Raw genomic sequence first — 63,831 nt, 5'->3', positions numbered from 1 at the left:
GGGAATGAGTGAAATAGGTGAAGAGGATTAAGAGTACATTTATCATGACCAGCACTGAGTCATGATGCATAGAATTGCTGAACGACTATATTGTACACCTGAAACTAATAGGACACCGTACGTTAACTATACTGGAATTAAAATTAAAGATTAAAAAATAATTTAAAAAAGACCTTCATAGTGGATTCCATGTTTAGAGTTCAATATACTCCCAGTTGCGTAACACATAGCAATAGCAAAACAAAATTAAAAAGGCACACACAAAGAAAACAACAACAAAAAATACATTGGCTCATAAAGAAGACAAATATTTTCTTGGGACAATGGTGAGAGAGATTGAAAGCAAAAGTTTGCTGTTCTCTGAACTTTACAAACTGAGGAGGCAGCCTGGAGTTTCACTTTCAATAACTATAGGAACTAAAAAGGCCCAAACAAGATGACACAAGAGGCGAACTCATAGGTTGAAAGGAACACCAGTTGGGATTTCTCATCTCTGGAAAAGGAGCCTCTCAAAACCTGCAAAAAATCAAAAAAAAAAAAAAAAAAAGAAAGAAAAGGAAATAAAGAAAGGTGTGTCTGGGAATACTTCACACTTCTAATAAATACACAGCATGAGACTTGTGGCTGAGATGAGTTACTGGTTTCTTGGTGATTAGACTTCCGATGTTGGTGCTCGCAATATGTCCCCTTTTTTTTTTTTTATTTTAACAAACATCTTTTAGTAACTGATAGAACTATTACAGAATATTTGAACAATCCAATTAATAAATTTAATGTAACTGACACATGTAACCTGACATCAAATAAGTACATAGTTTACAGTTATTTCAAATGGAATTTTTTTTTCATGGCTGGTCTTAAAGAAAGTTTCGGCAAATTTTAAAGGATTTAAATCTCAGTATATTCTCTGAATATCACAGAATTGACCTCAAAACTAATAACACAACCTTCAATGTTTGAAATATGATATTCTTTTAAAAATTGTTAGGTCAAAAAAAGAAATCACAATGAAAGAACATTTTGACTAACTGATCAAAACATAATAGGACATAAGGAAACCTATGAGTTACAGTTAAACTCATTTATGAGTAGAGCTTATAGCTTTAAAACAATTTGGTTTGTTTTCCACATACAAGTGAATTTGTACATGTGCGTTTCTCTAGCTGACTTATTTCACTTCACATCATCTCTCTAGGTTCATCCATCCTGTTGCACATGACATAATCTCATCCTTTTTTTGTAGCCGAGGAACATTCGATTGTATCACAGCAGTGAATTTTTGGCAAGTTCCAGTTAATGCAAAAATTATAAGCCAGGTGTGAATATATTCTCTGTAATACGTTAACCCTGATGTTGTTGCTATATCAAGTTTACTGACTCGCAATGGCTGCCCATAACATTATTATTTAAACAAGTGACCTGAATATGGCTTAAGTAGCTAACACATTTTCCCCAAGAATGTGGAAATATGTAGTGCACTTTTATGTTCTGGGCCTCAGGAAAAGGGAATGATAATTTTCCTGATGGCATTTAAAAAATAATTTGCTTTTCCCGTGGGCTGAGAAGAGAGAATTCTGTTTGCAACCACAGCAGTCAATCACTCATGCCCACTAATTGGGTAGGCTGGGGTGAGAATACCCATGGTGGTAATTCTGATGGAATTACTAACCCTTTGTAATGATTTTGCAACGTATTTCTTTTTAGTTTCTATTCTAGGAATGATGATGCTTTTTAAAGCATAATTACTTACACTGCCTGTCCAGGGGGCTGTAGCCTTCTTGGAATAAAAACTCATTAATGATTAAATCAATGGATATATTTTTTTTTTTTTTCACCGAGATTCAGCTCATTTGTCCATGAGTTGCACGGTAGACCAAAAGTATTTGACTTTATTCTTTTTCTCTCAAGATAGAGAAATTTGAAAAGACCACATAGTTGACAGAGAAGATTGTGTGCTTTAGCAATAGGTAGACAAAACTTAAACCGCCGCTTTGTGATTTATCTTTTTAGTGGCAATGGGGAAAGAAGATTAACGGTCGCAGCCTCAGATTTATCCTCTACAAAATGAAGGCTATAATGTTTGCCTTGCAAAGTAGATATGGGCATTAAGTAAAGCCACGTATTAAAACACTGTGCAGTGTCTGTGTACCAGTCATCCACTGCCATAATAGTGTGCGTTCCATGTCAGCCCAACTCCAAGGGCTTCTAACAGTAAACATTTATATTTTCCCATAAATCTGCTGAACAGGTTTTTCAGCTGTATTACACTCAACTGACCTCAGCTGGATTTCTTCATGAGCATGTGGTCGTTTGGTGGGTCAGGGAAGGGCTACCTGGGTCCAGATGCCCTCAGCTGAGCTGAATGATCTCTCTTCCGTGTGGTCTCTTTGAGCAGCATCCCAGCCTACTGGCTGGCACATGGTTACACAGTGATGATCGTGTTGGGGGGAGGCATGGGGGGGGTTCAAGGATAAAAGTAGAAATGGCCAAACCTTTTGAGTCTTTAGGCTTGGAACTAACATGCAGCTATTGCAGCTGCTTTCTACCAGCCACATGAAGTTACGGGGCCATCTCGGACTTGAGGTGTGGAGAAGTAGATTCCTCTTTTTCTCTAAGAGGGCTGTGCAGTCTGTTGAAAGGGGGCACACATACAGATGGGGAAACTCCTGTGCGTATTTGCAACCAATCTAATAAAATTTGGCCTAAAAGAAGTAAACCATAAAGAGAATCATTCTGTTCTCTATCTATAAACACTGAGGGTAAATTAACTGCCAGAGGCCCCAGAAAGTGCAGTAGAGGATGTAGAAATGAATTCAGGCTCCAGAATAGCGATTTTTCTAAAGTGTAAGCATGAAGATGTGATTTCCAGTAAATATCTTCAAAGGTTTCCCTTCATCTAACACAACGGGCCTCATTCAGTTCATGGCTAAGTGATCTCTTCAATCTTATCACTCATCCCTCTCACCACCCCACCCCCCCCCCCCCGCCCTCCGTATATACCCACAGGGAGCATTTTGCAAGGCTTTTGCACAAGTGTCTTTTATAAAATAATCTTCTGTAGTGAATGGTGCGCCATATATTTAGTCCCAATTTCTAAACCAGGAGGACAGGGCACTGTACTAAAGACAGGGATATAATCATCACAGAAGAAGCAGATTCTCTTGCCAAGAGGATTGCTATTTTAGGGAGTGGAAAAAAAAATCTGGAGAGATCTTCAGAGATCTGAAGTAGCATGTTTTCCACAAGGGAGTCCAACTTGGAAGTTTGCAAACTGATACAGGAAAGCTCATTTGAAATGGAGTCAGGAGGTCATACTAGGGACCTTCGGCCAGTAGGGTCTGCCCCTCAATTACAGACCCCAGCAGGAAGGGTCGTCAATCCCAAACCTCAACGGGGAGAAGATGCCCCTTGCAAATCCACTTACGGGTTTCCTACACCAGCAGGAGAAAGGATGTCCTTCCCTGCCCAGTGATTCGGGCAATGAGAAACAGCTACCACCCATTTGAAACGACCCCTCCCCACTTTCTGCTTTTTCTCTATCAAGTAACATTCCTCTCCTTTGCCTGTTGAACTTGCCTATCTAGGTTTTTGTTCTGGCCTGCTTGTCCCAAACTGCAATTTCTTTGCTAACAAATCCACTTTGCTGCTCAAGTAACTAGCCTGTTTTATCTTTAAGGTCGTCAAAAGTCAACCTAGGATGTTGGGTGGCAGAATTTTTTTTTTCTCCAGGACAATAAAAATGGTGGTAGATCAGGATTATAACTATTTTGAAACATTTTAACTTAATTGGAAACTCTAGTGAGAAGTAGCTGAACGCCCTTTGGAAACTGAAAATCAGGTAATACTAAATTCAGATGCCTGCAATATGCCCAGTATTTTTTGCAGATAGATACTCCTGTCATCTTAAAGGACGCTTTATAGCCCAGTTGGTGAAGTGGATTTGTAAACCGATCATTTCACTACTAATGCTCAGTATAAGAGCAGAGAAGGACTCTGTGTAGACTAAAGACAGGATCTAGGCTGGAGAATTAGGGAATGTTGCTAGAGAAGTATCACCTCAGCTCTTTTTTTTTTTAAGATTTTATTTATTTTAGAGAGTGAGAGAATATGGGGGGACAAGCAGAGAGAGAAGGGCAAGCCAACTCCACACTGAGCACGGAGCCCAGCACAGGGCTCGATTGCAAGACCAAGACCATGACCTGGGCCAGATCCCAGGGTTGGGACCCTCATCCGACTGAGCCCCTCAGGCGGCCCTCAGCTAACTCTCAAAAAGTGAATAGTTTTATCAAAAGACAATAAAAGATTTTATAAGAAAACTGAGAATCCCATTTTAGGCGAAGTTGCATGGTGTTTTGGGCAAATATTTTATAATTGGCTACAATTGCTGTAAGTTGTCAGTAGTGAAAATGGAGTGCTCACCAAAAAAATCTATCTAGAAACTGTTGTTTTTAGCGTTGGTGGTACTACCCACAGGAGGCACTGTGGGACTCTTAGAGAGGAGGACAGTATTACAGTTTTGGTAATGATTAGGAAGTAATGATGAGTCATCCTACAATGGCCAGGACTGCCCTAAACAAAGTATCGCTGCACACCCAACACAACTTTAAAATCCTGACCACATGGTCATGATTACCTGAGCCTAGACTGTAGACTGTTTCTATAAATCAACATAAAGTGTTTCTCAAGGATATTACTCATTTTATGAATTTTTTAATTTACAATAAATAAATGTATTCAACTAACAAATTAAGGAAAAATAATGCTTGTCTCATTCAGAACTTTACCAAGGACTGTACAAATTCCATACAATCATGTCACTAATAGCAGAGCTGATTATGAGATTTGAGTTGTACTAACACTTTTGTAACAATCTTTACCGGAAGTTGTTGCATTAATGACTATTTTACAGATAGGTGCAAACCTCTAGCCCCTTAATTAGGTTTTCAAAGCAGTCATGCTTAAACATTTATATTTGTTATAATTTCCCATTTTTATTGCTTTCATATTAAAATGAGGACATTATTTTGATTATTTAAATTATGTTGTGGGTAAGTTTTATTATCCACGTATAGCTTCTGAAGATTTTAAAGTAGTCTTTCTTTCTTTCTTTTTTTTTTTTTAAGTCAGCTGTCAAATTGTAGCTTCTAAGGTCCTTGATGTTTGATCATTGGTTTAGCATTGCTGTTTCTGGATGAGGTTTTCTTTCTGTCTGCACTGCTTTTCCTAAGGAATCCTGGATCCCTGAGTCCCTGGGTCCATGCCTCTGGCCACCTGGGCCACCTGGGCCGTTTTCAACACTCATTCAACAAATTGCAAACCGTTCTGCAGATGAACATAGATATAATTCATGTGTGTTTGCAAAATATAGAGATTACATTCTTAATGTGAATGAATCATCAAAGTATGATTGTCCCTGAAGTTACAAAAAAAAATATTAGGGGAAAAATAATTGGTTTGAGAGTCAACACCCTCTTTCCAGTTACCTATACTATCCATGACTCTAAAGTGATTGACATTAGGAAATCACAGTATAGGATGGACACTCCCTTTTCTGCCTTTACCACGAGAAGCTTCAGGGACATTTGGATCAGTTAGTAATGTGGCTTCTGGTAGTTATGCCCAGTTATGAATATCTTTAAAAGAATGAAAGTCACTAACTTGATGGTTCTCCAAGTGTGATCCCGAAACCAGCAGCTTTGACCTCATGTGGGAACTTGTCAGAAACATAAGATACCTGGCCTCATCCCAGAATTACTGATTCTGGGGATTTTTGAAGAAATCTGTGCTTTATGAGTCCCCCAGGCCACTCTGCTGTTGTACTCTGGTAAGAGAAACTTTGTTCTAAGCTTTAAACTATGAGTATGTAGTTTAGCATAATGGGAATAAGTTGCTCTACACTGTTGCCTAGAATGACTCCACCCAAGAGAGCATCGTAATCATTGCCCATTTCTAGGTAGCTTTGTGGATAGCCAGGTCTGGGTTCCTGAGTCTCCTCTACAACAGTCCAGGTGCATTGGCCAAAATGGTAAAAATATTTTTACTAAAACATTCAGTAGGCTGCTTCATCACTTTGGAATATGACAAAAGAGACAGGAGAAAATTAAATTAATTTACCCTTGCTATAACTAAAATACACCTTTTTCAATTTAAATTATTTTTAAAAAATGTTATTTGAGTGTAGCTGACACACGATGTTATGTTACTTTTGGGTATACAACATAATGACTCAGCTTCTCTCTACTTTATTCTATGCTCACCACAAGTACACATACCACCTGTCGCCATACAGTGCTATCAAGGTAGCGTTGACTATATTCCCTGTGCTGCACTTCTATTCCCATCACTGACTCATTCCCAAACTGGAACCCTCTATCTTCCACTGCCCTCCACCCATTTTTGCCCATTCCTTCACCTGTTCCCCACTGGCAACCATCAATTTGTTCCCTGTGTCTACTGGTCTATTTCTTCTTTTTGTTTGTTTGTTTGTTCATTTGTTTTGTTTTTAGATTCCACATACGAATGAAATCATATAAAATTTTTCTTTCTCAACCTGCCTTATTTCACGCAGCATACTGCCTTCTAGGTCTGTCTGTGTCATCACAAATGGCTGTGTAATATTTCTCTGTGTGGGGGTGTGTGTGCACATGTTCCTTATCCATTCGTCTATCAGTGGATACTTGGGTTGCTTCAATCTTGACTGTTGTAAATGCTGCAATGACCGTGGGGTCCACATATATATTTTTTTGAATTAGTGTTCTCATGTTCTTTGGGCAAATACCCAGTAGTGGAATTACTGGATCAGCCGGTATTTATGGTATTAACTTCTTGAGAATCTTCACACTGTTTTCCACAGTGACTGTACCAATTTACATTTCCACCAATAGTGCGTGAGGGTTTCTTTCTCTCACATCCTTGGCAACACTTGTTTCTAGCCATTCTGACAGGTGTAAGGTGAGATCCCACTGTGGTTTTAATTTTCACTTCTCTGATGGTTAGCGATGTTGAGCATATTTATGTGTAACCATTGGGCATCTATATATCTTCTTTGGAAAAATATCCATTCAGCTTCTCTGACCATTTTTAAATTGTTTATTTTTTATGTTGAGTTGCATAAGTTCTTTGTATATTTTGGATGGCTGAATGGTCTCAGGCACTAGATTCAAGCTCCTGTTTCACTTTGAAATATTGCATTTTAGTTAAAGGAACACTTTCCTTCATTGCACCACAGAGTATACAAGATCTCCTCTAAAAACCATATTAATATAAAACACTGCCGATTATGTATTTTAAGATGGGACAACTACACATAATTATGATCATACAGATGTGCTAGAGAAGTAGGGCATCCTAAAATCATATGAGGATATAGCTGTGGTAACAAGAACATGCACTCATCAAAACATATGTCTGCAAGTTAATAATAACAGAACAAATAGGTGAAATACACAATTAAAAGAGAATCGATGTGACATGTCAAAGAGCCAAACAACTAAATGATTTTATTTTGAACAATGTGATTTTATGTGAATGTTATACAGTGATTGGAAAGAAACTGTTTTTTTCCATAAGATATTTATAGAAGATATACACAGGCACAGGCTCATGACTTTGTTGTTAACATGACTGAATAGAATCATTGTTTGTAAACTAGGCAGGTGCTTGGCGGCGAGTAGGAAGCAGTTCATCCAATCAATCTTGTAACCCTGATTTATGAATAAGGCTTCTGTGATGAGTAGATGTTGAGCCCTGAGAGCACATCAAAACTGGGTCATGGGGAACTTCATACATAAATTAAGTACAATGAGATTCTGGGAACTCTATTCATTGGCATCAACTGAGGAAATGATTTGTTTAGACAGTAACATAACTTTAATTTTCTTATCTAAAATAAGTCATTGCAGAAGTGATTATTCTCAAATATAAAATTTTAAATATTCTATAATATCTCTTTACAATCGTTTATATACATTATATACATGTAAGGCCACTTAAATTTTTTTACTTTTAGAAAATCTCATTTTTAACTGGACTCAGAGGTAGAAGCTCTCAGGGAGGATAGTCTCTGTCTCTTGGCAATCTGTTTCTGGCATTTTTCTCTCACGTCCTTCACTGTCTTGGCCAAAAGTTTAGCAGATTTGGCAGCCTCTTCCCTGTTCTTAGTAACTGTTTCTTTGGAGCAATACACTGACTTTTTTGTCTTAGAGGACACGTGGTGAAACAAGATGCTGAATCTTGAGCACTTTGTTTCTAGATTTCTTCTCTGATTAGTGGCATTCTCACAACATACTGGTGGACATCTTCTTCAGAGAGGTCAACAAGTTTGTGGATTCTGCTAACTCTTTTGGGACCCAGGCAAGAGGTGCAGTAATATGGGTGAGTCAAGGAATATCCTTCTCCCCCCATTTTTTTTACAGTGACCACTTGAGAACCTGAGATTGCCATCCACAGTCCAACCCTGGACAGAGTTGCACTTTCTTTCTCCAGTCCTCCTTGGTCTGTAGCAGGAATGCTCCCTACTCAGCAACAGGTGGACATGCCCATGGATCAAGACACCCTGCTTCATGAGGAAGCCTTGTTTGTCATTGTCACCACTGATTCAGACCACATAACCCTTCCAATTCTTCACCCAGAGCATCAGCAGCAACTTCTGTGGCCATACGCTTCTCATAAAAGGTACAAAGTTTGCATTCATTATCCACTTCCATGAGTTTCTGGCAGCCAGTATCCGGGAAAGAGATGTCAGCTTCATCCCTAAAAAAAGAGAGGCACCACAAAAGAGAACTATATTTGGCATTTTAGATATAAGGTCCTCTGACTGAGGATACAACCCTTCCACTGTGTATTTAATTCTTTCAACATTTGTTGAATACCTAATTTGTCCTTTTCACTAAGGAAACCCATAAGAACTTTAAAAAAATAATAAAATGAAAGAAACACAGTTCTTAAAAATAAGAGGCTGCAAATCTAGTGAAAGGGCAGAGATATGAACCACCATAATAGGGGCATAAAGATTATCACTAAGAGATACAGTATCTTGGGGAGTGCACTGCTGTGGATTTTTAAAATAATCTGCTGCGGTTTTTCAAGAAAGCCCAAGACATCAGAGGAATGACATGCCTTAATACCATTGCATTTTATTTATAAAATGTTTCCTCTTTTGTGTTCTTAAGAAGTTCTGTGAAGACCAAACTAGTGGAAATTTCAGATTTTTTTTCAAAACAACTCCTTATGATTTGCAGTTGTTGTTACGATGAAGTAATAAACATTGTCACACCAAGGTTCTGAATTCTGAGTCACTCTACTTTGGAATCACCTTTAGTGACTAATATTCCCTGAATACCAACTCCAAGTAGGGCACTTTCAGACACTAGGAGCCCAGAAAAACTCTGACAGTCAGCTTTTAGTTTAGACAAGGGAACAGATCCTAAATAGAAATAGCAAAAACTACAGAAGAACCCATTCAGGTCTCAACTCTTTATTACTTTCTTCTTTTTATGCATTACCAGCAGCATCTTCAATAATATTTTACACTGATATAATACATTTTCTTTAATTCTGTTTTAATGTTTAAATTTAAGTTTGAAGTCTGTATTGAAATATATAACCATATAGATTATTTTGTAACTATATTGACATATTAAACTCTATTAAAATGACATAACTCTGTAAATAACAGAAAGTAACATAAATAATAAATTGATGAAGAAAATTACCTATAATCACATAAGCTAATCAAGTAGAGGTTTCCATTTGCATATTTTGCCTTCCAGGCTTTAAATAAATCCTTCTGGAATCTTTAGACATATCAATTTGAATTTTAATTGCAGATAGAGTTTCATTTTCTAGACATTCATGCAATATAATAGTCTGATATATAACAAACAAGTATATGCTTTTCCTCATTTCTGAAATTTCATGTAGCCAAACACATGTACATATATACTTTATATGATTGTCTTAAAAATGGAATCAAAACTCATATGTTTAGCTGCTACTTGAATTTCTCACAGGATAATGTAAAAGAGGGCAATAATCATAGGTATCATTCATTGTTCTTAATATGTATATAATTTTCATAATGTATATGCATATGTACATTATGTATGTAATTAAAGCTACATGTGAATACATTTATTTTGTATATATATACAAAAAATATATATATCACATATACATAATCTATTAAATTACATGGTGTTAATTGTTTATCTTAGGTTCATACTGCACCCTACCCAAGCATGTGAGATCTGTGAGTATCAAGCTCCTGTATTTATATTTCTCTGCTTCTATTTAGACATAATGGATGATTCCAGTGGACCATCTGATTGATCTGCTAGTCGCTGAATGGCACCAATTGTTTTTATCCAATCTGAAAAATAGAAACTCAATTCACTTCTGTCTGGATGTCATCAATTTTGTTTCTTGATAAAATGTTTTTCTGGACTTCTGTTTGGAGGAAATCCATAGATTTATTACCGAGAACTGATTAAAAAATCAGAATGTCAAAAAAATAATGCTAATATCATAGGCTTTATTCACAGATAAGAGCTTCAAGATGTGGGATGTAAAACTTTTGTATAAAACTAAATTTGTAAAGAAAAATTTTGTGTAATTAATGAATTATTATCACATTCATAAAAATGCCTCCTCAGTGAGAGCATTTCACCTAACATGACATTTAGAAAAAATAATCTAGCCTTCCCTGCACTTTTTAGACTTTTAAGAATCATCTGTATGTTTCTTCCCTTGGAGAATATTTATATCTGCTTTTCTGTTTACTAATGCCTAGATTCTTCTTATACTAGTTCTCTGTAACATAAATGCACTGCAATATGTTTGTTAGGACTGAATTATTTGCTCTATATGTCTGCATATTTGAAGTCTGGACTTTAACATTCTGGAAAAAGGGGGTTCCTCTCTCACTTTTAAGGAATTTAGTAATAAAATTAACCCATCAATTCAACTAATGATGGTTTATAATGTCTTCTGAATGTCAGACAATAGTGTAGGAGGCTAAGATAATAAAGACTTAATCCAAATCAATGAGCCCAAATTAATAATTCATGGGAATGAAATTTATAAATCCCATTGCAACTAACACGAGGCTCATTCAGCCAAGGCAGAGTATTGAAAGGATTGTCTCAACTATTTTTTATTTTATTTTATTTTATTTTATTTTATTTTATTTTATTTTATTTATTTTTGTTTTTTAATATAAATGCTTTATTGTTTTTACTGAAATAAATGTTCTCATTTCAGCTTCAATGGACTACAGATAATAGGCATATTCTCAGAGAGACTGTGACAGTTACATTTGCGGGAGGTATGTTATCTTAAATATCTTTAATATATAAAATCAATGTTAAAACTGGAAGATATTGAAGATATCTCACCTAATCAAATTGATTTTTTATTATTTTTTTAAAAAATTTTAATATATTTTTAATTGGAGGTCAATTTGCCAACATATAGCATAACACCCAGTGCTCATCCCATCAAGTGCTCCCCTCAGTGCCCATCACCCAATCACCCCCACCCCCTGCCCACCTCCCCTTCCACTACCCCTTGTTCGTTTCCCAGAGTTAGGAGTCTTTATGTTCTGTCTCCCTTTCTGAAATTTCCCACTCATTTTTTCTCCTTTCCCCTTTATTCCCTTTCACTACTTTTTATATTCCCCAAATGAAAGACTATAAAATGTTTGTCCTTCTCTGATTGACTTATTTCACTCAGCATAATACCCTCCAGGTCCCTCCATGTCGGAGCAAATGGTGGGTACTTGTCATTTCTAAAAAACATGGAACGCTTCACTAATTTGCGTGTCATCCTTGCGCAGGGACCATGCTAATCTTCTCTGTATCATTCCAATTTTAGTATATGTGCTGCCGAAGCGAGCACCCCACTATTATTTTAATTTTGGTGGTTAGAAATTGGTGCACTATAATCAAGCTATTTTCCCCTTGCTAGTTTTGTTAGAAAATGTGTATCCCTTTCTCAGCAAAAACTGATGTTGTAGATATAGACAGAAAATATGGGCTCCCATCTATAGAGAGAGACAAGGTCTCATCCCTGCACTCATGCTTTTACTTTTCTTCTCATCCTCCTTGCACCCCTTCCTCCCTCTTCTTCCTGGTTTCGTGTTTTGTTTCATTTTCTATCCTCAGTGCCTAACTTCTTTGTCCTCTATGCTCAATTTCTCAAATCCCCCTCGGAAGGAGAATTTAACTGGATCATGCACCTGGTTCCCATTCCCAGGAGGGTTTGCATTTTCAGCAGAAATGAGAAGGCACTGGGTTGTTCATGGTACAGTTGAAGGCAGATGGGAAAAGGAGGGTGAGACAGGTGGATATTTAAGGAAGTTATTAAAGTCATGTTAATGCCAGAACTCCTGCCACTTAGGCAGCAATTAAAAGGCAAAAAGAGTCTGAAACTATAAATACCGATAACTCTTCATTTCATGTCTTCTTTGGCATTGAATAATCTTTACCCCACTTGACAGTTTGGGTATATCCTACATTTCCCACTACGTGTCAACAACTAGAAGTTTGGAATTTTAGTGAAGGTGGTAATAGTCAGGTGTTGTTGTGCGTGTATTCCTGACATAGAAATATTCTCTTTCTACAAATTTCTATAAACTATTAATGAACTGCGACCCACTTTTCAAAAATGTTGTATTTCTCAAGGAGCTTTCAGACTACTTTATCAGAATCTTAAATTATTACTTTTTCCCTTTCAAGATATATGTTTCACTTTTTTTTTTTTTAACTCAGAGCCTCGTACTTTTCAATCTTTGTGTTATGTGGAATATATTCCAGGCCAGTTGTTCCTCTAGCTACACAGCTGCCCTTGTAGGTGAGCAGAGAGCAATTCAATCATTTCACCTGAAGTAAAACATTTGTTTTGTTTATTTAAACCTTGTAGAAGCAAAAGCTTCTTCAGCTCATTCAAGAGGGGACTCAGCTTATGGTCTCTGGTAGGTAGCAGGCTACCAAAAAGCAAGCTCTTTATAGCTTTTCTGAAATGAGATCGTCCCTGGAATATTTTGTCCAAATAAAAGTTTTGTCCAAATAAAGGCTTCTTTATTAAAGAAGTGAAATGGGTATTGAGAACAAGCACTAAATGCAATTCATTAACTTGGTTGCTGCCAATTGCAATCTGGAAAAAGATCTGAAGGATTACATTTTTCCTATCGATGGCCTGTAACGTATTTTTTCTGGGATTAACAGATGGAAGCTCTAATTTTGATTATATACATAGGAGTTTTTTTTTTTCTAAAATAATCTGATTGCTTTTTTGAGCCTCTCTTAAGTAAACTTAAATGCTGATTTGCTGATCATGTGTGCATTAAAATTCGTAAAATTCTCAGAATAACCTGGAAAAGTGTGGCGTTGGAACTCTGCATAGATTGGGGGGTAGCGTGAGGGGGCTGAAATGGTTGAGGAGTGTAAGAAATATTTCAGAGAGAAATTAAACTGTGAAGTGAATTTAGAAAGAGGGGCCACCCGAGTGTAGGAATGGGGGAGGGGACACCGAGACAGAGGTCATCACTTGAACAAATGCACAGAGACAGGGCCACTTGGAGAGCTTGGAAAAGACAAATAGCTCAAGGTATCAGAGGCAGCCCAGCGGAAGTTGAGAAGATATTGGAACCCTTGTGTGGCAGGCTAAAGATCTTAAGCTTTACTACTCAGTTTGGGTATAGCTTTCTGAATTTAATTGAAAATTGTTAGGGATAGAGCATCTTTTTTTAAAAAAAGATTGTATTTATTTATTAGTGAGAGACACAGAGAGAGGCAGAGACACAGGCAGAGGGAGAAGCAGGTGGGGAACTCGATCCCAGGAGCCCAGGATCATGCCCTGAGCCAAAGGCAGATGCTCCACCACTGAGCCCCCCAGGTGCCCCTGGATAGAGCATCTTAAATAAGATTCACATGCTCATTGCTGCATCCATGCAGAGTTCTGACTCAGAGCAATGAGACCGAAAGCAGCAAAGGCAAATTCTTTCCCCTGAAATCTTTGCAGTGAAATCCTAAGTCCTTTGTAACCTGGAAAACATCTCAGAATGAACCACCAGTTGCCACTGGTGAGAAGCATATTTCTCAGAACGGACTCCTATTTGCCAGTTTCAGAGACTTAGCGATGTATTCACATGTCAAAATGCATCCCTCCCTTCCACATCTTTCTCCCTGCTGTTTTTAATAATAGGAAAACCCCAAAACGATGAAGCAGAGGATCTTACTTGTCTAATTCTGGGAATTAGCGAAGCAGGAGATGTAAGAGTCATGCCAAAAGTGATCGCACATGTATTTATGATGACACAAAATTAAAATGAATTTAAATTAACTAATTAATTATTGTTTCCTCCGAATCACTGCAGGGCCTACCACACAATTCCCCCAGCCTCAGTCCTCTCCTCCATGGACTACTTAAGCAGCATGAATAGTGTCTCGCATACTGTAGCTTGAGTAGTTGTCTGTCCAAAATGCAGATGGGTTCATTCCCTCCTCTCTCAAATCCCTCATAGCTTCCTGAACCTTATAGGATGAAGCCCAGCCTCTTTTCTATGGCATAGAAAGTTCTCCATGAACCATCCCCTTAGCTAACTTCCCAGACTTACCAGCAATGACTATTAGGCCACAAAAGTTTTACGTCATATTTGTTTCTCCATTTCTTCTCTTGCCATCCTCAATCTATATCTGCATATGAGAATTGATTGGGTTTGAAAGACAGATTCCAGACCAGCTACAGAGCAAATTACAGTCTAATATTCATAAAATCCTAAAAGCAAGACAGAGAGAAAGTCTCCACAAATGCTTCTAGAAAGCAGGCTTGAGGCTGTAAATCAACTCTGCTTATTATACAGAGTTTGGGGAGGGATATTTATTACACAGGGGAGTTTCAAAAGAAGAATAAAGAAATCACCAGGCTGCAGATGATTTACCTTAACTTTGCTGAATAAAAAGAGAGAGAGAAAAGGATCAATGAATTTTAGACTCTCAACCCACCACTCACAAAAACACCTCTCCTGCTTTAATGAGCTGTGACCAGATTATCCAGAAATATGTCTCCGGTATTATTTCCTCCTGGAAGATGGAGAAGGAGTTCTTTATAAAACTGTAAGGAGAGTCAACTATAAAGAAATCTAATCTTTTTTTTTTCTTGATAAATGTAAGTCTGTTATAAAACATGCCATTTCATTAACATGCGCAGGCTTTTTTTTAAAAAAACAACTGTAAACACAGATTAAATATGTTGGTTTATATTGGTTTTTGTATAGCTTTGCACAATGTGAGATTTACGCTGTATGGTAAGCCTGATTCAGACCTATACCTATGATCCCCTGAGGTGAGTTATGGAAACATACTATTGGATGAAAACTGCACTGTAAGATTTCTCGGAAGCCAGTGGTTCTGAATACTGGCTATGCACCTAAATCAATGTGGAGTGGTCAAAATATTTGCTGCTGAGGCTAAATTGCTGGATATTCTAAACTGAAAGTTTGGATCGAACCCAAGGTATCTGTATTTTCCTCAGATTTCACAAGTAGTTGCTTATCTATGTAACCACATTGCTATGAATATTCATGATTTAAGTCAATAGGGATGAAAACATCAGAAAGTTATCTGAAAATCATTTACAACTTTAAAAAAATGTAATAACTAATAAGCTTCACCTCCTCTCTTGTGTGAGGTAAGTTTTATGAAAAATTTTATGAAATTCTTTCTTATTCCCGAAATCTCTACTAGGCCAAATTCACAATCTGTTTTACTAATGTGGGGTGGCTAGGTGGATGCCAAGTTAGGTGGATGAGTGGATGGATGAAGGATGGACGATGGATGGATTGGTAAGTGTGTAGATACGCCCTGGTACAGATGCACAGATGACGCACTGGAGGTATGTAATGAGCGGAAGATGAAGGATTAATGGGCGGGATGGCAAGTAGCTGGGTTGACTACTTGCAAGTAGCTGAAGTGATAAATGGAAAACCCCGTGAAGTAATGGATGGATAAATGAGTGACTAAAGGATGATTAAAGGATGAGAACAATAAAATTTCTAGAGTCTCTTTGTAATGTTTAACGTACTGAACTGCCAGAGTAAACAAAACAAAAAAAAAAAGGATTTTTCTCATGTTCAGTAACAAAAATTCAATTTAAAAGAGTTTATTTGTTAATTTTCTAGCTGTGAATTCCAGATCACGATACAAAAACAAATTAAGTGCTGAGGGGACTGCAGTAGACAAAATCAATGTAACCGCTAAGGCAAGCTGGATAAACATTTTGGCCCTACCTGAGAGCTCTTATTTCTGGTTTGTGACCTCTCTAACTGTAAGACAAGAGCAATGCCAAATGAAGCAGTTCAGTGGAAATCAGTCTTTTCAGAGGTTTATGAGGAAGCAATAAGGCTAAGAAATGGGGATATAATTATAAATATTTTTTATGAAAGCCAAAATCACTGATCTAAACTCGATATTATCCCACAGGCATACAGAACAGTTTATTGTGTGTCAATCTTTAAGTCCTGTAAGAACACAAAGATTGTGATCATGCTTTGCAGAGACTGGAATAAGCCCCAGATAATCTTATTGTGAATTATGTGTATTTTAAGTTCTATATACAATAATGTGCTGAAAAGCCTTTGTCAAATATAGAGAAAAATTATACTCAGACCCTATAAAGCAAAGATATTTACTCCAGAGTTCATTATTAAGCATTTAAAAAATAAATTTAAAGTAAACAAGTAAATGAAAAACGACTTTTCTGCTGAATCTCACATTTTATGATTTCATTTTTTTTGTTTTTTTAATTTTTAAGCGGTTTGTCTATTTATCTTTGAAGAACCATGCTTTAATGAAACATAGCTTATTAAATTGACTTATATACCAAATACAAAAAATGTGTAGATTTGAGAGTACAGCTTTATATTTGACAAATATCTAAATCCATATAAGCACTAATGCAACCAGATTATAGAACATTTCCATCACCCCCAGAGAAATTTTTTTCTGATTCTAAAACTGTAGATTATCTTGCCTGTTCTAGAATATTCGTATGAATCAACTTCTTCCATTCAAATTATTTCATTCAGCATAATATTTCTTTTTTTTTTAAAGATTTATTTATTTTATTCAGAGAGAGAGAGAGAGAGAGAGAGACTGAGAGGCAGAGACACAGGCAGAGGGAGAAGCAGGCTCCATGCAGGGAGCCCGACATGGGACTCGATCCAGGGTCTCCAGGATCACACCCCAGGCTGCAGGCGGCGCCAAACCACTGTGCCACCCGGGCTGCCCCCCAGCATAATATTTCTGAGATCCATTCATTTTGTGGTACATTTCAGTAGGTCATTGATTTCCACTGCATAAGGAGGTCACAGTTTAGGTTTCCATTCACTTTTTCACATTTTTTATAATTTTATTTTATTTTATTATCATGATGTGTGCTCTTTAATCCCAATCCCCTACTTCACCCATCTCCCCACCTACCTCCCCTCTGGTAACCCTCAGTTTATTCTCTACAGTTAAAAGTCTGTTTCTTGGTTTCTCTCTCTCTCTTTTCCTTTGCTCCTCTGTTTTGTTTCATAAATTACACATATGGGTAAAATCAAATAGTATTTGTCTTTCTCTTCTGACTTATTTCACTTTGCATAATACTATCTAGTTCCATCCATCTTTACAAATGGCAAGATTCCATTCTTTTGTATGGCTGAATAATATTCCATTGTGTATATAGACCACCTTTCTTTATCCATTCATCTATTGATGGACAATTAACACAGCTTCCATAGTTTGCCTATTGTAAATAATGCTGCAATATGCAGAGGGGGTGCATATACACCTTCAAATTAGGGAGATTTTTCTGGGTAACTGTTTTTAACAGTTTAAGTGATTTTAAGAAAATTTTGCATTTTCAAAATATTTTATGTTTGTCAATTGTATTATACTTCTAGGATCTAACTTGATCTAACGTCTCAATACCAGCGTTACCCATCAGATTGATAGAATGACATTGTTATTCCTTCTTCATGGGTGAGGGGTGATGGAAACATGGAGAACTAACATCATTTTCAGGCTTATGTGCTTGGAGATAGAACCAGAACCAGAACTCAAGTCCTTGCCCTCCTCCTTGAAATCTATTTTTAGAATAACAGTGTGATTTCTTCATTTTGATATTTCCTTGTACACTAAGTAAATGTGCTATATTATATATATTTTTAACTCAATTTATATTATATTAATTTTAATTTATTAGTCTTTTAAAATATGGATTCAAGAGTCTTAAGCCAGATTCCATAACTTCTCCCTCCCTAGCTTATCCACTGAAGAGATCTATGCTTTATCATATGTGCATACATCCTTATTTGAGTAAATAATTCTTGATTGCAACTGGTCCATGAGATTTCTTTTAATCTTAATGTTTATACTGACATGTATTTGAAAATGTAAGTATAACAATGCATCATTAGCAAATATATTTCAGAAGTTACCTGTTTTACAATTAAAAGGTGACTCTCAAAACTAGAAGGATAAATTGACAAATTCACAAACATGATAGATTTTAAGATTTTAACACAATTGTCTTGGTAACTGATGTAACAAGTTGATAAAACAAATAGAATAAAAATTAGGAGAGATATAAAAAATGTCAACAATATTACAAAAAATGACTCCAATACTTGAGGAAAGTTTTAAATCTGGGAAACAAGATAACTAGATGTCAGATAAATTGGTAGCAATATGATTACCAAAAACATGAGACCATATATCTTTATACTAATATTAGTACTATTATTATTGTATGTATTATTTATTGAGCACTAACTCAATTCCAATGAAGTGCTTTGATAACAACTTTTACTACAGGATCTAAAATCCTACAACTTTCTATGGCATATTACAGTGTAGTGATCATATATTCATTCAACTAAATATTTATGGAGGACCTTCTATGTTTTAAGTGTTTATAATACATCAGTGAAAAAGAAACACGATTCCTCACTTGATCTAGTATATATTCAAGAGGGTGGATATAGGCAATGCTTAGTGACCAAATAAATTTTTTAAATCTCAAAAAATATCATTATAGTACATCAGAGAGTTAAATGCTACATTAAAAAAGTAAGGGTAGGGGCACCTGGGTGGCTCAGTTGGTTGAGTCCAAGTCTTGGTGTCAATTCAGGTCATGATCTCAAGGTTGTGGGTTGAGCCGCAGATTCAGCTCCACACACAGCAGGAATCTGCCTGAGATTCTCTCTCCGTCTTCCTCTGCCCTTCCCCCTTCTCGCTGTCTCTCACTTTCTCAAATAAATAAATAAATCTTTTTAAAAATGACGAAAGCAAAAAATAAATTAAAAAGGAAGAGAAAAGATATTTAGGCACATTGGAGAGAGAGAGAGAGAAGATGTGGTCTATATACACAATAGAATATTACTCACCCAGCACAAAAAGGATGAAACCTTGCCATTTGTAAAGATGTGGATAGAGCTAGAGGGTACAATGCTAAGTGAAATATGTCATTTGAGAAGACACATACCATATGATTTTGACTCATATGTGGAATTTAAGAAACAAAACTAAGGATCAAGGGGAAGAGAGGGAAAAATAAAGTAAAACAAAATAAGAGAGGGAGGCAAACCAGAAGAGACTCTTAACTATAGGATACTGAGGGTTGCTGGAGGGTGGGTGGTGGGGGGATGAGGTAACTGGGTGACAGGCATGAAGGACGAGCACTGGGTGTTGTATGCAACTGATGAATCACAAAACTCTACCTCTGAAACTAATACACTATATGTTACTTAACTTGATTTAAATTTATATTTAAAAAGATGACAGCCAAAAAGAAAAGACCATTATCTTCAATAATACTCAACTAGATAAAAGTATCTATGGAATATATTCACTACTGACTTAGTAATTGTGGCACCTATACAATTTTTTTAAAAAAATATTTATTTATTCAAAAAAGAGAGAGAGAGAGAGACAGGGAGAGGGAGAAGCAGACTCCCTGGGGGGAGCCCAACGTGGGACTCAATCCCAGGACCCCGGGTCACACCCTGGGTGGAAGGCGGCGCTAAACCACTGAGCCACCCAGGGATCCCCAGCATCTATACAATTTTATTATGTATTTTATCCGTAGCTCCTTAGCAACATTTTATATAGTATCAATTTTTAATATTAATATTTTATAGTATTAATAAACCATAGCTATTGTCTGTCAGGTTAACTTCATGATGAACCATAATAACTCCTTGAGAAGTATTCTTTCTTCTATTATGGGTGTGGATTCAAGCTCTGCCAAATTCTCAACTAGGTGGAATGTTCCTACTTATAAAGACTAGGCTTATCTGGGAAATACACACCAAAACCATGATAAGGTCCCACCTCACACCAGTGAGAATGGGGAAAATTAACAAGGCAGGAAACCACACATGTTGGAGAGGATGTGGAGAAAGGGAAACCCTCCTGCACTGTTGGTGGGAATGTGACCTGGTGCAGCCACTCTGGAAAACTGTGTGGAGGTTCCTCAAAGAGTTAGAAATAGACCTGCCCTACGACCCAGCAATTGCACTGCTGGGGATTTACCCCAAAGACACAGATGCAGTGAAACGGCAGGACACCTGCACCCCGATGTTTCTAGCAGCAATGTCCACAACAGCCAAACTGTGGAAGGAGACTCGGTGCCCATCAACACATGATGGATAAAGATGTGGTCTATGTATATAATGGGATGTTCCTCAGCCGTCAGAAAGGAAGGATACCCACCATTTGCTTCAACATGGATAGAACTGGAGGGTATTATGCTGAGTGAAATAAGTCAATCAGAGAAGGACAAACATTATATGGCTTCATTCATACGGGAAATATAAAAAATAGCGAAAGGGATTATAGAGGAAAGGAGAGAAAATGAGTGAGAATTATCAGAGAGGGAGACAGAACATGAGCAACTCCTAATTCTGGATGACGAACAAGGGGTAGTGGAAGGGGAGGTGGGCAGGGGGATGGGGTGACTAGGTGACGGGCACTGAGGGGGGGCACTGGACAGTATGAGCACTGGGTATTATGCTATATGTTGGCAAATTGAACTCCAATAAAAATATACAAAACAATTAAAAAAAAAACAAATATAAAAACTATGCTTTCCAAATACAAATCAAGAAAAAAATGAGACACCTGGGGGGCTCAGTGGTTGAGCGTCTGCCTTCAGCTCAGGTCATGACCCTGGGGTCCTGGGATCAAGTCCCGAATGGGGCTCCCCACAGGGAGCCTGCTTCTCCCTCTGCCCATGTCTCTGCCTCTCTCTCTTTGTTTCTCATGAATAAATAAATAAAATCTTTAAAAAAATTGGTAAAAAATAATTCTAGGTACTTTGGAAGAGAGTATAGGACATTTTTTTCTTAATAGAAGACATATATAGTGAAATATCAAGCACCAGTATAGGTCATCTATTTATTCATTAGTCATCTCTAGTTATTATAGTTTAGTTCTTAGAACAGAGACAGTGTTGGAGAATATTATCTCGTGAGAGTGATGAGCAATAAACAGCACAGGTGGAGAGACAAATCTGCTATAAAGAAACTGTTATATAAAAGTATGTGCCAGGATAGCATTAAGAATGCTTAAAATATTGAAATGCTTCTGTATTACTTGGTAAATAGTCATTACGTAGGTCATCCTGGCCCATTCCTCTGAATTGCCTGGACTTGCTATTATCCAGACACTAAATGGTTAATAACTCTTCCAACAGAGCATTCCTGGACTCAAGCATAGAAGCAGCATCAGTCCTGTTGGCTGGTGCCCGCTGTTATGTAATTTACTATATATCACAATAATACACCCAGTTAAAGAACTTGCAAGAAAAATATGACATGCTAGATCTTGCCACTTGCAATGACAGCTGTAGCTGAAGACTATTATGCTAAGGGAAAGAAATGAGTCACAGAAAGACAAATACCATATGATTTCATTCATATGTGGAAGTGTAAAAAAACAAACCAAACATGCAAAGGAAAAAAAAAAAAAAACATGGGAGAACAAGGCAAACCAAGAAACTCTTTTTTTTTTTTTTTTTTTTTTTTTTTTTTTTTTTTTTTTAAGAAACAGACTCTTAACTACAGGAAATAAACTGATGGTTATTGGAGGGGAGGTGGGGGGGGGATAAACTATTGATGGGGATTAAGGAGTGTGCTTGCTGCTACGATCACTGGGTGATGTAGGGAAGTGCTGAATCACTCTATTGCACACCTGGGACTAATATGACACCATACGTTAATTAACTGGAATTTACATAAAAACTTAAAAAATATATATATTGTGATATGCTTGGTCCTGAAAGTTAGTGGAGAAGACAATCACTGCTTTGAAGCAGACTGAACAGCTAAGAAGAGAACCACTGAAATGATCTAATTATTTCTTACGATAAATTCTAATAGTAAAGGTGAAGTTCCAGACATGTGAAATATAATGCCCAAATACATTTTGGCACACCACTATGGGCAAGACATAGGGTTGTGTGAATATGAAACTATTTTTAGCAGACTCTTTAATATAAGCCTCACGAAGTCCGAGATACTATCTTAATTTGTATTTGTTGTCTCTTTAGCTAAATGACGAATGGAACCAAAGGTGTGAAGAGAGAAAGAAAATAAGGATGGGACAAAAGGGCAGAGAAAACACTTCTCTCCTCAAATGGCACGCAGATTAGGCGCACCTCCGTGGCTCAGTCCCTTAAGCATCCAACTCTTGATTTTGACCGAGGTCATGATCTCAGGGTTGTAAGATCGACCCTGTGTTGAGCTCCCCTCTGAGCATGGAGCCTGCTTGGGATTCTCTCTCCCTCTCCTTCTGTCCCTCCACCATCTGCCACTCAGGCTCTCTTCTCTTTTTCACTAAATAAATATATATTACAAAATGCCTTTAATTTAATAGGTTGTTACTAAAGATCTATGAAAAATTGAATGAAGTAGGAGAATACATATAATGAAATTATATTGACACCTTGTTGCTGCTTTTCTTCATGGGCTTAGATATTCCAGGAAAGCTTCCACATCTTATAATCATGTACAAAACATAACAGGACGATCATAAATGACAGGACATCACACGTAGTGTGTGTCTACACATACTGTTTTAAAAAGATAATAGATTCCAAGTAAGAAGGAATGATATGAGATAGCATTTACCAGATCTTTTACACAACAATTTCTTGAAAATACCTAAAAGTCGACTGAGGATCGATCAAAATTCCATTAATAAATAGAATTGCATATCATTGTCCTATGGGAAGTTGCTAAATATATATTAAAATTTACAATGTTAATAAATAGCCCATATATTAGAAATAATAACTTTGGCTTTAAAAATAACAGTAACTTTAGAAACAAAGTTATTACTTATTAATAACTTTAATAAATAATAACTTTAGAAAGTTGAAATAAATAACCATTGGTACGTAAATTTAAATGAGAATATTTTCTCTCTTTCTCCACATGAGCTAGAAGTGTTTGCTACTTTGTCATGAATCCAAACACTCATTGGGTCTTTTAGTTAGAAAAGACACTTAACGTGAATATGTTCCAAAGTACTTGCTTTAGAGATCAATTAACTGAAGTCACTAACTGAGTGATTTAGATCCTGTAACAACTTAGTTCTGACCCTGAGACAACTAACCGCTACTGGAATGACTTTTTTGAGAAATTCAATGTTGATCTAAAACATTACACTTATTCTTGTTTCTTTTCCTGATGCTTGCTCATTTGAGAATCTTGGGAAAGCCACAAATCCTCTCCAGAGAAAAATGTACCCATTTTTTATATATGCATAATATAATTATTCACCTTAAGTCTATCCATAGACTTTAACACTCAATTAAGGGAGAAAGGACGTAAGAGGCGTCGTCAAGGTCTCAACCACTCACAAAAGTATTTTGAATTTACCATCTGTAAAACAGATACCACAGAAAATTGAAAAACTCTGATGGAAACATGAGCTTGACTTAAGTAATCATAGGTCAGTGTTGTAGATATGAAGCAATCTCACCCAAAATCCGTCATCAAAGATAGAAATGGAACAGATCCCTCCATTCTCCCATTATACGCACCAAAAATACATACATACGTACATAAAAAGACAATAGAAAGAAATAGAAATAGAAAGAAAACTATGTTCTCTTGAAAGAAGAAAGGAAACTGATAAAAGATATTATAAGAAATACCCATTATTTTAGATTTTTACATCTGAAAGTATCACATATACACACACCCCACTTTAATAAAAATTTCCCATTTCAGAAATTTGTATTACACACAATTCTTACATTTGAGAAAATTCAATTTGTCTGCTCTTCCTCCCAAAGGAGACTTATATAACTTTAATCTATTAAAATGAAATTCATTTTTAGTAGCACATTAACCAGATGTTATGCCAAGCCATTTCCGTGTAATTTAGAAACTAAATCAGCTCCTTACACATATGATAGTGATTCAAGGCCAGTTCTCTCAATGTTAATCACAAGATGTTACCATTGACAGGACCAGATGTTGCCACAAAAACCTGAGGTCAAAGTTAACCTTAATTTTAATGTTCTGTGTGTGTGTGTGTGTGTGTGTGTGTGTGTGTGTTCAGGGAGTGTTGACTTTCAACCTCCTTAGAAAGATGGTAAAGTGACAAGCAGACATGATCTGTGTATGTGAGCTGTAAATATCAAGTATTACCCTCGGCGTACAGATCAGTGCCCCTGAACAGAGTGCGTGTGCTTTACACATATTTACAAAGCAGCCGAGTTGGGGTATAACTGTGTTCAATCCTAGAGCGGTTCTTGCAACCACTATCAAGTGTTTCCATTTCATTAATTCATTAGTCTCCTGAGATAAATAATCTTAAATACATTAAGATAGTTTGGTCTTTGATGTTTAAGAGCGTATTCTTCTCAGATTTCTTGAGCACACACCCCGAAACATGCTTATATGTTATCAATTATACCTTAAACACCTGTATTCCTGTAGTTCAGCAGCACCGATTCCGGAGCCAGACTGCTTAGATTTGAATTATGCCTCTGTCATTTTCTAGATGCTGTGGCCTTAGGTAAATTATTTTCTCGGTGGATACTACTGCTAACTCCATCCTAAGAGATGGACTAATAACGGTACCGATTTTATTCAGTAACAACATACGTACAGACACATCCTTGTTGTGAGGACTGAATTGTTGAATACACATTAAGTACTTATAATGATGGTGGGCATATATTAAACACTCAATAAGTGAGGGATATTACCAATATATTACTATTGTTGTCAATATACTATATTACATATTTATTGTAAATCAAGTTCCCAAATAGAAAAGAGTAAAGAATTAGACACACACACACATATACCATGCACATATTTATATAAATGGTTAAATTATTATATTTTATTTATCTATTTTTATAAATATACTAATCCTTTATATACAAATTATCAAATATTTTATCTGTTTTTATAAATATACTAATCCTTTATATACAAATTATCAAAAGATTTGATATATATTTTATATATTGACCATATGTGTGTGTGTGTGTGTATATATATATATATACATATAGAGAGAGAGAGAGAGAGAGGAGGAGGAGGAGAAGGAGGATGAAGAGGAAGAGGAGGAGGAGAAGGTGCACTAGATTCTTTCCACAACCCATCGTATGCACCTGTAGGGTGACTACAACTCAGTGTGGGGATCACTACTCATAGTTCTCATCATTATGTCGAAATACATTTGTGCATTATTACTGTTTCCGAAGTGACGGGCTAGTTACATATTTTTAATAATAGTTAAAATAATAACCTCTTGTGTATAGAGGTTTCTCCAAGAATTTTCTGACCCTGGTTCACTTTTCGCCAATCGCAAACGTGTTACACGTCCTGTCCTCCTTGCTTTGCTCTCAAGGCCTCTTTATCATGCTGCTATGACCAAAGTTCCTCATACATGTCTTACCAAAGATCCCTAAATTTTGGAGAAATTCCATGCTTCTTCATTATGACTCTGGAGAGGTCATTTGTTTTTAATGAACCAAGTGTTGTTTGCTGGATCTGTTTTCAGCGACATGTTTGAAGAATCTGATCTTCTGGATCTCTCCTGCTGTAGTACACTCCCCAGCTGTCTCTCTAGAAGGAGGCGTCTACATGGGCATGAATATCCTCCCACTTAGCTTTTGTTGCTTCAGACTTTCCCACCAGGTTTTATCACTGGGCAAATTGTCTGAGGATCTAGGCAACACTCGGGGATCTCCATGATGGCCCTCATACCCCCTTAGTTTAGCCCAGGACTACTCAAGACTAATTTTTAGACAACATTTTAAATAGTTTATTACACAAAATACTGCGTGTCGGACACTGCTAGCTGTGAAGAATACAACATTGAGGAAACTGTTCGCCTCACAGATCAGAGAGGATGGAACTGACTTTCTGTCATTTGCATTTTAGCTCATTCTTTAGTGTGAGTGAGAACAAGGATGTGGAACGTAGACCATAGGAAAAAAAAGAGAAAGTTTTGGTTTTTCATCCCACTTTGTGTGTGTTAGGAGGAAAACTATTAAAATATTTTATCTTTATCCTTGTTTTAAGAAGAGCCATGAATTTGGACCATATTATCTTGGTTTCTGAAATAATTCATTTTCTTGAGTTGAGCTATAACCTTGGTTTGCGAGAGTTTTATTTTCGAGCTTATTGCTTGGAATAGCTTTGCTCCTTCTATGTCTCTGGTATCTTTTCTAGTCCTTAATAACAAGGATTGTAAAACAGGCTATGTTTTACTTTAATTTGGCCTCAAGGAAGGTCAGAATTAAATTTACACCTCAGCTATGCAAGTACCTTGAATATTATGACCTTATTATCGGTGCAATTTTCTCCTGCCTTCCACATGCATTCTTACAGCCACACCCCAAGTCACACCTTATTATTTCTTTTTCTGGCTCTGTTGTGTTTCTATTTCACATTTACTTGTGTTTGAAGTTGGGTTGTATGATATTATGAACATTAGAAAAATTCATACTGGAATTATGCATTTTTTAAGTTAATGTCATTTAAAATAAAACAACTCTAATAACGGCTCTTGGTCCTCATGAGTCTTTCGTTGGCTTAACACTCTGAAATCATGTGCTTTTATTATGTTTTTATGACTTTAATCCAACAATAATGCAACCAGATGATTCTTTTAGGAATAGGATCAAATCTATCACAACATAGGACATTAATCAAATTTTCAGTAATCATCTGGACTTATTTTTTCTGTAATATTACAGCTCCCAAGATCCCTTAGCATCTTTATATCAGATTCACTCTGGTCCTCAGCAATTTAAATAATGGAAATCCTATGAGCTTATGGCATATTTGCTACTCCTGCTAAAATCTACTGTCCCTGTCAGATCTCAAGCTTTCAGGATTGCTTATTTTGACTCTTTTTACGATACATAAATAGCAAGTAAAAGAGAACTAAAAACCAAATTCATTTTTACTTATCAAATATATACACTTACTGTGTATCACTAATATCCTAAGTGTTTTAGGAACCCTACTAATTTAATTTTCACAACAATCATACGAGGAAGTTTCTGACATTATCCTCATTTTACTGAAGTGAGATTTGAGGCCTAGAGAGTTTAGTAAATTGTCCAAGTTGCATAACCAGAAAGTGATATGAGTCAGTATTTAAACACTGGTCTCTTATTCCAAACTTTATCTCCCACCATTTTTAACATCTTATAATAACAAGTGACACTTGGCATAACTAATGGACCGATATCAATACCTTATAATTAAAGTCCACACTTGATTTGTTTTTCTTATTTTTCACCTAATATCCTTTTTTCAGGGTCCTAAGACACCTCATTACATTTAGTTATTATACCTCCTTAAGCTTGTTTTGTCTGTTTCTTTTTTTTTTTAAGATTTTATTTATTTGACAGAGAGAAAGAGAGCACAAGCAGAGGGAGTGGCGGGCAGACTGAGAGGGAGAAGCAGCCTCCCTGCTCCGACATGGGGCTCCATCCCAGGACCCTGAGATCGTGACCTGAGGGAGCCAAAGGCAAATGCTTAACTGAAACTGACTGAGCCACCAGGCATCCCTGTCTGTGAATTTCTCACATTATCCTTGTTTTCAGAACATGGACAACTTTGAGGAGTTATTGGTTAGGTGTTTTCCAGAATGTCCATTAAGGGGATTTGTCTGATGCGTTTCTCATGATTAGACGAGGGTCACAAGTTTCGGGGAGGAAAGCCACGAAGATAAAATGTCATTTTCATCTCCTATGATCAAAGAACATGCTGTCAACATGATTCAACCACTACTGATGTTGGACTTAATCACATTGCTGAGGTAGTTTGAGATTTCTATAGTGAGATCCCTATAAAATGACTCTGTTCCCATTTCTGTCTATACTTTTGGGAAAGAAGCTGCTCTTTGCAGGAGGACACTTAAGGGGTAAAGAGTTGGACTCGAATTCCTTGAAGGCAGAGTATCTATATAAATTATCTGGAATTCTCCTGGACAGGAGTTGCATTTATCACTCTCCCCTCCCATTAACTTAGGTCTTCAATCATTTATTTCTATCATTATGGACTTATGGATATTTATTTTAAACTCTGAGTTATGATGCAAAATCATTTTTATTTCTTTTAATTGTGCAAATCGTGTGAGTTTTGGCAGTTGGAGACTCCTTCCCATTTCAGTTGGTTCCTGAACACTTTTAACACACCTCCATGACTGGTTTGTTTTTGTTTTTGTTTTTGTTAAGCACTTCTTACTTTCTGGCATTGTAAGATTGTCTAATATGTTTCCAACCCTAGTCCTAGAATCACTCTTTTCTCTAAGAAGCCTTTGTACCCTTAGCGGGGGATGGGTTTAGAAAACAATATTTAGCCACCAGACATAATCATTGCTCCTAGGGTGCTATTTTTTTACTCTCACTCAGCTAACGAAGTAAATATTTTCATTGGTACTGACCATATGTATCCACAGATTCATAAATATTTCTATAGGTAGCTACCTGTATATTAAGTAAAATATGAATCCATTCGGATTACTCCAATTCTGGGTCATTCTAAACTCCTTTTTCCCACTCATCTCTAAATTCTCACTCCAACAATAAGAAACCAGGTTCCTATCATCTTCCATTTATTTATTTAATCGTTCAATTTCAGGGTCATAATTCTCAAATCTTGTCCCCGAGGGAAACACGTCTGCCACCTAGACAACAGTGCCTCTGTAGAGTTCCTTTTGCATTCAGTCTTTTTTTTTTAATCATTGAATTTTTTATTTTATTTTTTAGTATTTTATTTAAATTCAACTTGCCAACATATAGTATCACAGCCAGTGCTCATCCCATCAAGTGCCCTCCTCAGTGCCCGTCACCCAGTTACCACCCCCCCCACCTCCCCTACTGCAACCCTTTGTTTGTTTCCCAGAGTCAGGAGTCTCTCATGGTTTGTCTTCCTCTTGGATTTTCCCCACTCAGTTTCCCTCCCTTCCCTTATAGCCCCTTTCACTATTTCTTATATTCCACCTATGAGTGAAATGATATGATGATTGTCCTTCTCCATAGTCCATATGATGGGCTTACTTCACTCAGCATTCGGTCTTACTGACACTTTATTCATTTCCAAAATGACCTACCTCAGCTCATTGTCATCTCAACCCCTTTGGTGCCATTGTTTCATATATTTGTAATGTAGGTAGGCTGCTATTTTTCATATCCTGAATTCCAGGCCATGATTTCCAATGTCTTAAGTGATTTGTTTTTATTTTATTTTTTTTAGCAATTTTATTTATTTATGAGAGAGAGAGAGAGAGAGAGAGAGAGAGAGAGAGGCAGAGCCGCAGGCAGAGGGAGAAGCAGGCTCCATGCAGGAAGCCCAACATGGGACTTGATCCTGGGACTCCAGGATCATGCCCTGGACCGAAGGTGGCACTAAACCGCTGAGCCACCTGGGCTTCCCAGAGATTTGTTTTTAATTTGTAAGTTTTACTCTTTGTTCTTAAAGTCCTATGCATTCTTGCAAAGAGAGAGAGTCAGGTGTTCCCCCATTGCAGTATCATGCAGAATCATTGTTCACCTCCTTAAAAATTGCCCTGTGCTTCATCTATTCAGCTCTGTCCCTCTTCCTCTGAACCATTAGGCTCAGGAGGAGACACTGATCTCTGTACCAACACTATTGTTTTGTCTTTTATAAAACTTAATATAATAGGAATCATATACTATGTCACCTTTTCAGACTAGCTTCTTTCACATGGCAATACACATTAAAGATTTATTCATATATTTTTATTGTTTCTGGCTATGAATATAAATAACAATGTATTAGTTTTTTCCCCATGAATCATGTTTTGCTAAAAAAAAAAAAAAATCATCAAACCCAAGTCCACAGAGAGTTTCTCCTATTTTTTCTTGCAGAAGTTTTATGGGTTCTTATTTTTTTAAACTTAGATCTATGATCTATTATGAGTGACGTTTCGGGAAGGTATAAAGTCTGTTTCTAGGTAGAATTTTCTGTCTGTGAATGTTCAATTTTTCCAGCATCATTTGTTGAAAAGATCATTCATTCTCTTGGATTATGTTGTTCCTTTTGCAAAGATCAGTTGACTGTATTTATGTGGACCTATTTTTGGGTTCTCTATTCTGCTGCATTGATCTATATGTCTATACTTTCACCAGTACCTATCCTGTCTTGTTTACGGTGGATTTATAGTACAATCTGAAATTGGGGAGGAGGTAGCTTCCAATTTTTTTTCTCCAGGCACATTTTTTTATGATGATGCAGAAGTGATATAGAAATTCCAAGCATAAGCTCCTTATAAGTGTCTGCTTATATTATATATGCTGACATCTCACTTGCCAATGTAAATTAAGTGGCCGGTTTCAGGAACAGTAGGATGGGGAATATATTCCATTTCTTGATGGGGATAGAGAAAAACCTTTAATTATATGCAAAGGGATGGCATTAGAGAGGGATGAAAAATTGCTTCCATCAATTAAATCTCCTACATTCTAGTTTCTTTTGAAGCTATTTTCTTCATAGCATCTACTGCTGTCTACAATTACCTTTTTATATTTATATATGACTTTTAATATTTCCACTTGTAATATGGATTCCAAGAGGGGGGAATTTTCTTTTTAATCATCACACTTCTAGTGCATGGAAAAGAAATTATTCAGTATTAAGAATGAGGTGAACATTTGGTGAACAAGAGGATTAGTAAACTGATAATAATAACATAAAACAGCATCCATGAGACATATTTTTAACATTGACACCAGGTATTGAAACCATAACCAAAGGCTGCTTCTGTTCCTAAACTTTGACAGTGAAAGAATTTAAAGACAGTTTAGATATAGATAAGGACAGAAAGATAAAAGAATCATAAATTAAGAAGACAAATTAAATGGCTTCTCTTCTCCCCGGTTTCTCGTGGACTTTTCTGTAGCCTGTCACGCTGCACATACAACTGCCCCACGGAAAATCTTCTGTTGCCTCATCATCTGGGACATCTCACTGTCTTGATGATTCACTTATGTGTCTGCCTACCTACCCATTTGGCTCTGCATCCCAGTATTTATTCCACAACTTGCGAAGTTCACAGGATGCTCTGTTCTCATCTTCCCTGTACTTTCCTCTTCAGTGACCACACTCATACCCAAGGCTGCAGCTCTGCTTTTCCTAACACATTGATTCATTTTCTATCTAACAGCTCATCTTTTATGCTTGAATCCCAGGCACTCATTTCTAAGTGAAAGCTGGTTACCTGCACCTGAATATCACATGTGCTCCTTAAGTCTCCAGCCCAAGCTTATTGACACAATTCCACAATTCTTTAGGGTGGTCAGTATCTTCCCAGCCCCCCTCCTACACACACGTCCTACAACGAATCAGTGAGACAGTCTAGGGCAGGCAAGACGGACTTAGTCCCTGTGAAGCAAGGGGTAAGAATTCTCCTACTTGTAGAGACAAACATCTCCTTCTGGGAAACAGAACAAATGAGAGGTAACAGCAGACAGGCAGGAATGGTTGTCTGAGCAGGATCAGAAGCAACAGTATAAAGGCTGCTTGCACAAGTATTTCTATTCTCTGGGAGCTCGAGAGAATGTCAACCATGGAGAAGGGCATCCTGTGATTGTCTTGTGTCCACTAAAAAGTAACAACCGCAAGACAATGACCCCAGGAATGAAAGACGTCCCTACTCCCTGCCTGGCACTGTTTGGAAAAGTGCCTTTCTAAGCCCGGCGTGCCACCCCTTGGGGGAGTGATGTTCCTCTTTCTTGCCAGCCCCCTAGTATACAAACCATGTCTGATGAACTCTGCCTGTTTTCTCTCTCTCCAGTTTAGTGTTCATTTCTATGACATTGAGACTCAAGAACCTGGTCTTGGGGATCCAGCAGCAGTAGCGTTGAAGTTTTCTGATCCTCGTTGTTCATGATTGTTCCATGGCCAGTGAGTGACCTGTACCCAGTTCACTGTGGGGGCTTTGTTCATGTGAAGAGGGAAAAGGCATGAATAAAATTCTGCTGTATTGATTTCCATTGGTCAACAATTGCCAGACCCAGTCTAAACAGGGCTCCTTACAGTCTGGCCCTGATCTGCCCTTTTAGCCTATAATTTCTTCCTCTCAGTCCCTCATACCCTCTTCCCCACTCACATCCCAATACAAGTTAATGACTTTCATGCTTGGGGACCTAAGTTCACTTTGGTCTCTCTGCTTGGAATATCCAAAACAGAATAAATTAATTTGTAGAAGACACCTACTTGCAGAGCAAGGTCATGACAAGTCCATTTTCATAGAAAATGCTTCTTCTCTGTCTCCAAATTCAATTGTCCAGGAACTGTTTCTATGCCATCTTGATAGCCTAAGGGAGATTCTCCATGAATTCTACTTTATGAAGTTCTGCGTTTCTTTTTAGTATTTCTGAACTAACCTTTATGGGTTTAAAATTGAATTTCTATTTGCGTGAGCATTCCTTATTATTTTTATTTACTTGTTTCCCAAATTTATTAAAACTGTTGCCTAACTAACTGCTTTTATATTTCACAGAGTAGCACAGAAAATTTGTTTTTAGAGCTTTTTAAAAACCCAATAATAACAGTAATAATAATAATAGCTAAATATTAATTAAAATACTTTGCTGGAAACAAATTGCAGAAAGTGCTATTCTAATCACTTTTCATGAATAAACTCACTCAATACTCATAAAATAAAAATATGTAATTATTCTCATTTTACAAATGAGAACACTAAAGCAGAGAGAGTATAAGTATCTTCCTGAATATTATAAAACCAACCCAATATTGAGCTTGAATTCTAGTGCAAGCTATTTGCTTCCAAAGTTTGTAAATGATAAATCTTCAAAAATACCTTCAAATATATCTTCCCCATCTGTATTAAGAAAGAGGGGAATTATTATTTTTTTAGAAAGAAAAACAGAAGTAACTGTTTCATGTTCTTTTTTTCAAGGGACTGAATTAAATTTTATATTAAATTAGATACAATTTTTGGACTACAAAATTAGGACAAAGAAATATAATAATATGTTCCAAGTTTGTGCAGCAAGTATTACCTAAAAATTGCTATAGTCTTTACATAACAATTTCCCCTTTCCTTCAAATGTAAAATAGTATAAATCTTTCTGAATTCGTATAACCTCTTCAGGATCTAGCATGTTGCTCACTAAGAGATTTCAACAAGTGTTTGTTGAAATATAAATATAACTTTTAAAAATACATAAAGTTACAAAGCTTCTCCTTCTTATAAGCATCCAATATCGAAGGGAAAAAAGTTTTTTAATAATGTTTCATTATAACCATTATTGTAATTCAATTATTTTGTGTATGGGGAGTATAATTCTAAATGAGCCATATCCTTCTTCCTTATCCACTTTTTTTTCTAATTCCAATATTAGTTAAATAGAGCCAGGAGACAGCCACATTAAATATCATTCATCCTCAGCACCAAAAAAAAAAATGATTTCTGTGATTTTTTTTCCCTTAAATTCCATTAGTAACTAAATTCAGAGTCAATGTGAACAATTTTACTTGAGCTATCTCTTTGTGCTTAATTATAACCAGTTCTCCTGATGTGTGGTAACACATACTCTCAAATCTTGGAACACTATTGAAAAGCAAATTAAAATCTACATTTTTTAGAACATTCATTATAATACTTTATACTGTGTTAGTACCTTTTATCTAAGGACTTCAAAAAGCCATAGAAGTGTTAATTAAAACTTTGTGGGATTTTATTTCCCTTTAGATATATGTGGAAGGGAATCATAATATAATTATATATTATTAGACATTAGAGTCACCCAAATGATTTTAAAGAAAACCCTACTCTTTTACTAGGTTCTCCTTTTGTTATTTTTGAGTATATATAAGGGATCCATGATTAACCGAAGGTAGTACTTTGAAGAGCCTCAACCCACTAGAATTCAATATTTCAAAATTGATCAAAAGGAAGAATTTTATCTTTATGGACTAGAAAAAAGAACATTTCAATAATAACTTTGGTCACAGTGAATGCAAATTTTTTTCAGTCATTTCTAAGTATGAACTTTCTTTTTTCTGCCTTCAATTCAGTCCTACTATAGGCCTTTTATGGATATTTCAATCTGTCTTGAGTTTAATATTCCCCCAAATGTGCTTAAATAATATTTGTTGCAAGAAACTTTATGTTTTGTTTCCTAAGTCATGTTCAGTGTGGGCAAGAGCCACACATTCCCATTTCCTGACCTTTCCTAACATGAGTGGCTGCATCTCTTTCAATGGCTCTTCCCAAAAAGATGACATGGGGCATTTGCAAAGATGGAAGAGGTACTATTTTTGCCCTGAGAAAGCTCACAGTTTTATTTTAGTCAGAACTTCTGAGAACTGAGGTGGGTCAATCGGGTCATAATTCTAATGACTGCATTCATCTCTGTGTTCTCATCACAAGAGGAGTTAGCAGTTTGCCCACAGTTGGGTTGGCCTTCTGGAAATTCCGTTTCATATGTTGGCCCTGGCAATTAAAAAAGAAAAGAAAAGAAAACTTCCTCAGGGAGCAAACAATTCCATGGTGCTCACCCTATGATATCCCTGCCCTAATGAGTAGTCTAGGCAAATATTTAGAGACGGTGCTCACTGTCAGAAGATTGACAAGCCTTGAAGTTTGGCATATTCAGAAAGATCACTAAGGCATGTTTCGAGGTCCATGGTGGACCTCATCTGCCAATACCGTCTATTTAGTGAACTATATCAATACAAATATATATTGCACCCAATTAAGCAATTAGGTGAATTTTGACAATGGTAGACAGTTGTATGAATATAATCACAATCGTAACTATATGGAACATTTCTATCACCTTAGAAAAGTCTCACATAATCATTTAGAGGCAATCCTGTCCTCTTCTCTGCGACATCTGGCAACCACTGATCTGCTTGCTGTCACTATGGATACAAACCCATTGTGTTTTGAGTGTGGCTTCTTTAGTACATTATGCCTTTGAAATTTATTTGTGAGGTTGCTTGTACATGTATTAGTTCTATTTTGTAGTATTTCAATGCATACTTATTCCACAATTTCTTTATCCATAAACCTGTTGATGGACATGCACCTTGTTTCCAGCTTTTGGCTATTATGAATAAAATTGTTTGACCAATCGAATACCATGCCAATGTTGGGGAGCCTGTCCTCCAGGATTCCATCTGGAGCAGGAGCCACAGCTGCCACCCAGCTCCCAGGGCAAGGGGAAACCTGGTTGTGTCTGTCTTTTTTCCTCTTTTCCTTTTTATTTATTTATTTATTTTTTGCCACATTGGCAGAAATAAGACCGAAAGGTCCCACCACGTCCTGTATGTTTGGGTTCTTTCACTAGAGGTTGAGGCTGGTTGAACAGGTTTGAGTCAAATTGTACTTTGGTCCATTGTTAATTGAGAAACTGCTTCAATAAAATATTCTTTTCTACAAAAAAAATAAATAAATAAATAAACTAAGTGGCATGAATTATACCACAGAATGTTTAAAGAAATCTGTGCAAATTGATCTCCTGACTCCCAAATTGATCTACTAGTTGTAAACTCATTAATTCCCACTGTAATTCCCTTCTGGGGAACTCACAGCCTGAATCTGAAATTTATATGAAAGCACAAATAATTTAAGATAGCCATAGTGATTTTTAAAAAGAATAAAAAGCTGGAAATATTACACTTTATGATTTTAGGACTTACTTAAAGGTGCACTAAGCAAGACTTTTTTTTCACCTGGGTAAACATAGAAATAAAAATCAATGGAACAAAACAGATTTTAAGAATACACCCTCACAGGCATGCCTGGGTGGCCTAGTTGGTTAAGCTGCCAACTCTTGGTTTCGGCTCAGGTCATGATCTCAGGGTCATGAGATGGAGCCCTGTGTCAGGCTTGCATAGGCATGGAGTTTGCTTAAGATTCTATCCCTCTGTCCCTCCCCCTGCTCACATGCTCTAAATTAAAGAAAAAAAAATCAATAAGTAAAATCTTTAAAAAAGATGTTAAATTCTTAACAGTGCACTGTCTTTTTTGGACAAAAGGATTCAAGATAATGTGATGGGTAAAGAATACTCCATTTGGTAAATTCTACTAAATCAATTGGATATCTATAAGGGAAAAAATGAATCCAGCACTTATCTCTTACTCTGTATAAATAATTAACTTGAAATTAATTTATGTATACTCTGAAAGCTAAACTATCAAACTTTTTCTAAAGGAAAAAGTTAGAAAATAATCTGTGACCTTGGGTTAGTAAAATATTTCTTAAGATAGGATACAATTTCTTAGACTGGAAATGTTTGTTTTCCAAATAACTTGTTAAGGAAATGAAAAGACAAGCCATATGGAAGGAAAAATTATTTGTGAAATATATACTTGAGAAAGAACATGTATAGCGAAAATATGAAAAGCTTTCATCACTCAATAAGAAGGAAACAACCTGATAAAAAGAGGGCAAAAATGAAAATAGATCCATATTCAAGAATATATATGAGTGAGAAATAAACATGCTTGGTTTTATATCCACTGTCTGATATTTGCAATTTATTTGTCTCATCAGTTCTACTTTCTTTCTTCCCATTTAAGTTTAAATCAAGGGTTTTTCTTAAGCTTTCAATTTGTTTCCACTATCAGTTTATTACCTATATCCCTTTATTTTATTTTTTGTGGTTTTCTGTGGTCTATAATATACATTTTCAACTAGACTTGTCAACCTTCAAATACGATTTCACATATTTAATAAGAGCTGTTAGGGTTTATGTCCATTTACGCATATTTTGTACTTTGTGCTAATTTGTGATGTCTTTTACTACTTATTTAATTATATATAAAACAAAAAATAAAATACTATTATTTGTGTTTTTAAAATCAGTTTCATTTTTAAAGAGTTTTTTTTTAATGATTTATATTTGGACACATATTTCTCATCTTTTTGTTCCTGTCACTGTTTGTATAGACAAATTGCCATGTGGTACCTTTTTTCTTCTTGCCAAAGAAACTCTTTTGATTTATGTTTCTTAGACTGCAAATCTGTTGACAATAACCTCTACCAGGTTTTGAGTGTATATGTGTGTGTGTGTGGGGGGGGGGGGGGGTTGTTTGGAAGAGGATCTTTTAATCTCTTTTTACTTCATATTTATTTTTGAATATTTTTTAATTGGGAATAGAATATAGATTAGCAATTTACGTTAGAGACTTCATTGTGTCTGGTAGGCAGTTTCAGATAATATTATCTGTGATCCACTCGTGTGTGTGTGTGTGTGTGTGTCTGTGTGTGTGTGTGTGTTCATGTGTTTATGTTTTCCTCTGATGATCATGATAAACTTTAGTGTATTTTTCTTTTTCAAATTATTCTTCTTGGAATGTAACAGGTGTCTTGGACATTGGCATTACGGGTTTTCATTCAGTTTAGAAAAAATGTTGCCATTATTTGTTAAAATTCAACTATAATTAATATACAATTATATTGGCTTCAGGTGTACAATAGAGCAATTCAACAATTCATACATTAATCAGTGCTCATCAAGATAAGTATACTCTTAATCCCCTTCATCTACTCCCCACCTCCAGTCCCCACCTCCCCTCGGGCAACCCCCAGGTTGTCCTCTGTATTTAAGAGTCTGGTTTTTGTTTGTCTCTTTTTTCTTTATTTTGTTTCTCAAATTCATCAGTTCTTCAAACATGGTTCACTCACTCTCTCCCACCCTCCTCCTTCAACTCCAATCGCATATATATTATGTTTGATATTTTCCTATAGTTTAGATAAGTTTCATTATTTTTAATCTCATCATTTAGAATATTTTTATTGCTAGTTCTGTGAGTTCACTTACCTTTTCTTTTTCAATGTCTAATTTGCTAGTAAGTACTTATGGCGTATTTTTCATTTTCAATATTTGAATAATTTTATATTGAAGTTTCGTTTAGAGCTTTATTAAATTTTCCAATTTTTTTCATCTAGTTTTTTTGTAACTTCAAGAAATTGTAAAGCATACTTATAACAGCTTTTTAAATATCTCTGGCTGCTCTTTTTAGTCATCTATGCCATTTCCGGGTCCCTTCATATTGACTGGGTTTTTAGCTGTTGTATTTTGTTGCTTTCTTTGGCCTTATTAAGAATCACGTTTTCCCCTTTATTTCTGTGCTTGAGAATTTTTTTTTATTGGTTGCTGGATATAGTGAATTATATGTTTTGGGGTGTGATATTTTGTTGCATACCTTTAAATAATGTTGGACTTGTTTCTATTATTTATTTATTTCAATTTTTTCCTTCCACTGATAGAGTTCCTCCCTTCTCTACCACGGCACAGAATGTTTTTCCAGGCAATAAACTGAGGAAATCTTAGAGCGATGTCATTTTTTTTTCTTCTCTCAATATTATGGTTTCATACTGTCTATTGCCCAATATCTGAAAATCACTACTTCCTATAATTTTTTTTCTTATCAATTACAGAGGAAAAGTAAGTCTAGGCTGGATTACTCAATCATGGTTTAAAATGAAAATCACCATATATGTTTTGATACACTGATAAATTTGATCTTAACATTTATTTAGTATATTTATATGACTGAGACTTACTTATAATATAACCTTTTCTTGTATCATGCTTCTCTGAATTAATTCCAATTAGTTGTGTTCTATAAAATAAGTTGATGGTATCCTCTCTTTAAAAAAAAAAGGTTATTTAAATTCTAATTAGTTAACATATAGTGTAATATTGATTTCAGGAGTAGAATTTATTGATTCATCACTTACATCTAACCCCCAGTGCTCAATACAAGTGCCTCCTTCATACTTCCCAGTTGCTAAAAGGGGTGGCATTAATCCAAGAGAAAGTTACCTTGTCAATCCTTCACACCTGCCCACTCTCACTCTCTCTGCACCAGCATCATTAATCCAAGCTTCTTAGTCTTTAATGGCGTTGACTAGGACTCTCAACTCGGCATGAAAAATAAAGAAATAAATTGCAAAATGAAACTGACAACGGCATGTTGTATTCTGACATATTCCTTCTTTTTGCCTCTCCATAAAAAGCTAAATGAATTTCCTGAAATGCACAATGTTTGCAGGAAAGAATAGAATTAATAAACACAAACATGCTAATTAAAACAACAATATGTATTTATTTTAGGCATATATTAAATTAGGTAATATTTTGAAATGGGCCATCTGTCTTGAGTAGGCTGCTATTACCCTCTGAGCTGGGTTAGGTTTCCCTCTTGTGGTTTCCCAGTGTCTCTACCACAGCTTGCTCCTTTTCTTTTTTTTTTTTTTCTTTTTTCTTTTTTCTTTTTTCTTTTCTTTTCTTTCTTTTTTCTTTTCTTTTCTTTCTTTTCTTTTTCTTTTCTTTTCTTTTCTTTTCTTTCTTTTCTTTTCTTTTCTTTCTTTTCTTTTTTCTTTTCTTTCTTTTTCTTTTCCTTTCTTTCTTTTCCTTTCCTTTCCTTTCCTTTCCTTTCCTTTCCTTTTTTCTCTTTCTTCCTTTTTTCTTTCTTTTCTCTTTTCTTCTTTCTTTCTTTCTTTCTTTCTTTCTTTCTTTCTCTTTCTTTCTTCTTTCTTTCTTTCTCTTTCTTTCTTCTTTCTTTCTTTCTTTCTTTCTTTCTTTCTTTTCTTTCTTCTTTCTTCTTTTCTTTCTTTCTTGATTTTATTTATTTATTTGACAGAGAGAAAGCACAAGCAGCAAGAGCCACAGGCAGAAGGAAAGGGAGTAGCAGGCTTCCTGGTGAGCACAGAGCCCTACGTAGGGCTCCATCCCAAAACCCTGGGATTATGACCTGAGCCTGAAGGCAGATGCTTAACCCAGCCATCGCTCTAACCACACCTCTTTAAACAAATTCTTTGGATTTCCTGTTTTGATTACTTGTAGCAGCAGACCTCTTTGGTTAAAACAAAACCAATTCTCCCCAAGTTAAACCAATGGGATTTATTGACAGAATGTTAGGATGTTGCAGTGTCAAGAAGGGGACTAGAGAGAGGAGTTTGAGAATGAACTGCAAAAAAGGCTGTTTCAGAAGATTGGGAGGGAGGAATAGAAAACAAAACAAAACAAAACAATAATTCGTAGTGGGAAAATCTGGGCAATGCCCTCTACTGGAACCAAGGTACTCAATCATTTGGAGAGGTTTCCTGCATTCATTTCCCTTTCATTTCAGTATATATTGTTTATTCTTTTCTCCCTACTTTAATGAATGATGAAAAGAGAAAAAAAAAAAAAAACACTAAACAGACATTTGTTAGGGGCATGGCATATGCTAATTTCAGCAGATGCAATGGGGAATAAGGCAAAATGGCTTCTCAGTGGGAGTTAGCAGCCTAGCAAAAAGATTCAGGGAAATATCTGGGATGAATCAATAGGATTTATAGAAGAGGCTTGTTATATGCAGACTGATGTTAATCACAACATTAGTTTTAATAATAGAAAACCTCAAAAAAGCCTAACACTTCAACCACCGAAAAATGAATCTACATTTTTTTCACAAATTTAATCAACAGAATATTGTTTGGAAATTTAAAATATAAATGCTTAAACCACAAAGCAATATGAAAAAAAAACATTTATGATTTATATTCACAAAACTAGAATGCAAAATACTACAGGCATCGTCATTTTAACCGTGTAAAATATACACATATAAGGACATGGACAACCTAGAGGAGTAAAAATAACGAGTGCTACAATAATAGATGAATTTTAATTTTAATTTTGTTTGATGTAGTTATAGTATAATTATACTATAAATATGATTTATAGAAAGAAGGTGGACAGTATATTCCATTTTCTGATTATTCAACAAAAATAAAACATACTAAAATTGCTCTGATGCCTATTAATGTAATTTAATTCCATTCTTTAACTTAGTCTATTTTGTAGCTAGGCTCTTGTCATGAATGTCAAGAGAGACAAGTGGTTTTAATATTAGAGTTTACTTATGCTTCTTTGGTCCTCAGTAGCTTTATACCTTAAATGTACCTACAGTTTTTCAGCCATAGGAAAAACATTTTGAATGTCAAATAAATTTTAGTTAGAATACATGCTTTCCCCTGACCCTTTCTCATGCTCTGCTCTTGGCTGCTTTTAGTCTTTCCTAGAAGATACAAGGGTTTTAAATGTTTTTTACTTAAACTAAACACAGCCCCTTTCCTTTCATCTCTATTTCACTTGAATTTTCCAAATTATGCAGGTTCTAATCTTTTTCTTTTCCAATTAAGAGAAGCATATTTTTGTCACATCGCCACTGTTGACGCCTTAATTTGGCCCTTTGAGGTTTCCTGATCTTAAGGAGCTCTTTAACTGGATTCACACACCAAAATCTTCTCCATTCTCAATTTTTGCACTGACTACGGCCACATCATTCTGTAAGGAGCTTCAGGATACCATTCTGCTCCCTTAAAAACGTGTAAGTGGCTCCACACGAATGACTTAAATTCACACTCACTAGCTAAACCTTTAAACCCTTTAAACCTCCTTCCTTCCTTTCAAGCATTACCTTCCTAGTCTATACTCATCTTACCCTATAAGCAGCCAAATTGGCCAACCTACTGTTTCAGAGAGACTCTGACTTTCCCAACTCCAGGTCTTTGTTCATGTTGTCTCATGTATCCCATCATGCCCTCCCTCAGTGTTGCCGAATTTGTCAACTTCATTCTGTCCTTCAAAGCTCAACGTATGTTTTCTTATTATTCCAAACAGATTTGCTCTTAACTCTTTCAATCAAAACACACCACCACAGCTTTCCTTTCTTGGCTATTGTAAATAATGCAGCAATGACCCCAGAGGTGCCTATCTCTGTGTGATTTCGTGTTTTTGTTTTCTTTGGATAAATATCCAGTGGTGGAATTACTGGATCGTATGGTAATTTTATTCTTGACTTTTTTGAGGAACCTCCATAGTGTTTTCCACCCTGGCTGTACCACTTTACATTCCCACCAACGGAGCACAGGGTTCCCTTCTCTCCACATCCTCAGCAACATTTGTTGCTTTCTGTCTTTCTGATGCTAGCCCATTCTGAGAGGTGTGAGGTGATAGCCCAGGTTGCTTCTGATATGCATTCTCCTGGTGATGAGTGATGTTGAGCATCTTTTCATGTGTTTGTTGGCCATCTGGATGTCTTCCCTGGGAAGATGTCTGTTCAGATCCCCTGTCCATTTTTTAAATTTTTTTTTTATTTATTTATGATAGTCACAGAGAGAGAGAGAGAGAGAGGGAGAGAGAGAGAGAGAGAGAGAGAGAGAGAGGCAGAGACATAGGTAGATGGAGAAGCAGGCTCCATGCACTGGGAGCCCAACGTGGGATTCAATCCGGGTCTCCAGGATTGCGCCCTGGGCCAAAGGCAGGTGCTAAACCACTGCACCACCCAGGGATCCCCCCTGTCCATTTTTAAATAAGATTGGGTTTTTGTTTGTTTGTTTGTTTCTGTTTGTTTTCTGGTGTTGTGTTGTATAAGTGCCTTATATATTTTGAATATTAGACCTCTATCAAATACATCATTTGCAAATATATTCTTCCATTCAGAGGTTGCCCTCCTGTTTTGTTGATGGTTTCCTTTGCTGTGTGCTATGTGCAACAACATGGATAAACCTAGAGGGTATTTGCTAAGTAAAATAAGTCAGAGAAAGACAAACCCCTGTGATTTCACTTATATGAAGAATATTAAAAAAAAAACAAAAACAAATGGACAAATAGACAAAAAAACAAAAACATACTCATAAATACAGAGAACAAACCGGTGGTTGCCAGAGGAGAGGTGCCTGGGGGGGATGAGTGAAATAGATGAAGGGGATTAAAGGTATAAACTTTCAGTTATACAATAAATACATTGAGATGAAAAGCACAGCATTGGGAATATAGTCCATAATCTGGCAATAACATTGCAGGGTGACAGATGGTGGCTGCACTTTTTGTGGTGAGCACTGCATAGCACCACATAGCTTATGAAATTGTTGAAATCAGTATATTGTGTGCCTGAAACTAATATAATCCCTCTGAGGACAAGCGCTACCCATTTCCAATCCTGGATCCACCATTCACATCTATCTCAGCACGCTGGCCTGTGTATTAGTTTAAAAGCCAACCGCAAAGCGTGATTTCCAGCTTAATCAGCTTAATTGTTTTTTTCTAGCTTAGAGGGAATATTCAGAGAGGATAATACAAAGCATAAATATGCAGAAGGAGGACAAAAACAGAAAGGGTGAAAAGAGAGAAAGAGCAATATACCTATGAGTACCCCACAATGAAGTGAAACTTATATAAATATAAATGAAGGGGGATATCTTGGTCAGTAATTTGTTTGCTGTTTTTTTTTTGTTTTTTAAGGCCAAATGGGTAAGGTTTGCATGTTTAGGTACTGATTTAGTGAAATGGGTGCCTTGTTTTATGTCTGGGTCATAAGATGCCCTGCCTGTTGCCATGTTTCTTTCCCAATCATGTGGTCTTTACCCATTTGTTTTTCTTTTCCCACCTGTTAGAGTTCTTGCTTAATCTTACATATTCCAAGATTACAGTTGTACTCTGTGGACATGAGACTTCACCATATTGTTAAGCCAGAAATCTTATGACTAGAATTTTAATTACCTTTAAAGATTCTCTTTTTTTGCTTTAGATTGGAAGAAATTTGAGAATAAGATTCTACAAAGCATTGTTCCTTCAACACCTATCAAAATATTTGCCATAGCAAATGTTTAATATCATTTATCAAACAGACTTGCATGTATGTGAAGCTACAGGAAAGATATATCTCAAAAAGATAATAGTTTGAGTTCAGATTTGAGAAATGACGGAGGGAAGGAAGACTGCCTGGAATCCTCAGGTCATTTGATAGGGAATCAGTATTGAGACTCCCATACTCATTCTCATGCTAATATCTTATTGACTTTGTCAAGTGGCCTCACATTCATTGTTTTGATTCAGAATCATATTTTTCTTTTGTAATTTCTTTGTTTTTCCCTATGTTATTCCCGTATCTGATGATTTCTGAGTAGTTATCAGTACTAAAGTGCACTTTGTAATGAACGAAACGAATGGTGGCAAAATCACAGAAAATTGTCTCAAAATGCACACATTTCTAAGCAGCTTAGAATTTAATTGCAATTTTTCCCCTTAGTAATATTCTAGGAAAAAAAATGCTTAATTTCAGCTTCTACTCTCACCTCTCAATTAAGTAGGTATGGAGTGTTGATTTGTTCTATCATAGATAATTCTAGTCGCTATAGTTTCTGTTTACCGATAATGCATTTTCTTTTTTTTTTTTAATTTTTATTTATTTATGATAGTCACACATAGAGAGAGAGAGAGGCAGAGACACAGGCAGAGGGAGAAGCAGGCTCCATGCACCGGGAGCCTGACGTGGGATTCGATCCCGGGTCTCCAGGATCGCGCCCTGGGCCAAAGGCAGGCGCCAAACCGCTGCGCCACCCAGGGATCCCTGCATTTTCTTTTGATGTTGTATTTTTTTTAAGAGTTTTGCAGAAAATGAATTAGGCAATGTAATATCTTGCAATATAGAACAAAATAAGAGACTGGGAATATAGGTACAAACTCAACCAAGACTTGTCAACAAATCACTGCAAAGCCTTAACCTCTCTATTGGTGTTACTTATGCTTTCTTCTTCTTCTTCTTCTTCTTCTTTTCTTCTTCTTCCTCTTCTTCTTCTTTTTCCTCTTTCTCTTACTCTTCTTCTTCTTCTTCTTCTTCTTCTTCTTCTTCTTCTTCTTCTTCTTCTTCTTCTTTCTTCTTCTTCTTTCTTCTTCTTCCTTCTTCTTTTTCTTTCCAGAGAATTAGGTTACTGTAAGACAAACAAACAAGAATGACATTCCCATTTAAGAGACTTTCAAGAAACAAGCTTTAAGAATTCCTTAGTACATGTCTTTTTTTTTTTTTTTTTTGCTTTTAAGACTTTATTTATTTATGTGACAGAGAGAGAGCAGAGGCAGGGGGAGTAGCAGGCAGAGGGAGAGGAGGAAACAGGCTCCCTGATGAGCAGAGAGCCCTATTTGGGACTTGATCCCAGGGTCCTGGATCATGACCTGAACCAAAGGTAGACACTTAAACTGACTGAGCCACCAAGGCTCCCAGTACATGTCTTTCTTAACACAAATTTGATTCAACAAAAATTTTCAAATGGGAATATTTGCTTTGAAACCAAACATGTGCATATTAAAGAGTTTAAAATAATAATTTTAAAATTCTGAAGGTTAGGTCAGATGGTCTGGACTTATGAACCAATAGCTATGTTTTTAGCTTTTGTAATGTTTTGTAATGACAACAAAAATACCAAAATGAAAATAAATATTACTATTTCTACCCTCATAAGATCCATGCATTTATTACTAATATATAGATATTTTGATGGAAAGAAAGGAAGGCGAGGTAAAAAAAAAAAAAGAGAGAGAGAGAGAGAGAAACAGGACAAACAATTTAATTGATCACCTACAATGGACTATATATTTTATAAAAAAATTGTAATTTATCCTTATTTAACCTAATATCCAACAATCCCTTAAAATAAGGATGTTTTATGTTCTTTACAGAAGAAGAATCAGAACATCAGTGAGATACAAAAACTTTCCCAAGTCAATGTAGCTTATAAGTAGCAAAAGAAGCTAAACATGGGGTAGGCATATTCTTCATGCTTTTCACTATATTATGTTACCTCCAGAAAGGCCAGAAATTAACTCACATTTGTTATGTATTTATTATGTATTTCCCAGATGTGTGTTGCATCCACTACTTCATTTCATTTTTTTTAAGATTTATTTATTTATTTATGATAGACAGAGAGAGAGTCAGAGACACAGGAGGAGGGAGAAGCAGGCTCCATGCCAAGAGCCGGAAGCGGGACTTGATCCAGGGACTCCAGGATCATGCCCTGGGCCAAAGGCAGGCAGGCACTAAACCACTGAGCCACCCAGGGATCCCCCCATCACTTAATTTCAAATCAATGTCAGTATTTTAAGAATAAGCTTCCTTATACTCATTTTTTACAACAGGTTAAGTCTGTGTTTTCCAACACTAATCCACAAACAAGGAATAGCTTTGAGAATGTTTTCAACAATCCAAAGATTAAAAAATAATCTGTATGAATGAGAAAATAGGGATAAAATAGTGAAAATAGTGACCTCCATGAATTATTTTTTTAAGTATAGTAATTGTTTTTATACTGCATATCTCTTAAGTTTTGGGGGTTAACATGTAAAAGGTAGTAGTTGGTTTTGTTTTTTCAGTTCATTTGTTTTATTGTCAAGTTTTGCACTTGGCAACCTCAGTTTTTGTTACTGGTACTTGATTTTACCATCCTATACAATAAAAAGTCTTGGAATCTATGTTTTTAACTTTATTTTCACAGTTGGTACTAGGTGGAGTTAAAACCCAAATTCAGATCGAAGCCTGTCTCTCCCAACTGCAATGAAATTCTGCTGACTTTTTGGGAATATATAGTATAACATCCTTCTCATTATGGGTTGTGTGCTGTTTTTCATGCAAAGAGTTAAGTGATTAGGGGCATTTACTCACTTCTATAAGTACTTATCTTTATTTACCAATGTAAGAGTTTCGGTGTTATCTCACATGTTTTTGTTGCTAGATTCTCTCATTTTAGCTGATGAAAGATTGTCGTCAAAAAGGACAGAAATAAACTGATTATTCTGATATCTCTTGATGGAGATTCATATGTAGGAGAGAGGCTAGGTAATCATTTTAATAAAGATGCATTCGTGGCTTGTCCCATTTCATAATTTACAGACCCAGCTGTGCTCCTCCCCAGGTCTCCTGTATAATTAAATGGGCAAACTGCATATTGAAGCAGCTGAATTTGTGCATGATTTCCTGATCAAACTGCATATTTTATCACATGAATTTCTAAAGGCTGGTACTTTTTCTCATCAAGCTGAACTTTTAACTAATCAAGATAATTTAAGTGTTTTGACGACCTGTGCCTAGACTTTCATTGTGCTCTTTTGTTCAATTCTTAAGCTTACCACCTTCATTTTTTTGTTTCCTTTAAGATAGAAAGTAACTTAATTAATTGCCCACCATATATAGATTCATGCGTATTGTTTTAAATATATGGGCCACCTGAACACAGATACTCCTATTTTTATAAATGGCAATAGTTTTAGAAGTGAGAGAACAGAGGCACCTGGGTGGCACAGTTTGTTAAGCATCCAAATCTTGATTTTTGGATCACGTCATGATCTCGGGTTCATGAGATGGATGGAGCCCTGTGTTGCTCTCCATGATGGATGTAGAGCCTGCTTAAGATTCTCTCTCTCCCTCTTCCCCTCCTTTCTCTCTCTCTAATAAAAACTAAACTAAACTAAAAAATAACGTGACAGAACATTTATGTTCTTATGAGAACTTTTTTTTTTTTTACTTATAAGTAGATTGGGACATTGATATGTGCTAGTTTAAAAATAACTTGTAAAAACATAAACCAAGAGAGTGAAAAGGAAATAGGATATGGGAATTCAGAAAAGAGAAAGAGAGAGAGAGAGAGAGAGAAAGAAGAGAAAGAGAAGAGAGAGAGAGATTGAACTAATATTAAATGTTTGGACCTGTAAATGCCTACCCTGAATATGCCATTTACAATAATTATTTGAGTTATATTTTATTAACCTGCTTTTTCTGAGGATGACACTAAAATTGAGTACTTGAGTAGCTGTCCCAAGGTCCTACATCATCAAGTAGCAGATCTAAAATTTAAGTCAAGCCTGTCTAATGTCAAATCTCCTATTTTTACCTTAACTAATGTTGTACTTTTCCAGAGTCTGGATGCTGCTGAGTAGAAATAGCATGAAGTTTCATGTCAGATGCATCCAGGTTGAATTTTCGTTCTAAGACTTAGAAGCTTGATCTGCTGCCAGTGAATTAAATTTTACTGTCCTTTTCTCCTCCTTTGGTAAGTCTGAGAAAGTAAGGGAGAAGGTGAGGGGCACATGGGGTGGAGGGAGGGAGAACAGAAATAAAAAGAGCAGGAGGAAATGAGCAATTTGACGCTTATCATCCTCCATCTCTCATTCTCCCTCCCTCCTTTTTCCCCCCAGTCTTTCTTCCTTTTGTCCCTCTCTTCCTCTCTCTTTTGTCTCCCTCCCCATCTTATGATTATTCCAAAGTGTATCCATGGGGGAGGATTTATTCTCCTTGACTGGTAAGTCTACAGTGAGTAGCAAAGAGGTAGCCTCCTAGAAGACATCTACCAAAACATGGACTGCCCGTGTTCTGTGATCAGTACACATTCAATTCTATTTCCCTCTGTCCTGTTTAGCAGCATCGAACACCTAGGCTTTGTTTCAGCATAGTCAAAAAAACTTACTTCCAGAAGCACAAAGACTTTTGGTTATATATAAAATATTTTTTCAGTATATATTTTGATTATGTATACACAAAAACTTCCTGGGTTCATCACATGCCCCCAGAAATTTTTGCAAAAATAATGAGAAGTGTCTACCTAAGGAAACATTATCCTCTTATTCTTGCACCCAGAGATGACTATATTGACAATTTTACCTTTTTATTTCCATTTTGTTATAGGAACAACTCCTTTTGTGTAGTCATAATAATCATCTAAATAAATTTTATCTTATCCTTCTACTATAAGTGCTTTTCACATCTCTAAACATTTTTAAGAAATGCTCCATCACTAAAAATATGTCATGTTATTGTGGTAACATTAATAAACTATCCTTCGTATATTCAACTATTTATTTTGTACCTTTCCAATCATATAAAGTTTTAATATGATTGAAGATTATTTACTTCAAAGAGGAAATTCCAGAATGGAAAGAAACCGAATCATAAACATATTTAAGATATTTTCATCTTTAGATTGTATCCAAATTCCTGAGTCAATTTATTATTACAAAAGCATTGCAAGTAAAAGAACATAATGATTTAATTTCATTATGTTTGAACCAACAGTGATCCTATTTGTTATGTTTGTGTGACAAGCAAAAGTACTCAGGTTGGCATTTGATAGACATAAATATGCCTGAAAAGATTAATCATAATCTAAATTATTTAATAAATGGGACATGTGACAAGAATCATAATTTATAGATAACTAGAATTTAGCAAATGTGTATCGTGTGTATGTAAGAAAAAATGCTGTCCTAGTGATCATAGGTAAGGTTTCCTGAGAACATAGCATTTCCCAGAACTATATAAGAACTTTTTAGTGTTACTTCATTAATCCTTACAACAATGCCACAAAATGAGTTCTATTTTTGTATCCTTCCTTTCATGATGTTGGAAATGTGGACAATAAACACAAGATTCAAAAGGATTAAGTAACTGGCCCAAAAGTATGTGGATAACAGGCAGTAACTTGCAATAAATATGACACTGATTTTACACATAAGGAAATTCTAAATAAAATTCACACTCAGGTCTTCCTACTCCAAAGTTCATGGTGCTGAGTTCTCGCAATTTCCACGGAGTTCTTCTAGTTCAGAACTTCCGTATCAGTGTTAGTTTATAACGCATCAAATACTACTGTTTTAAAATTTTTTCCCATTTTTACTATGTCTACTGATTTTCTTTGAGGAAAACAGACATTTTATACAGTCATTGTTTACTCATAATGTTTAGCCCAATTATCAACTCTAAAATAGTGTTGATACACATTTTGCAGAGTTGGGGTTAGGAGGAGATTTATAATGTGCATTAAACTACCTTGTACTGAAGTTAATTGTTGAATCTAAATCTCCTTTGTAATTACTGTCCTTATCCCTTTTCTTAGTTCGTTGTATAAAACCAATCACTTAAGAAGTGTGAGTAGGATGTAATTTTCTGGGCGTGAACAGACCAAATTTCAACAGCTTGATGTCAGTATTTATTCCTGACAAGTACAATCATCAAATGTTGGAGATACCTTTGGGCCATGGCACCAACATGGCCAACTTGTTTTCTTTCATATCGTTCAACGGAGTCTCAAGTTAGGTAGGGAGTATTTTGAACATGCCTGAATCCATCACATGAATCTGACTTACGACTGTCCTGGAGAGATGTTTTCTGGCTTGGTATAAATATTTACAGAGCCAAGGGACTGCAGTTGGTCTTAGGATAGTTTGCTCCATTTGGGGCTATATCTAAATTTAATAGATAATTATTTGGTAGAGGTTTCAATCCAACTTCCCCACACTGCCCCACTCCATTATCCTAGATAAATCTGTTAAAGAATGCCTACTACATCGAGCCCTTCTTCCCTCGTAACTACCATTTTAAATATTTGAGATACCTTTCACCACATTGATAGTATTTTTGTGACTACAATTGCCTAATATCAGCCAACTCTGTGAATGGTAACAACTATCTTCTAAGAAATGGGGCGACACATTCAGACAAAACAGGAAAAATTACCAAGTACCCAGGACAAACAGAATTGTTTTATTTTATACATAAGAAAAGTGTATGTGAAAGAAATTAAGGTACTTACCCAAGGCCACAGATTCAGCACAAAGCAGATTTTATAACTTGAACATTAGATTAGCCAGCGTGTTCAATACTATGTACTCGTTTTGCTTTAAAAAGTGTATATAAGGTATCCCCTGCGTCTTTCCAAGAGTCCCGTATTTAAGTAGATTGCATCAGGCAGAAATTAAAGAATGAAAATGTAATAATTAATCTAGTCAGCGTTGGCAAAAGAAGGAAAGAATGTCTTAGGGGCGATTAAATGTCTCGTTTATGCTTGTGTTTATGCTTACCGGTATAGGAAGTCAGCCTGCTTCCTAAATGGAGGGTGCAGACTCTTTTGTTGTAGCTGTTGGTCTTAAATGCAGCCGTGCCAGCCTTACCATGCCTTTGCTATGATCCATCAAGGTGAGTATGTTGCCCACAATTCCGGATCTCATCTCACTTTTTAAATAAAACAGCCTTATCCGTCTTTTTTATTCTTACCTTGCCTTCCTCCTCTCTCATCATTCCAGATCCAAACAGGGGGAAGAAAAATGCATGGCGAATTTGGCAAAACATATCTTTTATACTTTTTGCCATCAAAAAGCATGCAGATACCCAAATGTACATGTGCTCAAATGTGGAAAATTAGAAAAGCCGGTGTGGGATGTTTTCTTGATTGGAAAGGCGTTTTCAATTTTTGAGTTGTTTGTTCTTTCCTTCACATCCAATCTTTTGGAACTCAAAAACCTCCTACTCTTCCTTTGTGTTATGTGCACAAGAATATTTAAGGAGGGGTCAAATTTAGAGGCAGTGACTTTGAAGTTCTGTGATCATGTTTTCTGGTGGAGAACCAGGGGAAATGGCAGGGTGGAAGAGATGCTTCTAACATTTTTCTTTTAAGATTTCATTTATTTATTCATGAGAGACAGAGAGAGAGAAGCAGAGACACAGGCAGAGGGAGAAGCAGGCTCCATGCAGGGAGCCCGATGCAGGTCTCGATCCCAGGACCCCCGGGGTCACGACCTGAGCCAAAGGCAGACGCTCAACCACTGAGCCACCCAGGCGTCCCTGCTTCTAAGGTTTTAACTCCACAGAAGTTATTAGCCTTGGGGATTTGTCCTTTAAATTGCTCATTAAAAGGAAGTAGCTCATAAAAAAAAAAAACTTCTCAAAACCTATAGCAGGATTGAAGGCGACCCACATGGTTGGCAGCTGGCAAAATCTCCCGAGTGCAAAGTCAAATGCTCACAGGGTAGGAGTTCCATTCACTGGAGCCTATTAGATGTGTGACATGCTAATAGAAATAACTTCATTTACCCCAATAATCTTGGATCCATCTACCCAGTGTCAGAGAACAGATGCAGTAGCTCAGGGTTTTTAAGGGAGTTTCCTGAGAAATAGTTTACAGCCGCACACACAGAAGGACAGCCTCCTGCAATCACTGCGACATTCATTTTCCATCTCGAAGACACAGCTTTCCCCTGAGGGCAATGCGACAGTAAATCTGTGCATGGCAAGTAAACTGGATAAAGTTTGTTGTTTGTTTTTTGTTTTGTGTAAAAATAGCACTTTCTGATGTATTTAATAATCTGTTACTTTTAAGTAGGTTCTATTAACAATCATGCGGAATTAAAATTATCCTGTATTTTTCTTTTACGTAGTATATACAATACGTAATGATAAAATGCTACTCTGTGTGATTTCTGGCTACATAATACTACCTAAAATACACTTTAATTGTTTCACATCATTGATCGTTATTGGAATAAAATGAGAAGGAAATCCGTAGAATTAGGAAGCTGAAATGCACCCAGTGTAGTCGGAATAAGACCAACCAGATTGATTTCAATCTCAGATTGTTAGTAAAATATTAATTGGGCGTATTTGTGGATCTCTGCATCTGAGATCTCTGTTTGGTTCTGTAGGTATGTATATTCCCTCAGTCAATTCCCACGCAGTCTTAATTATATCATCAGGAAGAGTGTTCCCTCCCACTTCATTTTTTCTTTTTCAAATAAAAAAAATTGTTTTAGCTATTCTAGGGCTTTTCTCTTCCAATACGAACCTTAAAATAATTTTTTCTGCGTCTCAAAATTTTGCTGAAATTTTGACAGGAACAGTGTTAAAGCGATAGATCAGTTTGGGGAGGATTTGCATCTTTGCTATATTGAGCCTTCCAATCTATAACACTGCCTGTTTGTCCAATTATTTAGACCCTTTTAAACTTATTTCATCAATATTTTGTAAGTTTCAGGATATAAGTCCTGCATATCTGTTATTACATTAACAACTAGTTATTTTATTTGGAAGGCTATTATATTCTTTAATGTTGGTGACCTACTACTTGTTATCTTCAGGAATACAGTTGATACAGGCACATTTTATCCTGCAAATGGAACTCATCAATTTTTAATTTTTCTTATACATGTCTTGGGATTTTCTAAATAATAATTACGCCATCTGCAAGTAGGGGCTGTACCTTTCCAAACTGTAAGCTTTTTTACTTCATTTTTCTTGACTTACTGAGCTGACTAGGACTCGCAGTATTCCGTTTGAATGGCAGTGGTGAATGTGGACACTCTTGCTTTGTCCTTGATTTTAGGGTCAAAGTATTCAGTCTTTCCCCCTAAGTATGATATTAGCCATTATAATTTTTATTCCAGTGGATATTCTTTATCAGCTGAAGAAGTTTTCTTCCATTTTGAGTTTTCTGATAGTTTTTTTTTTAATTAAGACTTCTTCTTTTTTTTTTTTAAGAGCAGCTTACTGTTTACAGCATAACCAAAAGGAAGATAGAGATTTTCCATATACCACCTGGCCCCACACATGCATTATCAACATCCCCCACCAAAACGGTCTATTTCAATTGATGAACTTACATTGACACATCATAATCACCAAAAGTCTATAATTTGCACTGTAGTTTACACTAAGTTTTTGACTCTTGGTGTGAAACATTCTATGGGTCTGGAAAATGGATGATGTTAAGTATCAATCATTACAGTATCATGTAGAGTATTCTCAGAGCCCTAAAATTCCTCTGCTGCACCTCTTCATCTGCCCTATGCCCACCCCCCAAACAACCAATCTTTTTAAATTGTCTTCATAGTTTTGCATTTTCTGAATCTCATGCAGTTGGAATAATCGAGTATGTAGCCCTTTCAGACCGGCTTCTTTCACTTGGTAATATGCATTTTAGGGCTGAGCTCATGATTTTTAACGCTGCATAATATTCATTTTATGGAATTTTGGGGGGTTTTTTGGTCATTTCTCTTGGATTTTCTACAGAGATGATCATGTCATCTGCAAACAAGGTTAATTCTCTTTTTCTCCCTAATTTGTACACCTTTTATTTCCGTTAAGTATGTGCTACACATTTTTTGATGTCCCAGCATATACCTTGGATATGCTGTTTTGCTGCTTCAGACTTGTTCTTTGCTTTTTAGTTTTTGAAGGTTCTATTGATACATCCTCTAGCTCAGAGATTCTTTCCATGTCCAGTCTGCTAATTAGCCCATGAAAGGCATTTTTTTTTTAAATTTAGCATTTCTCTTTGGTACTTTCTTAGGACTTCCTTCTGTCTGCAAGTATTGCCCATTTGTTCTTCCATCCTGTCTGCTTTGTCCTTGAGAACCCTCAGCATATTCATCAGGGTTGTTTTAGATGTGTGACCTTAGAATTCCTGTGTCCTCACATCTGGTTCTGATGCTTGCTCTGTGTCTTCAGACCATTTCCTTTTTTTGCCTATTGGTAACACTTGCAATATTCTTCTGATAGCTGGGGATGATGTAGGGGTAGCAGAGACCACTATCAGTAGGACTTTGGTAATGCAGGGGTGGTGTGAGCAGGGAGTGGAAGCAGCCCACAATCCTGTCATTCAGTCTCTGCCTTTTACGGGGCCTGTGCCTCTGAACTGTGACATTCACAAGTATTTCTCAGTTTTGTTTTCCTTCCTTTGGTGAGGTAGATTGTGGCTATTGTGGGCTCAAGTTGGGTGTTTCCCTTGTCCCACAGGGAAGACCAGAGCAGGCTGGAGTAGAGTATTTCCTTTGCCCCAGGTCAGTTAGGCCTGGATAATATCCTGTGGGTTAAGCTCTGGTTAACTAGTTTTGCTAAAGAAAAGCTTTGTTAAGAAAAGGCTTTGTTAAGAAAAGCTCCAGTATCAAATGGTTTCTCTTTCCCTCCCTCTGCCAGAACCAGAAGGGGTTATTTCTTTTATATTTATGTGGGGATCTTTTTGAGCTTCTCCAGGTAATTCCTACAGTGTTATTGTCTCCCCACCTCTTAACTGGATTTACTTGGAGCTTTTAAGTCTCAGAGCTGTGGGCACAAAGCCTCCAGCAATTCATCAATCACAGTCTTTTTTTTTTCTTTTCTTTTTTCTTTCTTTTCTTTTCTTTTTTTTTTTTTTTTTTTATCCTGCACAGCTTCTCCTGGTGGCTCCCAGTCATGAGTCCCTGCTCTGGTGAACCTCATCTCTCTCTATTTACCTGTCTGCTTCTCCAATTTTGTTTGCTCTGTGTCCTTCCATCTTGTAAAGATCAAGAAGAGTTGTTCATTATTCATTTAATTTAGTTTTTCATTTATTCTTTGCTTTGATGGAGTGGTGATTGCCAACCTCCTTACATAGAGTGCCTCACTTTTTTTTTTTTTTTTTGGATCATGAATATATATTGAATCTCGTCAAATGATATGATCAGGTGATTTTTCTTCTTTAAACTGTCTTTTGTGTACTATGCAATGCTTTATAACTTCTTTTCTAATAAAAAGGTGAGATGTTTTAATTATCTTTCTTTTCTTCAAGAGAACTTTAAATTGATTTTTGGAGCATATTTATGATGACTGCTTTAAAACCTTTTTCAGGTAATTTTACGATCTGATGCATCTTGTTATTGGCATTAGTTGACGGTCTTTCCTTATTCAAATCGTAGTTTTCCTGAATTTTGCTTTGAGTAGGATTTAGGATTTGATTTGATTTAGGATTCTAGGAGGAATCCTATAGATGCAGGTTATTATGTCAGGAGAGCTTCTGGTAGTATTTAACACTTCTATTTTAGTAGACAATTACCCTGAATAGGTTTAGTGTGTAGGGTCTGGCTTACTTATTTGGTTCCAACAACAGTTCGCTTTTCTGCTATTTTGACTTTCTGGCTCTGTAGATTGCCATTCAAAACCTCTTGGTGCCATCTGCGGGTGAAGCTTCTTCCCTGGGCAAATGCACTGTTCTTGGGGTAACTTCTCAAGCCAAGTTCTATCTTTAGCCTGACAATGCTGCCTTTTTACCATAACACAGGAGAAGGGGCAGTTCTCCAGGATTTCAGCATTAGTAATCATGGGACATTTTCTTTGATCATTTTTCTTCCCCAAGGCAAGGTGTTATTTGCCTTGAGAGCCCTGTGGAGAGAAATCTGTCAAGAATCCATACCCCTTCGTAGTCTTACAGAGTGAAACGCAGCTTCAACAATAGCTACAGTGCTGATGAGAGAGTTAAGACATGACATTTGCAAGTCATAATTATTTTGGACTTATCTCTTGCTTTCTCCTTGAAAAACACCAAAAATTTTATGAACACTATCTTGCTAAGTTTTCATAATGCCTGAGAAGCACAAAGAAAACACATTTAAAGGCATTTTTGTCAATAAGATCAACGTCCCAGACAAGGTTGTTGCTGATCTCCAGCCATCAATCATGTTTTTTAATTTTCGAATTTAATAATGGTGCTGGGATGATCAAAGAATTTTATCTTCATAATTATCTATGCTTTTATTAATGAAGGAACCCACACTACAGCATACCCTAAAGTGCCTTTTTCATGACTGTAGTCAAGGGATATGCTATACCAAAAGGGTTTCAGGGTAAAGGAAGAGATTTAGAAAAGTTTTCACACTGTATCTACCTCATATTGTATTTGACCACTGTCAAGTAGCACACTCCAAAACCTCACTGGGCTTCTGAATCACCTAGGATGCTCACTAAAAAGTGTGGGTTCAGGGATGCCTGGGGGGCTCAGTGGATTAAGCGTCTGCCTGTGACTCAGGTCATGATCTCAGGGTCCTGGGAGGAGCTTCACTGGGCTCCCTGCTCAGCGGGGAGTTGGCCTCTCTCTGCCTCTGCCCCTTCACCCACTGCTGGTTGCTCTTTCATACTCTCTCTCTATTTTCTCAAATAAATAAAATCTGTTTTTAAAAAGTGTGGATTCAGATAATAAACACCTGTTATGGTTTTAGAATACAAGCACTCAATTTTTTAAAAAAATACTGAAGTTGATATATGAGAAGATTTCCTGAAGAACCAAAGATTGTATCTTAGTTTTCAGTGTGGTACTATCTGTTACAAGATGTTGAAGTTTTTCCTAGACAGATTGATTATTATGTTTTTTTTTAAATTACTTCATGACTTCTATTATTGTATCTAAAAGCACATAGGTCATTATCATTTTTTAAAATTATAGTGTCTAGACACCTTATGAATTCAATGCTTTTCTAATTCTTTTACATAAAAATATTTTACTTAGAAAAGAAAAGAAAGAGAAATTTCTAGTGGAAACTTGTTTGTATTAACTGAATGCCTATATGTCTGTTGAAAGTCACGGTGAATACTTGATTTTTTTCTTATAGATCCCACTGATGTTTGTGATTTTCTCTCTATTTTGTCCTTCCCACATTTATTAAAGTGGTGGGACTTTCTCAAATGTGAAGAATTCAAGTGAATTTGTTGTTCCCTTTCCTCCTCAAATTTAACTTCTTTGTGCTCTTCACAACTGGTGCAAACAATCCATAGGATCTGTCTTTGTTGCACGAAGAGTGTCTCCCAAGCAACACTACTGTCAGGAGCTATTTCTGGTTCTGATTATAGAAAGCAATTATTAGAGCTACTACAGTAGATCCTTTCCTGTGAACTTCTAGCACAGGTATAATGTAAAAAGGAGTCAGTTTCCTCACCCGGCACCTTCCACACACCTTGCCTGGCTTTACGCTTATAACATGATTCTGTTTGTGTGAGGTCCACAAAAGTTTGAGAGCGAGGGAAATACCGCACCCCCCCCCAAAAAAAATTGAAACAGAAACAAAGACTAAAACAAAGTTTACACACATTTTTTTTTTTTATGATGCAAAATCGATGAATAGACTGTTGGGAAAGGTTACAATATAAACTTAGACCCATCCCTCAAAACTAAGGCAACTGAGGAAACTATTTTGAACTTCAATGCTCATCGTTCTGTGTTTGACAAAATCTTTTGTATCATGAAAATACAATGCTTCTGATCCTTTTGTTTGGACAGGTCAGAGGTAAACAGGTTTATCTACATTCTTCTCAGAATCATTATTAAACTATCCTGCCGCATACAAACAAATAAATGTTTTTGTGCATTACATAAGTAGGAATATATGATATTTAGATTTTAAAAATTTTGTCTCATATTAGTTTCCTTTATCACTTTTATGTTTCATAATTTGTTGAGCCAAATAAGTTAATTCTTAATTGTTAGGATTCTAGATTTTATGTATTAAATAACATTAATTTTGATTTTTTTTGGTAAATATTTTAAAAGAAATTTCAAAAGTGTCCTTGCACTAGAATGCAAAATACACACATATACACACACAGGCAGAAAAACAACTGAACAGCTTCTAAGAAATAGTAAATACAGAAGAAAAAGTATAAACACATAAACAACTAGATAGACCCAAAAGCTGAGTTACATACACTTAGTTGCTGGCTTCTTCATATACTTTTAGACTCTAATCTTGGTTGAAAAGCATGATTTTTAAAAACGAATTTTATGTATATGTGAAGTAGTCCATTTTTTTTCCGCTAAAAGATGGCAGACCAATTTTGATCCTTCAAAAGTAATCTATTTGGAATAGATATCCACCGACATCATTTCATAAAGACTATACGCTTTTTTTTAGGAACTTGCCAATTATGAATTCATCTGTTTTGAGCGCAGTGTTATGTAATAGCTAATGTTCCTAGTTCATTCTATTTTCCAATCCTTCTATGATCCAGTTACAAAAATCATTTTGTGGATTACAAAAATTTGTGGATCTTTAGCATTAATAGAATTGGACTTACAACCATCCTGTAAATATTTGTCTACACACCCAATTAGGTTGCTTTTCTCAAGTCTGGATTCTGTGCTAACATGAGCGTATCATTACTGTGAGTTTTATTTCTCTACTTAGTTTATACTAGTAAATCTATACAATGTTAAGAAAAAATAAATAGTTTAATACTTGGTTAAGGAATACATTACAACTGATATTTGGCATGTTGTTTGAAAAAATAATTGGATGAATGATTCAATTTGTTTATTTAGCATTCTAAAGACAATTCTCCTATGTATGTATCACAGAATTACCCCAACTTAGAAAAATCGTTGACTAGTTAGAAATGGTTAATGTTATTTTCTGTGTAAATCAGATAGTGGAATGTGGACTGGAAGAAGTATCCTAGAAAATAAACACACAACAAGCAGATAACATGCTCTATTTAAAAGGGGAGTTTAGGAAAGCAAGATTTAATGAAAGAAAAAATTCATGTACAACCAAGGATAATCTTAGACTTGTCCTTTTAAATCCTGTATTATTACAGATTTAATGGTTTTGATAATAACAGAAAAAACTAGAGTCTTGATATGATCTGAGAAATCAAACAAATGCACTGTTGAACATTCTGGAAATGGGTTTCAAGTTTAAGGAAATTGGTATTTGAATAATTACTGATTGAGAGACTTGATAGGGCCTTGAACATATAGATTCAAGTTAAGTGAAATGGATTGAGTGAAGGAGTAATTTCTCCTCCCTGAGTGTATTCAATTTTTCTGGGTAGATACATTTTGCAAACACAAAAAACACAAATCTTTTTTTTTTTTTTTTTTTTTTTTACAAAATGAATGTACCAAGGCATAATGAGCACATTCAAAATAATGTAAATGACAGGCCCTGGGCCATGTACACTGTCTCAAAAATGCCTTCAGGTATGGAAGACCAGAGACCTAGAGGCATATAGTATTTCATTTATAAAAATATATATTAAATAAAAGCTCAAATCAATAGTTCACCTTCTGTTTGGGGACACATAGTTTTGGTTATGACATATCAAAATAATTTAGTGATTTGGAGAACTAGAAAATTATTACTAGTACTAAATTATTGTTTTAGAATATAAAAACTTTACTTAAAGAGTGTCTTTTATGATCTTATTTTCACGTTTTCCATAGCACAACTAGAGACAAAGAGTGTGAGAAAGAAAAAAGAGAAAGAATCCATTTTATAGGTGATATTTAGAGTTCCCGGATGAGGTGAATAGGGCAAAAAGGAATACAAATTTTCTCTTTTAAAGATTTTATTTATTTATGTGAGAGAGGAGTGAGAGAGAGAGAATTTGAAGCAGATACTGCATTGAACGCAGAGCGTGACATGGGGCTTGATCCCACAACTGTGAGATCATGACCTGAGTGAAACCAAGAATTGGATGTTTAACCATCTGAGCCACCCATGCACCCTGAGGAATAAAAAATTTCTGTTGACTTCCTAAGACTTCTTAGTTCTTGAAAATATGTGTTTTTCTGGGTGAATATAGTGTCTTACAAGTCCCCTTACTTTTCCACCTTTCTCAGGGGAGAGGTTTAACCGTCTTTACAAGTTTATGGAAAAGAAACAGCAAATTTAATTTTGGATCCACCCCTCATCCCACCCATTCCACCCTATGCAATATAAAGCAAGGTTGGTCATTATTTCACACTAACATGATACATAATTGAATATTTGTGAGACTTGACAGGAGAATCAGTCTGATTTTGCCAGGAATTATATGGCAGTAATATATTGATTAAAAATGAACAAACAAACCCAAAACATACTGGCCTAATATTTTTCTAGATGGAGAATCAGATTTAAACAATTTACTTTTTCCCATTTCTTTTCTTAATTCTTCTAAATTTTCACTCTAAGATATGACAATATACTCAAATTTTCATCTCTTAATTTCTGGCATGATCAAGTGGGCATTGTAGCACTGGGTGTTCTTGTATTTCACAGATACACAAAACCATGCATCCTTAAGTAGTTCTTGTAATGGACCTATCGCATCATTTATTCTACCATAAAAACAATTGGTAATAAGATTTGGAGAACTAGAAAATTATTACTAGTACTAAGTACTAATACGAGTGGCTTTTTAAGGATTTTAAAAGAATGTATGTTTCTTTAGTAGCAGAAAGCCTGAGATTATTCCCATTGTATTCTATGACACTAAAGTCAATACATGTATTTATTTTATATGTTCTTTTACTTGCTTTCAAAGTAGCACTAGTAAGGTTTAAATTATTTATATAATGTCTATGGCTTTTTGACTAGAATATAGGTATCATACATTTTTTTTAAGAAAAAAAAATATATATATGTGATCTTTTTAGCTTGTCAACATAGAGCCCAATTACCTTAATGTAAAATAAAACATTAATCCAAGTGTTGGATAAAAGTGATAAAATTGTGTGGCATACCTATAATAACAAGGAGTGAAAGACTGTTCATTGTCCACGTAATATAAAGTAATTCTTGAGAAGCAGCCATGTTGTCCCTTGAAAGGGCTTGCTTTGACAGAGGTCTTAACAAATGCAAAAGTAGTTTAGCTCTTTCCAATTCTTTTAAAATGTTTATTATTATGTTACGTAGATTTATTTCTAAGTTAGGATTTTCTTTTGTACTTTGGTTTCATTTTATATATCCCAACTGTATGGTAAATTTAATAGATATATAGCTTGTATTAGAGAGAGAGAGAGACAGAGAGAGCACCTGTGTCCTTCTAGTGCTCAAGGCAAGTATGTTTTTGAAAGAAATGTGAAGACGAAATATACTCCATGGACAGAGAGGCAGAAGGCTTTAGTTCTCGATTGGACATAGAGAAGTTTTTCCTCTTGATCCTTATGCGTTGATTGATTTTCCTATTTCTTTCTGTGGATGCTTAGTCTTTTGGCAGAAAACTCTGGAACTGCTTAGGACACAAACAGACTCTTGGGAGGTAAAGGATAGAGCTCTGGAGTCCACAAACTTTCTCTCCTCTTCATTAAATTATAGTATCTTCTCTTGTATTTCAACTTGTATCGGGCTAATGCACTGATATCCTATTTGTAATTTTGATTCAAACAATGGCATCCATGGCTAAAATGGTTTAATAATGACCAAAGAAGATATCTATGATGTCTTTCCTATCACTTATTCATTAAATAGTTTAGTCATCAAACTATTCTAGAATCACTTTTTAAATACAACGTGTCAGGAATTATACAAGCTACTAGAAATACAATAATAAAGAAAAATATATAATAAAATACTAATATTCTTATGATCCACATACTGGTCTAAATGTTTCTTCATGTATTAACTTACTAAGTCCTCACAACACTCTGGGAAGTCAAGGCTGTATTTGTCCTTAGGTTACAGAGGAGGAAAATGGCTTCAAGGATGCTACATCACCTGTCCCTGCTTACTCTTGTGAGAGCATGAGGTGGGAAGGTGGCCTGGTGATCAACTGCAGAGTCCATGTGTCTAACCAGCATATCAATACTGCTTTTGCAGAAAAGGGCTCTGGCCTTTTCTTCAGAGCCCTGTCTTAACACAGCCGAAATTGTGGTGGAAGAGACATTCAACCACGCAGCCTGCAATTAAACATATCATTACAGACGGTGATAACTACTACCAAGAAAAACATTCGGATCCTGGTTCAAAGGCACCAGAATGTGTTTGAGTTGTTTGATGATTTCACTGAGGAAATAGAATTTGAATTAGGTTTAGCTGATACATTCTTCTCTTGGATTTCTAAAACCTCCATAATGAAATTGTGTATTTTATTCAGATACTATCTTGAAATATTTGAAAGCATCTGCTGGAATTCAAATAACCAAATGATTTCGTGCATGGGGTGGGTAGAGAATAATACCATCACTCAAAATCATGCCCATTGCTATTTATTCTGTGCAAGCTAAGATTTCTGAGCTTCTTTAAGTTAGTTGCCTTTTGAACTTATTTCTTTTCCTGTAGATATTTTATATTCTGTGCGTGTGTGTGTCTATCTCTCTCTCCATTGTATTTCTAGAGTGTGTGCATATCAGAAGGCCAGAATTTTGATACTAAAATTATTGATCCAAAATGTTCTATACCATGTACCATGGCAGCATCAACATAAGTGAAAATTTGTGCATGCCTTTTCCTTTATCTACCTTAGCTCAAACCAAACTGCTTAACTCCTTTGAGTGAATCATTCTACTTAATGCCTCTCAGATAGAGTAATGTCTTGAGAACAGGCAACGCCATGTCCCCATACCCAGCGGCCTTGCCCTCCACCTCCACAGGTACTCCTGCTTACGCAGCGAGCAGGTCTCTAGCTTCCATGGCTAATATCTTTGCCAGAGGAGAAAATAGAGAGTAAAAGCAGATCCTTCTCTCTCTCTCTCTTTTTTTAATTCTGGCTAGTCCGTTATACTATCATCGCATAAAATCTGGCTATTAGATGAAAATTTCATCTGCATAAGTCTAGGGACATATATTTAACTTGGTCCTGCTTAAGTCTTAAAGGATACAGCAGGAATTTTATTAGCTCTGCTCAGGTTCTACACTCACCCCTTATTAAATAAGCAACAAATCCATGTGTTGATAAATATCTATCCTGTTTGGGTTTGAAAGAAAGAAATTTTTCTCTTTTCTTTTTTTCTGATATGGTAGTGCAGGCTGTATTTTTATTGTTTTCCCTTAATTGTACGAGTTAACAGGAGAATAGTGAGGTGTGTTCAGCCAAGTGCAGGGGGTGATAATGAAGTTATCTAGAATCCTTGAAAAAAAGAAAATATTCTCAAAAGGCAGTGGTAAATTGGGACTTTCCTTTCTGTGTCTTCAGAGTAACTAACTTCAAGACACAAAATATGGTATTA

At 36.0% G+C, this 63,831-nt stretch overlaps 1 long non-coding RNA gene and 1 other non-coding gene across 2 annotated transcripts; one reads left to right on the top strand and one right to left on the bottom strand.

The window, feature by feature from the left end:
* Positions 1 to 8,297: 8,297 nt before the first annotated feature.
* LOC121476041 lies at positions 8,298 to 11,319 on the top strand. The gene is made up of 4 exons (XR_005983870.1): positions 8,298 to 8,373; positions 8,485 to 8,673; positions 10,215 to 10,249; positions 11,260 to 11,319. It is a non-coding gene; the product is annotated as an uncharacterized LOC121476041 (long non-coding RNA).
* Positions 11,320 to 11,788: 469 nt separating this feature from the next.
* On the bottom strand, positions 11,789 to 11,895 carry LOC121476706. The gene has a single exon (XR_005983996.1). It is a non-coding gene; the product is annotated as a U6 spliceosomal RNA (small nuclear RNA).
* Positions 11,896 to 63,831: the final 51,936 nt, after the last annotated feature.

The sequence above is a fragment of the Vulpes lagopus genome, chromosome 15 (assembly GCF_018345385.1).
Source record: "Vulpes lagopus strain Blue_001 chromosome 15, ASM1834538v1, whole genome shotgun sequence".
NCBI lineage: Eukaryota > Metazoa > Chordata > Mammalia > Carnivora > Canidae > Vulpes > Vulpes lagopus.
Note: the sequence above shows the minus strand (reverse complement) of the source record. Positions and strands in the feature narration are given on the sequence as shown.